The 72,089-nt window shown below is 35.0% G+C and overlaps 5 protein-coding genes across 6 annotated transcripts; all 5 read right to left on the reverse strand.

Moving 5' to 3' along the window:
- Nucleotides 1-18,135: 18,135 nt before the first annotated feature.
- LOC113688059 (dirigent protein 22-like) lies at nt 18,136-18,666 on the reverse strand. Its single transcript, XM_027205669.1, has one exon. It carries the CDS (start codon nt 18,664-18,666, stop codon nt 18,136-18,138), a length of 531 nt encoding a protein of 176 aa, XP_027061470.1.
- A 3,779-nt stretch (nt 18,667-22,445) lies between these two features.
- Nucleotides 22,446-25,792, reverse strand: LOC113688389 (uncharacterized). The gene is made up of 2 exons (XM_027206197.2): nt 25,179-25,792; nt 22,446-22,980 (listed from the first exon to the last, which is right to left on the reverse strand). The coding sequence occupies exons 1-2, from the start codon at nt 25,453-25,455 to the stop codon at nt 22,598-22,600; spliced, it is 660 nt and encodes a 219-aa protein (XP_027061998.1). The 5' UTR covers nt 25,456-25,792; the 3' UTR covers nt 22,446-22,597.
- An 892-nt stretch (nt 25,793-26,684) lies between these two features.
- On the reverse strand, nt 26,685-36,729 carry LOC113688026 (DNA repair protein RAD16-like). 2 transcript variants are annotated; one of them, XM_027205604.2, is made up of 16 exons: nt 36,533-36,729; nt 36,179-36,277; nt 33,379-34,583; nt 32,586-32,708; nt 32,414-32,487; nt 31,714-31,777; nt 31,453-31,599; nt 31,238-31,323; nt 30,951-31,020; nt 30,029-30,151; nt 29,216-29,446; nt 28,731-28,835; nt 28,498-28,650; nt 27,320-27,408; nt 27,145-27,225; nt 26,685-27,032 (listed from the first exon to the last, which is right to left on the reverse strand). In XM_027205604.2, exons 1-16 carry the CDS (start codon nt 36,558-36,560, stop codon nt 26,960-26,962), a joined length of 2,751 nt encoding a protein of 916 aa, XP_027061405.1. In that variant the 5' UTR covers nt 36,561-36,729; the 3' UTR covers nt 26,685-26,959. The 2 variants fall into 2 exon arrangements, with proteins under 2 accessions (XP_027061405.1, XP_071904780.1); XM_072048679.1 differs by lacking the exons at nt 26,685-27,032; nt 27,145-27,225 and adding an exon at nt 27,498-27,577 and having other exon boundaries at nt 27,342-27,408.
- Nucleotides 36,730-46,073: 9,344 nt separating this feature from the next.
- LOC140006289 (uncharacterized) lies at nt 46,074-52,983 on the reverse strand. The gene is made up of 3 exons (XM_072048124.1): nt 52,536-52,983; nt 46,903-47,172; nt 46,074-46,773 (listed from the first exon to the last, which is right to left on the reverse strand). Exons 1-3 carry the CDS (start codon nt 52,960-52,962, stop codon nt 46,286-46,288), a joined length of 1,185 nt encoding a protein of 394 aa, XP_071904225.1. The 5' UTR covers nt 52,963-52,983; the 3' UTR covers nt 46,074-46,285.
- A 10,546-nt stretch (nt 52,984-63,529) lies between these two features.
- On the reverse strand, nt 63,530-70,439 carry LOC140006290 (uncharacterized). Its single transcript, XM_072048125.1, has 3 exons — nt 69,992-70,439; nt 64,359-64,628; nt 63,530-64,229 (listed from the first exon to the last, which is right to left on the reverse strand). Exons 1-3 carry the CDS (start codon nt 70,416-70,418, stop codon nt 63,742-63,744), a joined length of 1,185 nt encoding a protein of 394 aa, XP_071904226.1. The 5' UTR covers nt 70,419-70,439; the 3' UTR covers nt 63,530-63,741.
- Between the last annotated feature and the right edge of the window lie 1,650 nt (nt 70,440-72,089).

Here is a 72,089-nt window from a genome sequence, read left to right on the forward strand (position 1 = left end):
GAATTTGAATTTTTCAAGTAAAAATTTTGTGTCCTATGCCTTTTATTTTTCATGCATTTTATTATAACTATGGCATTGCTATTTGGTGATTTGGTTTATTCCTATTTTAATTGGTACTTGGGGAAAGAGAAATTTGTCTTGGACTAACTCTGATATTGTATGCCTACAATAGTATCCATTTCCCAATAAAGTGGTATCAGAGCAGTCGGGTTGGGCTACTCATTTGTACAAGATAAAATGGATGATTCGGATAGTGGTTGTATGATAAAATTGAATGCAACTAATTAATTGATTTGGAAACCTACAATAGAAGATGACTTTTATTATAAAGATTTGTTTGAACCTGTTCTAGGAGATAAGGGTAGATCAAGTGATATAAGTGATGAAAAATGGGTTGTCATGCACAGAAAAACTGTTGGTAATATTAGAAAATGGATTGGTCAGATTATTTTTCAGCACTTTGCTAATGACACCAGAGCAAATGTATTGTGAATAAAACTTGAGAGTATGTATGAACGGAAGATCGATTTGAACAAAACTAGTTATCTGAAACAGATTACTCGGATGAGATATAAAAATAGGGAAGATATGACTGAGCACTTGAGTAATATTCAGGAATTAATAAACCAGACAACTACATTGAATTTGAACTTGGATGATAAGGTGCAGACTCTATTATTGTTCAGTTCATTACCGGATAGTTGAAAAATTGTGGTGATCTCCATCAGCAATTCAGCTGCCAATGGTGTATTGACTATGACTATTGCAAAAGAGGTTGTGATGAATGAAGAGTTCAGGAGGAAGAAACAAGGAATTGGCTATGAGTCCCAAGAGCTGGTGATAGAAAAGAAAGAAAGAAGAGGGAGAAGCAAAAATAGAGGACCCTATAATAGGAATAACAAATCCAGACATAGGTCTGAGTCACGGAAAAATATTGTATGCTATTATTGTAAAAAGAATGGGTATTATAGGAAGGAGTGCAGAATTTTAAAACGGGATCAGACTGAGAAAAAGGGTAAAGTGAAGGAAAAAGATGATGAGGAAACTACAACAGTTGTGGCAGCTCATGATGATATGTCTGTGTTCTGTAATAATGATCATGTGAATATTATCTGTTATGACAGTGATCGGGTAGTTGATTCGAATGCATCCTACCATGTCACTCCACATAAGCATATCTTCTCAACTTACACCGAATGAGACTTTGGCTATGTTAAGATGGGAAATGAGATCTCGTGCAAAGTTGTTGACATGAGAGATATATACTTGGACACAGATGTCAGGTGCCAGCTGATCTTGAGAAATGGTCGACATGTTACTGATATTCACCTTAACCTTATTTCTACAGGAAAACTTGATGATGAAGGCTATCATAACTCGCAAGGTCGAGGCAAATGAAAACTCAGCAAAAAAAATCTCGTTGTTTCCAGAGAAAATAGGCATAGTACCCTCTACGTGATGCAAGCCAAGTTAAGGAATGGAGAAGTGAATACAGTTCGTGATTCATCAATTGACCTTGGGCATAGGAGACTTGGGCACATAGATGAAAAGGAGATTCAGACACTTGTTCACAAACAGATCCTACCTGAAGTTAGAGGTAATGCATTTAAATCTTGTGTTGACTACATTTATGGAAAACAACATAGAGTCGCATTTCAGAATTTTTCTCCATCTAGAAAATTAAATCCGTTAGAGTTGGTGCACACTGATGTTTGCTATATGAAAGATAAGTCTCTTGATGATACTTTTTATTTTATAACTTTTATTGATGACTTTGCTAGAAAGGTTTGGTGTTTTGTTTTGAAATCCAAAGATCAGGTTTTGGATATGTTTAAAGATTTTCATAACAAAGTTAAAAGAAAAACTAGCAAACAGTTAAAGTGTGTATGTACTGATAATGGTGATGAGTACATAGGATCATTTGAAATCTATTGCAAGTCCCATGAGATCAGATTGGAGAAAATTGTGCCAAAAATTTCTCAAGAGAATAGAGTAGCAGAGAGGATGAATATATCCATCACTGAGCGGGTCAGATGTATGCTCTCTAATGCTAAGTTGTCAAAATCCTTTTGGGGTGAGGCAATGAGGATTGCGGTCGATTTGATTAATCTTTCTCTATCAGTTCCTCTAAATGGTGATATTCCAGAGAGAGTATGGACAAAAAAGGATGTATCTTTTAAGCAATTGAGAGTTTTTGGTTGTCAGGCATTTGTTCATATTCTCAAAGATGAGAGATCAAAACTTGATGTAAAATCAAAGCAGTATATTTTCTAGGGTAATGGACATGAAGATTTTGGCTATCGGTTATATGATCCTATTGATAAGAAGGTGATCAGGAGCAAAGATATTGTCTTCTTTGAAAATCAAATCATTGAAGTCATTGATAAAGGTGACAATCCAAAATTCTCAAATGACATTCCTGCTAGTTCAAATTCAGATCCAAGTCCAATTCCAATACTTGTTGATTTTAATTAAGGAGGAGTTGAGACAGAGCAGAGAGAGGATTTTGATGATGGTGATAATCCTGCTGCTGATGAACCTGAGTATGAGGCACCACCTACTCTACCACCGCCACCACAAAATGAGATTAGGAGATCTACTAGATAGAGGATACCTTCTAGCAGATATAATTTCTATGAATATGTGTTGTTGACAGATGAAGGAGAACCAATGTCCTACTGTGAGGCTCTAGAGTATGAAAACAAAGAAAATTGGCTATAAGCCATGCAAGAGGAGATGGTGTCCCTACATGAGGATCACACTTATGATTTAATAAAACTGCCTAAGAGTAAAAGAGTTCTGAAGAACAAATGGGTCTATAGGTTAAAAACTCAGAAACGCGGTTCACAATCAAAGTATAAAGCAAGATTGGTCGTGAAGGAATTTAGTCAAAAGAAAGGTGTAGATTTTGAAAAAAAAATTTCTCATGTGGTAAAGATGTCGTCAATTTGAGTTGTTCTGGGCATTGCAGCTAGCTTAAATTTGAAAATCGCGCAACTTGATGTAAAGACAGCCTTCCTACATGGTGACTTAGAAGAGGAGATCTACATGGAATAACTGGAGATGTTCAAAGAAAGTGGCAAGGAAAATCTTGTATGCCATCTCAAGAAGAATTTGTATGGGTTGAAACAGGCACCGAAATAATGGTATAATAAGTTTGACTCCTTCATAACAGATCACGAGTGCCACATGACTACATCTTATCACTGTGTTAATGTGAAAAACTTTTCAAATAGTGATTTTATTATTCTCTCGTTATATGTTGATGACATGTTGATTGTTGGCCGTGATATTATGAAAATTGACAAGCTGAAAAGGGATTTGGGTCCGTCTAGACAAATACTAGGGATGAAAATCTCATGAGACAGGCAAAATGAGAAACTTTGGTTGTTTCAAGAAAGTACATTGAAAAGGTACTTAAAAGGTTTAACATGAGTAAAACTAAGGAAGTTTCTATTCCACTTGCGGGTCACTTTAAATTGAGTATCAAGCAGTGTCCTATAAATGAGAAAGATAAAAAAGACATAAAAAAGATTCTTTATGCCTCGACTGTTGGTAGTTTAATGTATGTTATAGTTTGCACTAGGCCAGATATTACTCATACAATTGGAGTAGTCAGTCGGTATCTTTTCAATCCTGGTAAGGAGCATTGGAGTGCGGTCAAATGAATTCTCAGGTATCTCAAGGGAACTTCTAAATTATGTCTGTGTTTTGGCAATGGTAAAACTATGCTAGATGGGTACACCGATGCAAATATGACAGGTGATCTTGACAATGGAAGTCCACATCTGGGTACTAGATGATTTTTTGCAGGGGAAGCAGTGTCGTGGCAAAGTAAGTTACAAAAATGTATCGCCCTTTTCAGTACAGAGGCAAAGTATATCGCAACCACTGAAGCATGTAAGGAGACTCTTTGATTGCAAAAATTCTTTCAGGAGATAGGTATGAAGCAAGAGAAGTATAGTCTTTATTGTGACAGTCAAAGTACCATTCATTTGTATAAAAATTCTACATTTCACTCTCAGTCCAAACACATTAATATGAGGTATCGTTGGATTCAGGAAGTACTGGATTCCAAGTTATTGACATTTGAGAAAGTTCACATTAATAATAATGGTGCTGATATCCTGACCAAGATGTTGCCTAAGGAGAAACTCTTGTTTTGTAGACAGGAAACTGGTTTGACTATACCCATCAAATGAGCTGGAGGGGGAGATTGCTAGACTTGTGTGGGCCAACCCATTTGTGGGCCAACCTAAAACACAAGTTAATAAGGCTTGAGGGTTTTCAAGTGGTAAATACAAGCAGCAGCTGCGAGAAGCTTTCTTCTTCTTGTGAGAAAAACTACAACCGCCACCTTTTTGCTTGGAAACAAATGAAGAAAGGGAAAGAGTAAAGAAGTTAGAGAGAGAGAGACACTTCAAGGTCTTGATTGGAGGGTGATTCAAAATTCGTTTGAGACGAAATTTTACCCAAGCGATTCTCTTGTCAAACTCTACTCATCTATTGGTTCAGATTTTGGATTCCCTCCTCGTTTGGTAACACCCTTTCAAACCCACTTCTTTGATAGTTGTAGTTTTTATGAGGATACGAAAAATTTCTTGATTTTATTTTATTTCTTCGAATACATTTTCTTTACTTTACTTTATTGCCTTAATTTTCTAGATATTTTTATAAGTGAATCAAGTTTTAAATCATTTTTCTTTTATAAGTTGGTACATGTTAAGTTTAAAGTGCATTATGAAAGTAAGACCCACTAATGTGGTATGTGCGATAAATTTTTGAAGATTAGGTGGAGTTTTGTACAAAGGAATATTATTTTATAAGGTACTAAGAGATAATTAGAAATTTGTTAGATATTTTAGCCTTTGAAAAACAAAAGAGATGAGGATTAACCTTGGATGGACATTTGTCACAAAAGTCATGGACCTTTGACTTTTGACTAAGACCTTTCTTACTCTTTTATTAACAAAAAAATTGGCCAAAATCCTATCATCTTTCTTCCTCATTTGGCCGACTTTTGAGCAAGGAAAAAGAGAGAAAAACCTTCATCTTCAACCACCAAATCTTCCTTGAATCCTTTGGTTTTCAACTTAAGCTTGTAAAGTACTCCATAAAAGGTGACATCTAAGGAAGATTAAGGGATTTGGTGGAATGATTTGGGAGAATGAAGCACTTGATCTCCATTTCTTCTTAAGGTATTAAGGTAACTATATCAAGAAACTTTCTTTTCTTTTATTTCTTGCTTATGAGTGGATTTAAGGTTTGATTTTGGTAGTTTTCATGAGAAATTTTATGGTTTGAGTGGTGATTCAAAAATTTCAACTTTGATGGTGAAAATTCAGCTTTGATCTTGGCCATGAACTAGTAGCTTTGCCATGTGAATCTTCTAGCTTTTATATGTTATTTTGGGTTGCCTATGAAAAATTTCAGCTTGTAGTTCAAAATTTCAGTTTAGGGTTTCAAATTTTAGCTTTGTTGTGGGTGGTTTTTGAGCTAAAAAATTGGCTATTTTGGATGGTTTTGTGACCTTAAACAAGTATACTTTATAGCTTGTAACTTGTGGTTGTGATTGAGATGGATTGATATGAATATATGTGTTGAGTTTGGATGGAAAAGTAAAGAAAATAAGGGGAAGTGCTGCTGAAATTTTTATTACTCCCTTTCTTGTGAAATAAGTGATGTTAGATGGGTGATTTTGGGTTGGTTGGACTTAGGTTACATGTGATTTCTTGAGTGCACTTTGGTGATGGTGTATAAGCTGAAATTTTGACAAAACTATTTGTGAAATAAGAGGAAAAGTAATGATTTTTCTTCTAGCATGCCGTCTAGTTGCATTGTTCCACTTTAAGCTCAAGATTTGGTTGTTTCTTTATTATTTAGCTGCTGGAAATTCCAGCCATGAATTGGAATGAGAAACTCCTTGGTTACTCATGTCTCTTGGGTCCAAATGTTCTCTTTTCACTCCCAAAATCATATTTGCATCTTTGTACTAGTAGTTAATTGGATTTTCTTTGGCTCACCTAAGTTTTGAATGATTGAACCATAATACTTTATCTTGGTTGTTCTTAGAGTTCGTTGGTGATCAAAAGCATAACTCGAGGGCGAACTTTTGACGTTATTTTGTTTGAACTGGTGACTCGCATGACTTGTTGCTTAACCGATTTACTTGTGATTGAAATTGATAATTTGAATGATTGTGGCTTTAGTTTAATCTGGACGGGACGAGCGTGTACTTTATCACACTCGTTTTCCCTTAACTGTTTGACTGGTTTATTGTGCCATTGAAATCCGTTACTTGTGCATGAATTGATGTCGTTTGGAGTCTAATATCCAACGACCTTAATGTGAAATTTGAGTTCAAATCTCATTGGTAGTTAATCGAATCGAGGCAGCAAGGGTTTGGTTGAGATAGATTGAGGAACTATGAGGAAATTGTTACTAATTCACTGAATATTGAAACCTTCTGATATTTGGTATACTCGAGTATTACCACCACTGTTTCTGTTTGGTGTTCGGACCCGATAAGTGGTATATTTGATAGACCGAAACTGGTGTAAAGTAGAGATCTACGGTCATTGTTTTTGCTTCTTTAAACATTGACGAAGTGTCAACGGGTTTAGATCAAGTTAATGCAATAGAAAATTGGCTCTTGAGAGCCACCTGTATCTTTTACTTGAACTGCTTTGTATAAGTTGTAGTGTTTACTTATTCCTCTATTTGATGCACATATTTGATAGAATAAGTTCTAACTATGTGATTCGTGGTTGCGTGACCTTTTGGCATCTTATTGAGCGAAAGCTCACCCTGTGACCTTTGTTTTCCTTATAGGGGATGAAGATTGGAAGCGTAATTTTTGGGGAAAGAGTTGAGTTAGTTATAGTTTTGTCTTGTTTTAAACTCCTTTGTATTAGTAAATCTCACATGTATTTGTATAAGTTTGAATACTCTAGTTGGTACTTTAAGTTTGAAACGTTAGTGACGGACTCCATTGTATATAGTTCTGGGTTGATGAATGGAAGTTAAATTGTGCGTTTTAATACTTTATGTGAATTTTGGCTCAGTAGTCCTGGCGAGATTTGGACAGACAGTCCGGTAACCCTCAGGGTACGCCTTAAGGGAAGGTGGGGCTGTCACAGTTTTTGGAGGTGATTTTGTAGTGATTTGACTTGATTGATATTGGTGGTATTATTGTCATCTGGATATTCCAGATAGACATATGTATTTCCATTATTGTGATAGTGGAGATTTATTGACTAGACTAAGTCCTGTGATTTTTTTCAATTTGGGTTTTCCACGTAAAAATCTTGGTGTCCTGTGCCTTTTATTTTTCTTGCATTTTATTATTACTGTTAGCATTGCTACTTGATGATTTGGTTTATTCCTATTTTAACTGGTACTTTGGTAAAGAGAAATTTATTCTGGGCTAACTCTGATATTGTGTGCCTGCACTAGTACCCCTTTCCCAACAAAACATTACCAAGCATAATGCTTCCATCCCTTTTTACTACATACAAAGGTCAGCTTGCTCCTAGACATAGCTTACATATGACAGTTTTACTACTTTATTCAGCATATATTCATACCGAATCTCCTACTATAGAAATCAACAATAAAATAATAATAAAATAATAAATATACCATAGACACACATAACTCTGTAGAAAGCATGTGCATTGGCGACTGTTTTGGATCTCTGTTATGGAGTGCTAGAAGGGATTAAGGAAATAGACATGAAGAAAGAAATGATGTAGAAAGTTTTACTTAAATCACTTTTAATATGTGCACGACGAATTCCTTGGCAAAAAACATGAATAATTAGCTCCACATTACACAAAGCATAAGTCATAGAAATGTCCCAAATCAGTAGCAAGTCGATTATTTAGAAATTTGCAAATGTCAGATCTCAATTGAGATCGTATAGGAAGTATTTAAGGTAACATTGGAAGAAAGATTAAGCATTATAAATTTGGTTAAAATAATATTTAGTCCAAATATAGTCACCATATCATTACTCTAGAAAAATGAAAAAAAAAAGAAACTAAAATCCACACCAACAGTGAGCATATGACCTGTGACAAATATCATTATTTTTTAAATTATTTTAGATAGTAGGCATATCTTTTGCATTTCTATGCAAGACCTACCACATAATATCAAAAACGATATACAACGAATTATTCCAAGTATTTTTTAAATTTTTAGAATGAGCTAATCTTTGTCATCCACCTTTAAGAATAGGTGCTAAAAGCAACGGTTTGCAACCATTATTGCCCCTTATACACAATATTGTAAACTTGGGCCAATCCTAGATTGCTTTTGATACTTAAATTGTGATATATTTGTTCAAACAAGTCCAATTTCCGATCAAACATAAGATGTCAGATTGAAATTCTCCTAGTTTACCAGTATTATTTATGAAACCAAAGTATACACAAGAAATTATACAAACAAACTTCTTTTCTTATATATTTGCTTTCTTTTTTTTTTCCCTTTTACAAGCTAACAATTGCATTTCCCTTCATATTCCTTTTGAATTCTAATTATTCAAGATGTAAGATGTTTAATATTTAGAATCAATGTGCCAAAATATTTTTTAGTATGCTATTTCTAATACAAAATTGTTTAGCTCTATTTGTTTTGAGATTTTTTTTTTTTTGTGTTTGTTGACTCTAGTGTTCTAGATTCTTAATTACTTCTACTTGCTAATTACATGGTAACTCAAATATTGAATATCCGCCCAAGAATTTATATGGTGGGCTATCTTTTTTTGTAAGTTGTCCCTTTATGAGGATGTGATTTTGCAGTTAGTTGAAAACTGCACGGCGTATGCTATGAACCTCTCAATGTCTGACATCTGAAGATTTAGTTACAAGTTCAAAAAATTAGCATATTCATAGATACTATTCAAATAGAATATTAGGAAAAGTTGCAACTTTATAATAGAAGAAATGTACAATAAAAGCTTAAAAGTGCTCGCACTGGCTGAATTAAATTTTCACAATTTACAGGTAGAAGAATTGATTTACATACAGCACAATGGCTATATGTTGTAGATCCCCCATCTGTACATCAACAGTGCCCTGAATAGAGGCACTCATTAGTTCATATGAAATAGCAACAACATATATGTGGAAAATGGTACTGATTTGGACTTATGCTATCACAGAATTTTAGGATTTGCTGGAGAGTATTATTATATGAATGCATAAAGATTTGAGTCTATTTGATGCAAGTCGTCTATTGTTAGTTTATTGACTATAGGTTTGAAAAGAGAATAGCACAACTAATTGGTTTTATTTCAACTTCTAGAATCTTTCTACTCCAGTCTAAAAGTATGGAATGATGGCGGAATCTTCTAGTTATTCTTTAATTTAAGATATTCAAAAGTAAACCTTACTCCCAATAATGTACTTTAATAGAATAAGAAAGTTTATATTAGATTTGACTCTTTAATAAATTTAAAAATGACTAGAATTGTCTTCCATAGAAATTTAAGTTAAAATGAATACCATCTAATTCCAGTTCTAATTAATTTCATTCAATAGCATTTTGAATTTTCGTCCAACTATTTTATCTGGTTTTCTACGGTTCTTCTTAAAAATCTCATGTAAAGTTAATTAGACATAGTGAATGTTAAGACTTCTTACAATTTTAAAAAATTTTGAGCTATTGTTATTTCATAAATTTCTCAACCAATAAAATTGTGTAATGTCTAAAAATTTCTCACTATTGATGGAGTGTTAGCTTGTTTAGATCCTCTTCAAATGAAATGTCTAAAAAATTTATTTTCTTTGTGTCTCAAGAAAAAAAAAACTCAATAATTTATGCAAATACTGGAAGGATTAAGTCAAATAGCCTTTCACCTTCCATTTTGGACATAGTCCACATTCATATTCATGGCAAAAAATTGATATCTCTATCTGTCAACTCATAATTAAAATGGATGATAAATCAATTTTATAATTTTATTAGCATCTATAAGAATAATTTCTGGGAAAATTTACCTTTTTTGCCCCTAAATTTTTTTGCACTAAAACCAATTTAGTCCTTTATTTTTTTTTTTGGCTAATTTAGTCCTCAAACAATTTTTCTTGTTCCACTATTGGGCTCCACGACAACGCCATCGAATTTTACGTATCAGGGATGTCGAGGAATGGGTAAAATAAGAAGCTCATGTCTAATTCTCTAGTTTTAGGGATTAGAATGAATCCCCTATTGCTTTTCTCTCAACATCTCACAAATTGCTCGAGAGGCTAGTGCTAGGAAGTAAGAATTCTTGTTCGAACAATTGCAGTAGACAAGGAAGTAAGTAAAATGCAGCAAAGAAGGAGCTTTGTAAATCGTACCAAAATTTCATGCAGCAGTGAACACTCAAGCAATTAATGTCGAGTAAGAGGCCAATCACCAGGGATGTCAGAAGGAGAAGGATGGAATTCTACAATGGGGATGAGACTGTATTTTATTACTACTGTGAAGCATGTCGAATTATGACATCGTAGACAATAGCCAACCCAGGCGGAAGATTTGATGGATGCATAAATTATGGGTAAATATTCATAACCTGATATTATAATTTTCTAGAATTGTACCTGTGCAACTAAACAAGACCTTAATGGTTATTGTAGTCACCAAAAGCCTGCAACTACTTTTTGTGATGTGATCCACCTATGCCAAAGATGGCGAAAAATATAGTGGCGAAATGTTTCAAGAATTAGAGGAAACCTGAAGAAGAGAATAATTTGCTAAAAATTGAAGTCTTGAAGCTTGAACAAGAGAACAAGCACATGAAGAGTGAAATTTGAAAAATAAAAGCAACAATGAAGTGGCTGGTGAGGGGAATAGCTTGCTTTTGTGTTGTGTCATTGCTACACTACTGGATAGTGTCAAAGAAATGAATGCAAACCTCAAATACTGAATTAGGTGTAGTATATTATGTGTTATAAAGCTAGGAGATGGGTAGTAGGATTTTTGGCATTGTAATGCAAACAATGGCTGATGTAATTTATGCCTATGCAATTTAATGGAATTTTGTCAGCAATGTAGCTGGAAAAAATTGGATAAAGTTTCGGTTGATTTTTTAGCAATCCATAACACCAAACTTCCTATGCTCTTCCAGCAAAAATTGACATTATATAATTCCATTTGTCAGCAAATTAATCAAGTAAACCTGAATTCTGAGTTTTACATCAGTACACTAGTTCAGTTCTGACAAAATGCAATCCAAACAAGCTTATGTTTCTTGAGCTTTGGCCCAAACAAAAATCCAGATTCAATAAATATTGGTAATCCAATTACAAAAGAAATAAGGACATCAATCATTCAGCAAAACAGCCATCTTGTCAGCAGAAGAAATGAGCCACTGCCATTAAACTTGAGCCAAATGTAATACACTAGCCAGATTGAACGATGGTTCCCATCATCTTCTTCATCTAACAACCTATGCGCCAGAAACACAGAGTGTGTTTGGAATGCTGAATTATTTTACATAATATTTCGCTTGTATCATAAACATATTTTGCAATCCACCTTTTTATGTTTTCAACTATCTTTTTATCTCACATACATCACATCATAAAAGGTATTATACTAATTATTTCAAATAATACTCTATCAAAATTTGTGAGAATAAATGAAGACGATCATGAAACTTTGACCACGTAACAAAATGATAGAGTCAACATTCAACCATGAACTTACTTTCTACTTCTTCCTAGTCTGTTTTCCCTTTTTAGATGGAAATGGACCATAAATACTCATAGCTGATAACAGATAGAAAAGATAACAGTAGTACTGTGGCCAAAAGTCATCTTTAATCATAACCTTTAGAGCCTTTAAATAGGCAAAATGCACAACTGAAATCCCTAAAGATCAGGTCCCATATCTGGCACCTTCTCCATAACCCCACTACTCCTAAAGACTAGACCATTAAGCCACTAAATCTGCTGACTAAATCATAACTGAAAGACTCCAACGTACAACAAATTCCTAAACTCTAGGCCACTAAATGATTGACTCCATTTGAAAAACAAGTTAAACAATAACACAAGTAAAAGTTTCAACAATCCCTCCCTTAAACTGATGTTTACTAACATCAGTTTACAACCTTGACTAAACCTAGGTTGCAGAGACCAAGTAATCCTCTGTGTTTCACAAACGATTCTCTCTTGAGCGCCTTGGTGAATATATCAGCAACTTGATCATCATTCTTACAATGCATCAAATCAACATTTCCGTCTTTGCAAAGATCTCTCAAAAAACAAAGCTTCACATCAATGTGCTTGCTTCTTCCGTATAGCATTGGATTCTTTGATAAATTGATTGTAGAGTTGTTATCACATAGTATTATAGTAGCTCCACATTGGTTGAACTGCAACTCCTCAAGTATTCTTCTCAGCCATATGGCTTGGCAAGCACAAGTCATAGCTGCAACAAATTCAGCTTCTGTACTGGATAAGGTGACAATTGGTTGCTTCTTTGACGACCAGGAGATTGCACCTGTTTCAAGCATAAAACATAGCCAGAAGTGCTCCTTCCATCATCTTGATCTCCTGCATAATCACTATCAGTATAACCCACCAAGTTAGATTTTTCACCCTTCTTGTAATATATCCCTAGGTTTCGAGTTCCTTGCAAATAACGAAGGATTCTCTTGGCGGCTAACAAATGCAACTCCGTGGGACTTCCCATATATCTGCTGATTAAACTCACAGAGTACATTATATCTGGCCTTGTTGCAGTAAGATATATTAAACTGCCTACAATTTGCTTGTAGAGTGTGCTATCAACCTTCTTTCCATCATGATCTTTGTGTAACTTCACGCCATATTCAAGTGGAGTACTTACGGAATTGCAATCCTTCATCTGAAATCTATTCAAAATTTCGCCCACATATTTCATTTGAGATAGAAAAATTCCATCATCTGATTGCATTACTTCCATGCCAAGAAAATAATGCATCCAACCAAGATCGGTCATTTCAAATTCATTCATCACGGACTTCTTGAATTCACCAAACATGGTATCACAATTTCCAGTAAATATAAGGTCATCAACATACAGGCAAACTATGAGAAGCTTCCCCCCATCTTCAATCTTAACAAACATTGTATGCTCATAAGGACATTTTATAAAACCAACTTTAAGAAAATAAGTCTCAATTCGACTATACCAAGTCCTCGGAGCTTGCTTTAATCCACAAAGAGCCTTTTTCAGTCTGAACACTTTATTCTCATTCCCAACTTTAGTATAGCCAGGGGGTTACTCAATAAATACCTGTTCCTCCAAATACCCATGCAAGAATGCTGATTTGACATCTAGCTGGAAGATAGGCCAAGAATTTTGCGCTGCTAATGCAACCACCAATCTGATCGTGTCATGTCTTGCAACTGGAGAAAATACTTCTGTATAATCAACCCCGTACTGCTGCTTGTATCCGTTTGCCACCAAGCGTGCTTTGTACTTGTCAACACCGCCATTTTTGTTTAGCTTTGTCTTGAAGACCCATTTGACACCAATGGTTTTGTGCCCCTTAGAAAGATCACACAACTCCCAAGTATCATTCTTCTCAATTGAATTGATTTCATCATCCATTGCCTTTTGCCATTTTTCTTCTTTGACGGTACTCTCAAAAGTTGTAGGATCACAATCTGCGAACAAAGCAAAATGAGTAATTGGATTACTTAACCCAGTTACATCATAATCTTCCATCCAAGCAGGCCTTCTTCTAACTCGACCAACTGACTGGGCTCCTTCTTCAGTTACTTCAGCAACTAGTTGTGAAATTCCAGTGGCTGTTTGAGTTGTATCTGAAGAGATTTGTGGCATGACAAGTGCTGGAACTTGCTCCTGTTTAGCATCATCATCATAAAGGACTTGTTTAGGCTACTGTCCATCCCAATCCCAGGTGCTCTCTTCTTCAAAAACAACATCCCTGTTGGTCACAATCTTTTTCGTCAGTGGGTTGAATAATTTATAGGCTTTGGAGGATTCACTTACACCAAGAAAGATGCATTTCTCAGCTTTGTTATCAAGTTTTTTCCTTTTCACATCCGGGATGTGGGCATAAGCGAGGCAACCAAAGATTATAAAGTGATCTACAGCTGGTCTTCTTCCACTCTAAGCCTCTTCAGGAGTCTTGTTTTGAACAGCAAAAGTTGGACTTCTGTTTAAAACATGAATACTCCAGTTTACAGCCTCCGGCCAAAAGGTCTTTGGAACTCTTCCTCTTGTTAATAGAGTTCTCACCATAATAAGAATTGTTCTGTTCTTCCGCTCCAATACACCATTTTGTTATGGTGTATGTGCAGCTGTAAGTTCTCTTCGAATGCCATGTTGCATGCAAAAACCTTCAAATTCTTTTGAGCAATACTCGCCACCCCGATCTATTCGAAGAGACTTAATAGTCTTGCCTGCTTCATTTTCCACAAGAGCTTTGAACCTTTTAAACATAGTAAGAGCTTCTGATTTTTCCTGTAAAAAATAAACCTATGTTTTTCTTGAAAAATCATCAATGAAGGTAATTAAGTATCCTTTACCTCTATTAGACGATGGGTTTATTGGGCCACAAATATCTGAATGCACCAGCTCTAACACATCCTTTGCTTTCCAAGACTTTCCTTTGGGAAACTGAGAACGATGTTGTTTGCTAACAACACAGTCTTCACAAACTAGGGAGGGAACAGTAATTTTCGGAAGCCCTGTCACCATGGTTTTCTGTTGTAGAGCCCTCAGTCCACCAAAACTTAAGTGGCCATAACGAAAATGCCACAACCATGAGGGGTCCTTTACTTCAGCCATCAAACAAGATTGAATGCTTTCAATTTTCATTGAAAATAATCTGTTAGAACTCATCTGGACAGTCGCAATAGGACTTCTTCTATCAGGATCATAAATTTCACAAGTGCCTTTCTTAATTGTAATGACATACCCCTTTTCTTGCAACTGACCAACACTCAACAAATTACTTTTCAAATCAGGAACATACAACACATTAGAAATGGTTTTCACAAGGCCATTCTTAGTATGTATCTTAACATCACCTTTTCCCATCACTTTCACAGTAGAGAAGTCACCAAAATTGACAGTAGAGTGAAAACTTCCATTTAGATTCGAAAAAGAAGACTTACTTCCACTCATGTGATTGCTGCAACCTGTATCGACATACCAAATATTCGACTCAATCTTTTTTCCTTCATGGACAGCCATCAACAAAGTTTCTGGTTCATTTGTTTCTTCCGCAAAATTTGAGTTCTCCTCTCTTTCTTTATAATTTGGCAGCTCAGTGACACATTCAGAAGCATAATGACCATATTTGTGACATCTAAAGCACTCTACTTTAGATTTGTCATGATCTCGATCTCCCCTTCCTCTTCTTCGGCCTCTGTCTCTTCCTCTTGAGCTGTTGGAGCGAGTGTTGGTAGAAGTTTTTAAAGCTTGTTCCTCTGCTGTCCAGCTTCGATTCATCTTCTGTTCATGGACTAACAAGGAGCTCTGCAATTCATCAAGAGAGAGGTCATCTATGTCGTTTGACTCTGCAATTGAGCAAACAACATAGTTAAATTCTCGCATCATAGAATGTAGAATTTTTTCTACTGTGTTCACGTCTTTAATCTCTTCTCCATAGCATCTCATTTTATTTGCAATTTCCATCGTCCTTCCAATAAAGCTTGTAACAGATTCCGCATCCTTCATCTACAAAACTTCAAAATCCCTCCTCAAGGCTTGAAGCTGTGCGCGCTTCACTCTAGAAGAGCCTTGATATTTTTTCTTCATTGAATCCCAAATATCCTTGGATGTATCTTTGCAAAGAATAGTCTCCAAGATGGGACGATCAATAGCCTGGAAGAGATAGTTCTTCGCTTTCAAGTCTTTGAGCTTTCTAGCTTCAATGTCTGTTTGCTGAGCATCTGTCACGGTTGCACCTGCTGGTGGTTCTTGAATTCCGGATTCAACCACTGGCCAATATTCTTTGGACCGTAAAAAATTTTCCATGAGCATACTCCAGTGGTCATAGTGACCATCAAAGCGAGGGATGGCGGCTTGCACAAAATTTGAATCATTGGCCATTTGGATAGGGTAGTGGGGAGGAGTAGATAATTTCAGGTGTTTCACTCTCGGGTCTCATGAATCTTGTAGCTCTGATGCCACTGATAACAAATAGAAAAGATAACAGTAGTACTGTGGCCAAAAGTCATCTTTAATCATAACCTTTAGAGCCTTTAAATAGGCAAAACGCACAACTGAAATCCCTAAAGATCAGGTCCCATATCTGGCACCTTCTCCATAACCCCGCTACTCCTAAAGACTAGACCATTAAGCCATTAAATCTGCTGACTAAATCATAACTGAAAGACTCCAACGTACAGCAAATTCCTAAACTCTAGGCCACTAAATGATTGACTCCATTTGAAAAACAAGTTAAACAATAACATAAGTAAAAGTTTCAACAATAGCAGCATGTCTTTTTTGCCATGCGTGGGCCTGCCCGGTGTCACAAGTCTGCTCATTATGTCCTGTTTGAAGACAGATGGAGCACTTGGTAGTTTTCCCAGGTACATCAGGAACTGCTTCAATCACCTTAGCCTCTTCAGTTCCAGCATCTATACGTCCACCTAAGAGAACAATGTAGCCAAACAATTACAACTGCATTTCCTTTCAGCAAACCGAAGCTTAAAAAAAAAGTAACAAAATGACCAACTAACAAGCAGGAGCTTCATGTACTGAGCCAGCTGTTAGAGGTTCTTCAATCGTCACATTGTCCTTTTCCATTTGACCTGCAGACAAAAGTTGATTTTTAGATTCTATGTCCACACTATCAACCATAACAAAACAGCCATCATCATTACCAGATGCTTGTGGTCTTTCACTAGCATCACTCTCCCCTTGAGTAGTTCCTTGTGGGTAGGTTCTCTTGTCGTGGCCTAGTTCCTTACACCTGCTGCACCTGTTGGAGTTGGATAGTGGTGGCCTCTTGTTAGTAGGTCGAGGAAGCTCACTTTCTGGTACAAGAGCTGGACATTTTCTAATGGTATGTCCTTCTTCATGGCAGTTTGAACAGCTTATTTTTCCAAGCCCAGATCTGGGGAGCTTTGTAACACCTTAGGCATTAGACCTTGCTTCTTCTGGCTCCCATCTTCTCACTTTCTTGGGCCTACCTCTTAACTTCAGCTTAATGGGTGGCAACACAGGTTCCTTGTCAGATTTAGCCCAAGCATTTGGACCATTTATGGGACCAATTGCTGGTTCATAGGCCTTCATATAGCTCTCTCTTGAGTAGCACTTATGAACTAAGCTCTCTGGACTTTATCCTGACAAAGAAACACAGCAAATAACATGGCAACAGCGGATCCTAGTCAACTCCCATTTTTTATAGATGCAGGTCTAATTCTCCAAGTCCACCACATATTTGCCTCCACACATGTGAGTGACTTCGAGCTTATCAACCTCGGACCATCTTGCAATGTTGCCAGCAGCATCAAATTTTGCTTTCTCCAGCTTTTTCTGGATTTGTGGGCAAATATCATGAGTCCTCCTCTTCATCCATTCCCTTTTTGTTCTGAGCCTTTCCATTAAATATATTCTAATAGTCTCCAGCATTCCTAGGATTCTCTCTTGTGAGATTTTGAGAGAAAAGCAACAGGGGATCTGCTCTAATCCCTAAAATTAGAAAATCAGATATGAGCTTCCTATTTTACCTCCTCCGCGACATCCCTAACACGCAAAATGTGGTGGCACTGTTGTGAGAGTCCAACATTGGAACTAAGAAACGTAGTTTGAGGACTAAATTAGCAAAAAAAAAAATAATAATAAAGAACTAAATCGATTTTAGTGAAAAAGTTTAGGGACAAAATAGACCAAATTTCGATTATTTTTGTCTTTGACTTTCCAATTTTTCTTGGCACATCTTTTTAGTTTTTATTACTTGTAAACACCTTTGCCAAACAAAACCAACTTAGCAAAATAGTAGTACTAGAATTTGGAATTTTATTCAATATCAATTAGCCATGGTGCGTGTATAAAATGCGTAAAGAACAACATTAAACAAACTCAAAATACAAACATCATATGCTAATTATTTTGTCAAATTCAACGACTAGGAAACTTGCTCCATAAGAATAAAGGAAAGTTGTGCTTTTAGTAATGTAACACTGTGATGTTGCACTGAATAACTGCAAGGTTAGCTGCTGAGTTGATGTGAATAGTCTCAAAAGTAACATATCCACGAGCAAACCGGAATTTTCCGGTGCCGCCGACAACGGCCACCTCCCTCACCCTCTCAAACTGAGCACTAGCACCTTGTACCTCCAATGTGCTGCCCTTGAATTCACCATTATTGAAGACAATTGATACCAGAACATGAGTATTAGAACCATCTAATGCTGAGGTTATATACACACCTTGGGCCCTTGCAACCTGGGTTGAACTTACATCAAAGCCTTCTGTTACGAGATCGTCGGTGCAAAAAATGGCCCCAAACTTTTTGAAACTAAGATGGCCGTCTGGATTTTCCGGTAGGATTTGGGCTACAGTGGCATTTGGCCCTCCATATTGATCTTGGAAATATATGGTCATGCTTGTTTCCTTGAGCTCTCCTAATTCAGCTTTTGAGCATGTGACTAAAGCAAGGATCAACAGCAAATAGAGTTTGATTGAGTTTGAAGCCATTGAGAAAAGGTTACAATTATGGGCAAAGATTGATAATTGGATTACTTATGATGTCCATTTCTTGAGGAATTTGCCTGCTTATATAGTTTACAGAGGAAGAGGGGGAAGGAAACGTAGAACATTGCCGGCCATAAGAAATGTAACTACTAAAAAAACTTGCATTGTTTCATTATTCCAATTTTGAGAAGTTATAGATTAGATACTCAAATATGTTTTTTTTCACAATTGGGATGAAGAAATGAGAATCAAGTGGCTCTGAATCATTATAAGTAATAGATTAGCAATGGTTACGATTTTCTGACTTCATGTTTGTTTTTTATGAGGATAGAGACGGGCTGTCCATTGAGAGAAAACACATCTAGTGTCCCAACCCCTGATCTTGACAATAAAATTATTTGTTGGTTGTTTTGTCAGCCAAAAAAAAAAAAAAAAGTGTCCAGCTCCATATTTTTTTTTTTCCAGATACGATAGATCTACACTTATTTTATACTAGCGGAGAGGGAGACCTAAAGAGATCCAAAGAAAATTTGGAGGAGACTGAACCACCATCGACCCAAACAAGTGCCTATACACCCAATGACAACATTTCCAAGAAAATTTGGATTTTAGAATGTACGTAAGGGAATTTGATTACTTGATCTACATCGAAGTAAAATTTTAAAACTCTCTTGGTGGCCAACTACTCGTACTTGGTTAGCCCCATAAGTTCTCAACTTAACACATTTAGTCTCTTAAATTGAAATTTATTTTAGTAAACTTCATTTATTTAAAGATTGAACACATGAAGTTTTGTCATATTGATGTTATATAATGTTTTACTATGTCACCAGATGTCTTCAAAAGATATGTGATCAAGAATATTACAACATGTGTTAACAGTTTGATTAACTAGAAAAAAATTTGATTGAACCATTATTTCTCGGTTATCAATAATGGTTTTTTTATGTTTTTTTTTTTTTGATAAGTGGGAGGGAATCCAAACCTTGTACTTATAATCCTCTTACCGTATTATTCAACCCAACCCCACCCTCCCCATCAATAATGGTTAAACCTTTGTAAAACCATTCTAAATCATTGGATACAACAGTTTAGAATTGATTTATAACATTTGAGAACTAAATAAAGAATAATCAAATCGAACCTTTGACGAGGAAATGTGGTTCAATCATTGGTTAGTAATCGATTGAATTTCAGAAGTAGTACTGGCACTACTATTACGTTACTGCGCATTTCCCAATTCACACTTTCAAGTTTCAACGTATGTCTCGATTAGGAATGTTTATCTAATGTTATAACATTTGCGTATTTTTTATTTTTTTAGGTGCATTTAAATTTGGTTAAATAAAAAAAATTAATCTTTTATATATTTACAGTGTATACAATATTGGATAAATGATAACTAATATAAATTTAAATTTAAAATTTAGAATTCAGAATAGCTTTGCAATGTAAATTTTTCGGAGAAAAACAGAATACTAGACGAAGTTTAATAAACGAATGATGGTAAATAACCTATGAAAAACCTTGTATCTAGATTCTAGAGATCAAATGTATAAAAAGTGAAATGGGAGATATAGGCATGAGATTTGACCACAAAATCAAGACCAAATATGTAAAGAATGAATCCTTGGGGGGTAAATACAAATTGGCTCAGACATTAAAAAAAAAAAAAAAAACCAATTGCCCACCTTTTGTGAGCATTTCATGACAATAGAGGCAACACCTAATCCTAGAGCAGGCTGTGGATAGCAACGAAAATCCTATGATGTGTTTGTTTCTAGTTTTCTACCCAAAAATGCTTCTAGACAAAATAACTAGCAAGCACCTAGAGTATATCGTACTTGAGTGTATAGCTCCATAATTCTGGTCTTCTATTGAGATACTCAATCTACATAGGGATGGCAACGGGGGCGGGTGCCCGCGGGGGGCTCTCAGGGCGGGGGGGAATTTTTTCCCCCCGCTTAGAAACGGGGCGGGGGCGGGCCGGGGGAGTATACCCCCGCCCTATCCCCCGCCCCGCCACCCGCAAAACAAAAAATATATATATATATATATAATTATATATAATATGTAAGTTAATTAGTTATAAACTTATGATAATGATATTATTAGTTAGATGTATTATATAATATATATTAGTTTATGTAATATAATTGATATTATCAATTATATGAATAATTATACATGTCTACTAATAAAATTTATTAATTAGTTATACTAATTTTACTAATACATTTATACTAAATTTCTAATTACACTTAATAGAATAACACTTTTTTCTCAAAAAAAAGCACAAACACAATAATGAATTAGTGATTGCATTTGTACTAAAAGTGAAAACTTGATTATTTTAATTATATTTATTTTATCATATTGGATTGTATTCAAATAACTTCTGTTTGATTGTTTTTATGAGTTTCAATTGTAAAATTACAATGAATAATAATTTGGTGATGTGTTGATATTTTAGTACTTGATTATTTATTAAAATTTAATTATAATAAAATTATATAATAAAATTTTATTAACCCCGCGGGGACACCCGCAGGGGAAGCGGGGCAAGGCGGGACGGGGGGAGCAGAAGGCGGGGGACGGGGGGAACCAATGGGCAACGGGGCGGGGGCGTTGCCATCCCTAAATCTACAAGAGCTTAAAGTTGACACAAGCATTCTCTTCGAGGTACCTTTTTGTGAAGTAGGTTTTCAAGAAATCCCTCGGGGATGATAAACTCCAAGCAATCGATTCCGCGACAAAATATCACTTTATGCCAACAAGGAAATTACTTTTTTTTTTTTTTGCGCTAATGTAGCCTTGGTATCACATTAAAAAAAAAACTTATTTACATTATCTGAACTCTTCGCTTTGTCCCATCGTATTCATATTCAACTCTTTATTTTGCACTAAAATAATCGTGTCAATAAGACGTGTTCAACTCTTCATCTTGCACTAGAATAGTCGTGTTAAAGGGACTAAAATAACCAATGTTGGGTAAATGAAAACTTCGAATAAAGGACCTTTAGCGTACTAAATCAAAATTTTATGAATTACTGATAAGGTTGTATAAAAAAAGGGTGTTTATTAACTTCTGAATGTGACTTACAAAGATGTTTTACCTAGAGATAAAAGTTAATGGAAACATAAACTATAGTGGGAAATCCATTTAGACATCAATTGGGCAGGAAGAATTCCATGTGGTGTCCACACGAATTTATTAGTTGTATCTCATCATACTTAGGATACGAATGCATGAAAACTGGAAAGCAAATTTGATGAATACCTTTTTCTAGAATTTATCTTTAAGCCATTATTGGTGGTCAATTGCACCAGAAGATCAAAAAATGAAGATTGTTTGAGCCCATCAAGACCCATCCGTATCTGAAGAAGTAATGCTAATCCAATTCATAGCATTACCAACCAACCAAGACAGGCAGCATTACTACTTGCTTTTTGTTCTGAGACTTGAAGTTGATGGCAAGGGTGGCACATACAATTGAGTTCTCCAACCATGTTTGGCAAATCAATACAGAAATTTCCAGGTTGACGCCTTCGATTAGAGCAGTAAAGATGTAAAAGGCTTACACGACATTATTATCTATCATTAGATTTTCTTGGAGAAAAGGGGGATACCCTACTGCCTTGAAGAAACCGAGTGCATCAGAAATAGGACATACAAAGATAACTGATCCAGGCAACTGCTTAATCACATAACCCTATTAGATGCAATAATAATCACAACAATTATAAAAATAACTGTGATTATGATCATACTGGCGCCACCATTTAAGTAAAGCTCATTAGGATTCCTCCACATAAATCTCGTACAAAAGTCTCTGCAACAGAACAATACCTCAAAAAATGTTCCTGGTTACATACTTAGAACCAGCTTCTGAACAGCCATAGAAGCTGGTTTCCCATGACCATATGTTTGGAACTACATGTTCTTTTTGCCATCAGAATTGGCCAAGCTCTGATCAAGTGAATGCAATTGGCTCCTGAGACTTTGATTGTCCTCCAGCAAGCGGTCATATTCAAGAAGTAAACCTTCAGATTGCTTTTTAAGAGACTCAGAATTGCTTTCTGCCGCTTTCAACTCTTTCTCTTTGGCCTTGCACTCAGATTCCAGAATATTAATCTTTGTCTTCATAGCAGAAACCTCCTCCTTTAAGGCATTGAGCTCTGCTCCATTTGCCTTTTTGCCCTCATCAACTTCTCTGCTTTGTTTTTTAGCAGCCTCCATGGTCTTTCTGAGAATACGAAGCTCGCGAATGTAATGGTGTAGCCTGTCTATCATGAGCGCAAGAAACAGCGAGAATCCTACATAGCATGAATAGCTATTAATTAAATTTAATAGGAGAGAGGAGTTGTAAGAAACATCTGATTGGGGGCAAAACTTTGTATTTCTTAGATCTAGGACAAGATTAAATGAAGAGAAAATATACTATTACCAATTTGGGGATCCTTCAAACCGTTAATAGCTTGTCACAGTTGAACAACAGGACCAAATGGATGTACTTATCGTGCTTAACTAAAGAAAACATTCTCACCCTATATGTTTTACAGCCATCATCAAACTTCTGATGAATCAAATTATGCACTACTATTGCTGCATCATGATAAATACATGCATACAAGCAATCCAACATTTGCTTAGTAGAGTAGTTTGATTAGAAAGACTAATATATTCATCAATCAACATTTACAAAAATCGATATTTGTCATTATACATTCATTGTTATCACAAAAGCTTAGGGATTCTTTCTCTCTTTTTCACAAATTTCTATGCATACAAGCAATCCAGCATTTGCTTAGTAGAGTAGTTTGATTAGAAAGACTAATATATTCATCAATCAACATTTACAAAAATAATATTTGTCATTATACATTCATTGTTATCACAAAAGCTAAGGGATTCTTATTCTCTTTTTCACAAATTTCTAGCTTTTCAGTTTGACCCCATAAAGTTCCAAATTTTCTGCCCTGCAATTATGTGCAATTCAGCAGCCAGTTTGACAGATAACCAGTGTAGAAGAGATCTGATGCACAAAGGCTGATCTCTGTTCACAATTTCAGGTTCAAACATCTTCAAACAATTCCAGGTCAAGCATCAACTCTGTGTTGTAAGTTATAACCTCTTATCCATTTTACGATCCAGTATAACTCGAGGGATGAGAAAAAGACCTTCTTTCCTTTAGAAAATACTAGGGAAGGTGAAGAATGAACACAGGTGATTTTGACCAACAGATGGCACACAAAAACAAAAGAGAGGAAGTTAAAGTGAAGGACCATCAAATCCATGAAATCTTGAGACTTGTATTCAAGTAATCCTCCCTTCTGAAGAGACCCAAATCTGTAATCATCGCATTGTTTTTTTTTTTTTGGTCAGTCTTTAAAACTTAAAGTGCAGGTCACCATTCAAAAAGGGAACCTGTGTTGCAGGCCGTCCTCATAAAAGTACACTTCCCACTACTTGATGGTTAAGAAGGAGAGGAAAAACCAGGAAAGCATTCTAGAATTTACTTGCAACAATCAAGCTTCGCAGTCAGCCATCCTATATTTGCCTAATACTTGCTCACAATCCGATCCATTGAAATCTACAAGGTTGAATTTCTAATACATCTTATCATTCAATGCTTCAACCAGCATGACAACAGTTCCTTCACCATATAGCGTATCTCCGACATAAGACACAGTAGCACAATAGCAACATGTTTCTTTATCTTATTTAACTATAGTGCATTTTTATCTCTCATCTAAAACATTATATTAAGACACCACAAACATTCTTCTCAGGGAATGCATCTCAAGAGTCTTAAATAGTTCTATTCCATTGATACAATTTTTCAGAATTCATTTTCTATCAGTTCCTTCAATTTAAACGTCATCCTACAACAGCTAATAATTCAACTTAAGAGGCGAAGCTTTATGAAAAATTGTTTTTCATTTTCATCATCATTTTAACTTTTCCTTCACCTAGAATTGTAAAAGAGAACTAATTCTACTGCCTTAAAACTTCAACCTCAAGCTTTCTATGTACCAGCATTTGACCAACAACCTGAATATCACAACTTTAATACCTGTAAAACAGTTAACTTGATCACTTCTGCCTAAGCTGGAAATAAATAAGAACAATGAAAACCCTAAAAAAAAGGTCACACAGTTTTACATAGCCAAAACTGTACACAGAAATAAACTTTACAGCCCAATTCCACTAGTTTTTCCCTGCACCTCAAAATTCGTTGACATCAAACCATTTTCACATAATAACAACATATACAAACACCAACTGCAGAACAGTCATACATAGGATTAATCGAGTAATTTCTCCATCCCTTCAAGGACAAAACATTTTTCCCTTTCCCACCAAATAACTTAATAATCAAACAATCTGAGCAAAAACCCATTGTTAGGAGGAGGGGTTGGGGGAACGACAAATTTACGCACACAAAAAGCTAAAAAAAAATAAAGTACTAGGTAACTAGTATCTGATATTGAAAAAGGGTACTAATTTTTACCCATAAGTGAAGTATCTAAAACTTCATAAGCCAAGAGCACTTGATCAGTTGGGTTGAAGGACTCAACGGGTCGAGAATTGAGTTCTCGAATCGTGTATACTGAATAAGTCATCATCACCAAAACTGTAGCACCCACAGATTTGACAACAAGAGGTCCACTTCCACGCTTCACTCGATCAAGAGTCATGATTTCAAGCTTCCTCAAGGGGGTTTTGAACAATAGCAGCAAAATCACTGCCATTTCACAGAATATCACAGTGAAAAACAGTTGTATCATTTTTTTTCTTTTTTTCTTTTTTTTTTGCTGAATTTACTCAATTCTTGGCTGAATAGAAAGAGGGATGGAAAGGGATTTCTGGGTTTTGTATGGAAATTTGGGGAGTCTACAGGGGTTGCTGGAATTTGAATGTGTGAAGGTTGACTGACTGTTCAGTGTTGGTTGCGTGTGCTGTCGGTGCCTGTAAGTACTGCTAAAGAACCATTGTGGCTGTGGCATTTCTTTATTGGATTTGGCAAACGAAATTTATTATTTTAATGAGCAATAACTCTTTTAAAATTTTAGTGAGAAATTTCGAACTCAACACTTCCCACTTACACTCATTTTCCCACGCCATCCAGACCCATCCGTCCTCCCTTAACGAGCAATAGCTAAAATGCTTTACACATAAAAATGCAAAAAAATTGTGACTTCGGAAGCCACCTACACATACAAAATAGGGTAGACTGTTACGAAGTGATATTTGCACTTCAAAAATAATTTCTGACATCCTCTACCCTTTTGTCAGTGAAGGAATAGTGTCGGCAGATTATTTTGGAGTATAGACATCATTTATCAATAAAAAATTTTCACCCAAATTTTAGATATAAGAAATGAAAACAAAGAAAAATTTTAGTTGTTTTAGAATAGAATAAATAGTTAAAAACCATATATAACATGGAAAATAACATTTTATTTTTCCTTTACAATCTCTTGACTTTGTTTTTAATTAAATTTTTGTTTGAATTGACTCGTTTTATGACAAGTGATTAACAGATACTAAACACACGCTCGTTAAAGATAAATAATATTCACTCTTTTCCGGACAAATAAAATTAATTTTCTAAAACAAATCCTTTTGTTTTATTAATGTGTGCTGACATAGAGCCGCAATAGACAATTCCGGTTAAATGGCTAAAACATCCCCACCTAAACCAGCCCCCGGATTCCGCAATAAGTTTCATTCCATCACTATTTTCCATGTTCTTGCGGTTGATTCTTGTAAAACAAAGTCTTGCGTTGTGATTTTCAAGTCGGTTTGCTTGTTCAGCAGTTGATCCCGAAAACTATAGTTCTTGCAGTCTACATGTTTCTTTCAATGGCTTCTGATAATGTGTTTAGGCAAAGCGACCTATCTGGGATTTTCTTGAACAAAATCAGCCTCTGTCATGTTGAGTGTTTCTCCAACCTTTGCTGAAAGATTGAAGGTGATGGTAACTCAAGTATTGTAGGGGTTGGCCACAGAAGGGTTGTCCAAACACAATCATTCACATTCGATAGCTGAATAGCAAACAGGCTATTTCAAGTTCAAATTTCCAATATCACAAACAAGAAAAGGACAGGTTTCTTGGTATGACCAGGTTCTAGAAATAGATTAAAAGCAGTTGCCCAGAAGGACAAACTTAACAGCAGCTATGCGGTCGAGTTTTGGTAGTTCCAAAGTCTATTAAGATGCTTACAAAATAAGACAGTTGGGAGAAACCCACCAAAAAGCATTACATGGATTGCAAACTGTGGTCTTTGCTCAAGTAAGAAACAGGAATCTGAGATCTGCCTCCGTCAGTTTTGCTAAAGCCTCTGAAGAGCCACCCACAGTCCTGCAAAAGATCAACAAGGTATGTAGACTTAGTCACCTACAAAATTTTGGCAGTTATTACAAGAAAAAAAGAAAAAAGGTGTTTACCAAAGGTTGATTGAAGATTAACTTACCCTTCAAAGACCAGTTCCTTCTTCTCTTGCAACTTTAAGATTCTCTCCTCAACTGTATCCTTGATAACAAACCTCACAATTCTGCAAGGGTACAAGTTAAACTGTAAATAGGTTGAAACACCATATACCTTAAGGCAGACTATAAAAGTATCATGTATTGGAAAAGCAAACAGGCCTGATTGGTTTAAACTGTCCTATTCGGTGAATTCTATCCTGGGCTTGCCTTTCAACTGCAGGATTCCACCACGGATCCATCAAAAAAACCTAAAAAAAGTGGCAAAGATAAGCCATCGATGAAGTTGAATGACAGTCTCAAAAGAAGTGTAAGTGAGCACAGCATAGTATCTCATTACTATATTAGAAATCTGGAGTTGATCCGCCGAGAGAATAAATATACCCACTTTCGTAGTATGAAACAACAGATGCTCGAAGGCTGCAAGAGAAAGCTCAATCAATCCAGAGTATCTTGCACATTGAGGTGCATGTTTGAGTGTAAGTCTCTCCCTCTCTCTCTCTCTCTCTCTCATGCATTATGTGTCGGTCACACCTCTACTACGTCAGATTCCCACTTCCAGGTAAATAAAACAGTAATGCATCCATAGACACAAAGGAAGCTGAAATGGGTACATATAGATCTAACCAAAAAATGTTGAGCTTCTCAAGGTAAGCCTCATGTGCCACTAAGCGGTAAGCCTCATGTGCCACTAAGGAGTAAGCACGAAGATGAATATTTACTCCCTCACCGCGTAAAGTAGTGCTTGTTTGGGAGTGATTCATTTCCATATTCTTCTCAACAAATTTTTATGTTAAAAAAAGCCCTATCTACAGGTAACCTAGCTATGAACACATAAACAGCAAGTTATTGCTGATATCCACTGACCCAAAAATTAGTGTTCTGAGGCCAGGAATGCAGCACTAGTTTCTTCCTCTATTCCTTTTCAAACGAATTAAATTCCAAAGTAATTAAGAAGAAAAGGAAACCCCTCTTCTCCCTTCCTAACACCTGAGTTCGTTCTACACTTGAGAAATCATACTCACCCAGATATTTCTCCCTTATTTCTTCCTAACTTGCCTCTCATGTTTATCCTGCCACCACGATTTCTCACAAGATTGTGCATAAGCTGTAAAATTCCACAAGCTGGCCGACATGAATTAGCAATTCATCATACCAGCAGCTAATTCAATACTATTGGTATTATTTAGAACCAAGGAAGGAAGGAAAGATACAGGACCCGGTTTGCATGTATTTAAAGGTCAGTATCCTAACAGTAATCAAGCACTGGAAAACTTTTAATGACCTAGTCCAGGAGAGTGATACAGCAGTCTCATCAGGAACAAGAAACGGTGACTTACATGAGATGCCACAGTGAGGTTGAGTGCAACACCTCCTGCTTTGAGACTCATTAAAAATATTCTGCAATCAGGATCTTCAGTAAATTTTTTTATAGCTGCATCTCTTGCAGCCATAGACATTGATCCAACTAATTGAACACAACTAACCCCAGACTGCAAAAGGGTACCTGCCATTTCTTGAGTTTCACTGCTTGACAGAATATAAATCAACAAACAAGCACAAGACACTTCACCTTCTGGAGGGAGTAATGTATCAGATCTAAAAATGACGTGAATTGGCTAAAAACAATTCCCTTTGCAGACCCATCCCTTTCAACCATAAATCTGATTTCTTCCCTCTGACATCAAAAAATGAGAATAAAGAAAATTAGATCCACAAGTAGTTTGTTGTAAAATACAGAAAAAGCCTGCTTGTCTAACATTTTATATTTCTGCTTTGATCCCTTTTCACATATTTCCAAGACATGCAAGCCACTGAGAGCAAATGCTGTTGCTGTGCATTTATTGTGGAAAAACAAAAATTTAGAGCATGATTCTCTAACCTTTCAAGGCTATAGAAATTGAAAGGCATAAACCTCAGCCTAATTTAAATTTTAATGCACAACTGAGCATAACCAGTTACAAGCAAAACCAACGGAACTCTGCCGATGAGCGTAAAAAGAATGAGAAGATGAACAGATATTGAATGAAAACAACAAAATCATAATAGGAGGTTTACCAAAGCATCTATTTTTGTGCTTGTCTGGAAATCATCCAGCCGGATTCTATTAAGAATACTTGATGGCCTAAATCCTTTAATAGTTGTTTTAGGCATCTGATCCTCATTTTCCTTGTTTCCTGTGAAGTCCACAGTAAGCAGTTTTGCACAAGATGGGCATGATATCTGTCCCATGCTAGCGGAGAAATCAATTAAACAAGACTTGCAAAATACATGAGTGCATGAAGTCACCTGAAACAATGAAAACCAACAACTTAACTGATTAATCTGCTGACCATCTTAACCCTCTAAAAACTAATCAACCGAATATGTAGGCCATAATTCACGATCATCAAAGAATAAAGCTATAGCTCAGAACAAAAACTCCATCAATTTTTTGTGATTTGAAGCAAAATTAGGCTTCACAAGTGCTTAAAACTTCACATTCTCTATTCAACAATCAGCACTCTTGGTAGGCTAGACAATCCATGACAATCTCACTTATTAGCATTCCACCTGCATCCCACCTTTTACATCAATTACAGAGAGCTTACATATGGGGCTTTTTCAGCTCTGCAAACACTAAGTCCCTTTTCCAGTTGCAAAAGTGGCAAGGAATATCTACTAATTAACCGCCAAGAGAGGGCTTTTCTCTAAGTTCTACTTGCAAGTTCAAATATCTCCTTTTTCTTTTATTGCAAAACCTAAATCTTCTGTCTTGAGCTGAACTTCAAGAGTTCCAACTCCCTTGCATGGTTGTCAAGAAAAAGCAAATCTGGACCGGATGAAAAAGATCAGTGAGTAGCAAGGGATATAAGCAAATAATATACCCACCACAGCATCTTCAGCATTCTCATGACATAAGCCACATACTTCACCACTGGGAGCATTCCTTATGCTTCCACCTCTTCCAGCAGCTGTGCTAGAGTACACCACAAGGTAAGGATGATCAACAGCCTACAATCACAAACCGAAATTCATCAGACAGTGGAACAAATTTTTTCCTGAAAAACTGAAAAATCTTGAATCTATATCTCAACCGTCCTAATCTAAGGCAGCACAATATAAGTGGATATACATTACCAGGGATATACTTGGTAGTACCTTAGAAAATTCATGAGATGCATCTACCAACTTGTCAATTCCTACTTAAGTCCAAATAATGTATACATAAATATTCAGCAAAGCCAATGGCATTACGCATTAGCAGAACTATCCAAAGCCATCACTAGAAGAAATGAAGCAAATTGGAAACAAAGCCTTGGTAAAAATAAACTCTAGGTTCACATGATGGACTTAGATTAGGCAAAGAGCAGCAAATTGAAATACTATCATAATTTGGCGTTGTCAAATGGATCGCATGTAATCTTAAGAAACACATAGATTCTTATAAAATGAACTCATAAGTCAAAGATTAATAGCATCCAGCTGCTTGCTGAACAAAAGAACGGAAAAAAAACATTCAGCTGCTGAGCAACAGGTAAAACCAAATTATCACGGCTAACAATCAGATATAAATTACAATATCTCAATCATCGGAACGAGAGAGAGAGAGGAGAGAGAGAGTAATAGCCAGAAGAAGGCATTTCAAATGATACAACCAGTGCACTGGTATATGCATTTAGACACAAAAATAACCAATAAACCATGGAACAACCATGTAAGGCAAGCAAAAGAAAAGAAAAGAAAGTCCAGAAAGTGGGAATAATGGGTATCAAAGTCATAGAAAGTCAAAATTACTAAAGTTTTAATTAACCTGCCGCAGGCGTGTGAGAAGATCAAATATGTGGGCATAGTTATTCATCAGAGTATTTGCTTCAATATATCTGCACATGAAAGAAAGGTAACCCAACCAAAAGTAACAATAATAATCAAATGCTCTGTTCAGAGGATAATCTTTGAAAATCAACCAACAAATATAAGAAAACAATTGTGTCAAATCAACAATATAGCCATATAACAAGCAACTGCTCCCAGTATACACTCAGAATAATAATATTGTCAAACCTAAACCATAAAAGAGAGACGCATTAAAACACATACGTATTAAATTGTGCCTGACTTTCATTATATAGTGATGTATAATAATCTTCTTCTTTGATATCAAGTTCATCCCGCCTCAGGGTAACCTGAAATGTGTCACAGATAAGAAAAGGAAAATGTGTTACAACAAAGAAAGGACATAGAGTAAAAACTTCAACAGAAATCTAAACGCATTTAGAGATTGCATATAGTCATCAGAGGCACATTGAACTTACAATCCTAGGGGGAAGTGCCAGATCAGCAGCCCTGCCTTTTTTAGTACGTCTTAACACTATGCTTTTTAAAATCCTATGCTTCAGCAACAGCATTGCTTTTCTCCCTTCCCCAAGATTTCCAGCATATTTTATTGGAGAAGCAACATGCTACGAGGACAACATTTCATTACCAGATAACTTCAGTAAAAGATACCACTCAAGCCCCAGTAAAAAAGCAAAAAGAAAAATACAAAAATGAAAAAGATGAACTGAATTGCATACTCTGTTCCACCAGCAAAAGTGCCTGACAGATTTATGGGGGCAGTGTGGACAATCAGTTGAGGTGCTGCAAGTCAAAAAATTATTCTTTGAAGAATATCAGTTATAAAACACAAATAATTAAAATGTTCTAACAGCCAAAAAAAATTACAATGCCACCATGATGCAACATCAATCACAGTACAGTTATAATCTGCTTTCTACAAATAATAACAAGCATATTCTGTTAAAAATTATAAATCAGTAGGTGCATAAGTCAATTATAATCCTATTAAAATCCAGTGAACAACCCCACATACAATGACAAAGAAGACATGAAAGCTTGCAATTTCAAAGCTACTAAAGTGCCAAGGCCGCATGAACACCAAATCCTCTGCCTATCATAAACAACTTTATCTTTTATAAATTGTTTTTTTTTTTTTGGTGCATATTGGAACAAAATCAAGTGCATTTGTATGGATTATACTAGTTTACAACTCACTCCAGATAATCATTAATCAGTCAACTCCTAATCTTGCCTTCACTCGTAAACATGTGTAAGAGTTTCAACCATATTGTACAGCAATTTAGCTGTAATGAAAAAGTGGAGGACAGATTTTGTTTGACAAGTGAAGTTGTCTCTAGTTGTATGCATGCAAAATGTGTCTTTTCACTATTTTATTTGACGGTAAATGTAGAGGGTCTAAACAAGGTTAGAGAATACCTGTAGTCAAGTGATCGGCAATCACAGTCCTTGCAGTAGTAATAAGAGTAAGGAACTATCTCCAAGAAGCGTACCTTGTATTAAGGAAAACAAAGTCAATGAATAATAGGTCTAAAACAAACCAATTGCTTTTTGTGGAAAAAAAAATCTTACAATTTGCAAATACACTTACAAGGGAGTAGAGTTCACCAACACGATTCTGGAGTGGAGTACCACTGAGTGCCCATTTGTACAAAGATTGTAAAGCAAACACCGCTCTTGTAGTACTAGAGCGTCGATCTTTTATGTAATGAGCCTATTTCAAAATATAATGAACCACTGAGAAGTAAATCTTTCTAATATTAATCAGTTGCACTTGAAACACATATCTACGAACAGATTTCAAAATGCTAATAAAAATAATGCAATTTCACTAAAGAACTTATTATTGGGTTCACCCCAGACTGCAAATTGCCATAAGTGACAAAACCAAAACAATCTGAAAGTCCCAGCAACAAATACAGCAATCGTCAAAACATGAGGTCATAATTATTCTCAAAATAAGAAGTCAACATACACACAAACCAATAATTAAAAATCATAGATGTGAAGTTTTTTTATTAGCACAGAGCACATGGTTAACAACATTACCAGTTTGTTCCGTAACATGAATAGGATCCTATGAAAAATGACAAAAAAGTTTGAATATTTGAAAAGAGAATGAATTAAAAAACAAAAAAAGAAAAAACATTGAGTTTGTTTGGACAAAGATAATTTGGTTTGCAAAATTTGTTTTCACAAATTCCAATCACCTTTTTATCTTCCCAATCACCTTTTTATCTCACATACATCACATCACAAAAAGTGCTACAGTAAATATCTCAAATAAATCATCCAAATAAACTCTTATCCAAACAAACTCATTGTGTTTTGACGCCTCTGATACTGTATAGATATGTACATAACATCAGACTCAAAACGGTTACCTCATCCAGAATGATGCGCTCCCATTTCACAGAATGCAAGATAGATTTCTTTGTAGAAGATGACTCTCCAATATCCGCTGGAATACCATAAGCGAAAGCATTTCCTGACCCCCCGATCCCATTCGAAGTCTTTGCACCCTTCTTACGACCTCGCTTTTGCATATCACCATTCGAATCAAAGGCGTCATCTTCATCAAACTCTAAGTTCTGCTTCGAGGTTGTTGTTTTTGAATTTGACTTCTTTCTCTGTTGCTTTGACAGCTTAGCCGTTTTGATTGCATCAGGCCCACAAAAATACTTCAGGTGAACAGACATCTTGTGCTCATAAAGTAACTTTCCACACCACTGGCATTTGTGTTTAGGTGGCATCACATTTCTCCGGTACTCAGCCTCTACTATGGAATAGGTGGTAATAACAAAATCATATTCGGAAAACTGGTCAATATTCCTTCCCCTGTGTGATCCATGATAAACAAGAACCTTATTGCTACCTTTTGTGGTGAAACGGTCAATTTCACTTACCCATTGAACCACTGCCACCAATGGACATATTACAAGAGTGCCTTTGACTGCTGGAAATGTGCTGGAGGAACTGGGAGCAGATGCTACTAAACTGGGTTCACTGATTGCCTTTTGGATCTCCTGTTTAGCCACAACTAGTGCAATTGCTTGGGCTGTCTTTCCCATCCCCATTTCATCGGCAAGAATGCCTCCTCTTGTGGTGGACTCCTCTTGCTTTAGTGCCCAAGCTAACCACTCTTTCTGGTACCTGAGCAGTGGTATAATCAAATTGGCAGGTGGCTCAACAGTTTCTGCCAAAATTTCATTCTGGTTACTCAAGTCAACATCATTAGCTTCATTCTCCTTAATCCATCTCTCAATTTCATGTTGCAATGCTTCCCACACTAATATTGGCCTCTTATGCCCTTTACTCTTCCTTTTCAAACTTTTCTTCTCAGATTGATCAGCTATATCCTCAAAAACAGTATCCATCTGATTGCACTCTCTATCTCTGTCAACACTTACAAGGACCACATCCAAGTTCTTGTTCCTCCGCCTTCCCCTCATTTTCACAGGCCCCACTTTCCTCCTCTTTGACACATTATCCTGGATATCATCATCAGAAATCTCAAAAGTTGGTTCAAGATTTATGTCTGGAATATCCTTTCCCTCATGCTCATCCAACATGTGCATACATACTTCATCTGCATACCCAAATCAGTTACACAAAAGTGCTAGAAATTAACAACTAGTCTGACTAATAAGAAGTAATTCTCCCGGATTGTCATCCTGTACCTTCTATGTGATTTAAATCAAAAGCATGAAGATACTTTCAAATGTGACCATGTATTCAACTCATGCTGATCATACCAAGAAAATGCTAGTCCATAGACAATACAGAAAATTCAAGCTGCCATTACTAATATAAAAACCATCTTTGATGGATAAACACGGCAAAAATACGACTTGCAAATAATTGAACAAGTCAGCACAAGCAGGCAAGCTAATCTAGTCCAGATTTTCTTAATTAATGTTTCCCAAATGACTCATACCCCACCAAAAGCAGAGGACACCAACGTATAAGACTGACTATATCTTTAAATCTGATTCATGAAAGCAAATTATGGTAACCGTGCCAAGAATATACCATTCAACACTAATTAATGCTGAAATTTCCTAACCAAATCATAAAATCTTTTCCAACTTGAAAATGTCCAACTTGTGATAAAGCGAACCAAGAAAAAGAAAAAAGCAGTTCACACTCGTATAGTGAAGAAGCAAATTGAAACTGCAATTGATGATGGAACAAACTGCCATTCATGCAATAACAACCTCAAAAACTATTATAAGCACCCAAAAAGGGTTTATTCCTATTCCTTGGGTCAGAGATTTAGACAAGAAGCTTTTCATGAACTTTAGACAGCTCAGCACAGCTAGAGCCACAAGGTAATCCATGTGGCTTTCACTAATTAAGATAGTATTCTTAATAGGATAACAGACTCGTCCCAGCAAAACTTATTTACATTTTCGTACACATACACTTAACTCCACAAAAGCTCTATCTCAAGCTACAGCTTTTCTCATACTACTAAGAAACCGCCAAAGTTTACAACCCTATACACACGCACACAAAGATACAAAGACATGCGCGTGCAAAATCCCCACAATGTAATGTACCTCCGACATTTTAAGAGTTAATCTAACTCACCATCTCAGTTATTATCCGACAATTTACTTACCAATTGCCAAATTTTTCCATAGTAAAACTCACAGTTTCATGACACCAAAGCATTAGCTTTTACATGCATTACTACAGCAGTGATTATTAACATAATTAAACTTTCAAACAGGAAAATAGGCAAAAAAAAAATGTACTCCATGTTTCTCATTACAACCGTGTGCATTCCACTACAAAATTGGCCAAAGTATCAAAAGGGCAAAAACTAAAACTCACAGTTTCATGACACCAAAGCATTAGCTTTTACAGGCATTACTGCAGCAGTGATTATTAACGTAATTAAACTTTCAAACAGGAAAATAGGCAAAAAAAAAATGTACTCCATGTTTCTCATTACAACCGTGTGCATTCCACTACAAAATTGGCCAAAGTATCAAAAGGGCAAAAACTAGAGGTCCTTGTGCTTGGCCTTCGTCATTATATATTTAGTCGAATTAATATTAAATATAATTAAACAATCCAAAAGAGACAAATCAATAAATCTTTCATCCTGGCATTCATATTTGCAAAAATCAATTTTTATTGAAGTAATATAAACTATCTGTGTGTGCATATTTGTACCTTCACAATCACTTATTATATAAATGTCAGAATCCGAAGAATCTGTACGGCCTTGTTCATCATCATCAGAGCTCTCTATATATTGAACAATATCTTTTCCTGCATCCACATCATAATCAAAATTCAGCCCAGAAAAAAAAAAGGACACGTCTTTTGAAGAAGAATTCAAAAAACAACAATAGCATCTATAAATCTATTTCCTCAAAAAACCCAGAAATATGAAAGCTAAAAAAAAGACATCCCATTTCGATTTTAATGAACCAAATGATCAAGCAAAGAGTAGTAGATAAGGAAATAAAGAAGGACAAACAGCAAGTCAGCAACCAATAAACAGCAGGGTTCTTGGAACGGTACCTTTTGAAGCTCGAGAACGGAGATTCATCCCTAAAACAAGAAGGAAAATGAAAAGTAGGATTAGGGATTTTCTGGGTTTTCCAAATTACAACGAAAATTTGGGTTTTCTTGACTTTGAAGAAGAAGGGGGAAAGGGGTCACTCAACAGTCGTGTGCGTGTTTTCTTGTCTTTCTACCGTGTGAGTATGTCAGTGTGTGGGGAAGAGTGAGAAAAAGAGAGCAAAGAAAGGCTACTTCGTCTCCGCGGCGGGAAAGTATATTTTATATTGTGGAAAAAGGATTAAGGACAAATGACAATTTCTTCTCTTTTTGTTTCTTTTTTATTTTCAGAGGTACAAGTATTGATGCAATGTGTACAAGGATATCAGCGTTTTGGATTTTAATTGAATTCTTCGAAAATGGAGTAATATAGAATTTTTTTGGGGCATATTTGCATATGTACAAAAATTAAACAAGTCTTTTAGAATTGGAAAAGAAAGTGTTGTGGACTGGCAATACGCGAGAGGATGTAATTTTTTGATTTTGAAAGGAAGAGGGTGAAATTTACATATTGGACTCTTTTTTTTAAAAAAAGTAATTATTGTACTTTAAGAAACCAATGTCTTATCTTGCTATTCATTCTTAATATATATTATAGGGGAAAAAAGGCTTTCTTTTTTATAACTTATGGGATGTTTTACTTTTGATTCTTACACTTTGAAATAGAAAATATCTTATGCCTTTTTGTTTCCATTAACAAAACTAAATATATGCAATTAGTAAATGCTCTAAAATGTTATTATGTTCTCTAGTACAGATTGAAGAACACGTTAAGTGTCAATACTGCTACTTTTGAACTAAAGCTCCTTTATATGTATGTTTGGATTGTAAGTTATTATACTTTATTTACACCTTATTTACATACACTGATTTGCTTGCATCATCAATACATTTTTCAATCATCTTTTTATCTCATATACATCATATCAAAAAAGTGTTACAGTATTTTTTTCTCAAAATTATCTCAAATAATTTATAATCCAATTTGAACATATAAGTGGCTCATCTATCCTTAATTGGACATCAATGACTAAATAAAAGGTTTTAGAGTAACCCTTATACCATCCTGTGAAAGTTGTACATCTTCATCTTTGTAAAATAGCCCACAATTTCCTCCTTGTATTTAGTTTGAAAAAAATGTGCATGTAATTAATCTAGATAATCTAATTTGAAAGTAGTCCAATCAGCACTATGAATTGCTAATTTTTTTTTTTTTTGGTAAAAGTGAATTCCCATGTTGTTCTCCACAATCATCTTGTCAAGGGTACACTTCACCCCAGTACCCAACACAGAGAGAGATGAATTTAGTGATTATATTTGAGTTCCTCCACAAAGTATCATGAAGCAAATGCAGGTTGACTAATTGACAACTGTGTCTAAACTAATGCAGATTCTTCCATGTAATGGCATCCTCATGGGAATGGTGTGTCCAAAATTAATTTTGATGAAATTTTGTTCAAAAATTTTGTGGGTAGGGGGGTGGGGGTGGTAAATATGGTGTTGGAGTCGGGTAGTAGGAATGTAAAGGGTTTTGTGGCCTCCATGTCTTTTCCAAGGTCTTGGCTTGGCTTCCACAAATATGGTTTCCTTATCCTTGGACATGAAAAAGTTTAAGAATATGCTTAGTATCATAGAAAGGTAAAGTTCCAAAACTTGGTCTTTGTTTTCGTTTCTCTTCATGTCCACCTTCGTCTTGATTTGTGATTTAAATCAAAAGAGTTATTCTTTGATTGATGGACTTTGGAGTGTTTTTTTTTTTTTTGGGTAAAATATAAAAAAGTCCCCTATGATAAATCTAATATATAGAAAAGTCACTCATGGTTTCAAAATATACAACATGACACCTCGTATTTTGAACTAAATTGTAAAGGTGACAGAATCCGTTAAACTTAACGAGAAATGGCTTATTGGAACCTAAAAAAAAAAATTTTATACCTAATTTTTAACAAATATACTTATTCTACCCCTTAACCCTCAATTCTCTCTATCTAGAGAATAAAACAAATGATTTTTTTGAGCTGTCTTTTGCTTAATTATATCAGGGCATTTTAGTCATTTTGTCCATTTCCGTTAAGTTTAACAGATTCCGTCACCTTTACAATTTAGTTCAAAGTACGGCGTGTCATGTTATATATTTTGAAACCACGAGAAGCTTTTCTGTGTATTAGATTTACCACATGGGTTTTTTTTTTTTACCCTTTTTTTTTGAGGGATTTGGAGTGCTTTCAAAAGCCTGTTGGCCCTCAATGTAAACATCAAAATTGATTCTAACCAGAAGCCTGTAACGAATTTAGGCTTTTCATGTCAATTTCCAATCGAGGTGTTAGTTACAAATGGATAACACTCCTCTTTTCCTTAACCCAATCCATTGATATTCAATTGATTTTGCGATATGTCACAATTAGCGATTATTTCTTTCCATTGTCATTCAATTAACCAAGTTCTGAACTTCTCCAACAAACCAACGAATTTTCATGAAAAATTGTCACAAAAGAGGAATAAATTAACCATAGAGCATCAAGCCTTGGGAAACAATAATTGATGCAAAAATATATAATACAAATTGGATTCCATCCATAGAAACATTTCTAGATGTATGTTTTTTGCATTATGTGCAAGTTATTGATGCTTTAATTTTTGGTGAAATGAATTTGCTCACCTTTCTCATCTTTGAACATTAAAGGCTGATTCAATGAAGGTATAAGTGTTCATTCAATTATTGCTGCAATAACTCAGCAATTTCTAGACAGTCGGCTTTTCTTCTTCTTTTGTTAGGTGACGTTGGTTGGCGATACTACCGATACTCCCAGAGCTAAAATCTTCTTGCCGGACCAATATTTATTCTTTTTTTTTTTTTTTGTCAACACAGGGGTGTCCGGGTCAAGACCCGAAGGCGGTCCGACTAATCCCCTGCGCCTGGAGTACAGCGCCACCCCAACCGCACCCAGGCGTTAGGTGAGGTTCGATCCCACGACCTTGCGAGTGGTTTTTCAGCCGCAGACCGGACCAATATTTATTCAAATACTAACATTATTCTCACTAGTCAACCTTATATATTCTCATTGATTTTGTTAGGCCTAGTTTTCTTCTCTCTAATTAGTTGAGAAGCTTGACTACTTCTTCAATCTCTTTAATTTATTTATCTATTGTTTTCATATCACATTGATTTGGTTTTGAGTTTTTTTATCATGTTTTTCCTTATATTGTAATTCTTTTAGTTTAATGTTTTATATTCAAACTTGATTACCAACCTTATTTTCCATTTGCACAATCTAGAAACAAATATATATTAACAAGAACATGAGATGATATATAGTATAGTTACAGTCTATTTATAGCATTAAGTAGGAGATAGGAACATGAAACAAAATACGCTCTTAACTAATTAAGGATTCCTGAAGTCAAGTTGATAACCTTTCATTCTGTGGAAACTCAGAAAAATGTTAATCTAATATTCTGGCCATAAATTAGACACAAAGAACATGCATTTAAGTATGGTTTAAATTTTATATACCTATTAAAATATTACAAGCTAAATTACTATTATGATCTTGTGTAAAAGTTTTCTAGTACTTAAGTCGATTTCCAATAGCTCATAGACATATTTTTTTTTATAATATCCTATTCATAAACAACTCCTATGCAAGTAACAAGTCTTCCTCATCATTTATAATTGAACCCTTACTCATCATTTATAATTGAACCCAAATTCATATTGATGCAAAACGTGAAAAAACTCAATACAGAGCCTATAATTTCACAGTGCTGCTTGAGTGAATAGCAAATATATATATATATATATATATATATATATATTGCTATAATTGCAACAAAAAGTACTCAAAAGATGAACACTTGAATCTCTCTAGAATTGCAACAAAACTGCATTGCAAATTTAATCAAAATTTATGGTCACTCTAGAAAATTGTAAGCAGAGACTATTTAATAAAACAAATAATGGAATTAAAAAAAAAGCCAAGAAAAACTTACTGATAGTGATGGAAAAATAACAAGAGCGAAATAGAGGAGTATTATGCAAAATATCTTGAACCACATGCTGCAAAAGTTTCAAGAAAATGAAAAGAAAGTATAAAATAGGAAAGATGGAGAGAGATTGGAAGACAGGATTGGAGGGGAAGTGAGAGAAGCAGACAAAACCATGTTATGTTAATGAGAAAGAGGAAGAAAAGGAGTAATTGATGGATAATAGGTCTAACAAAATCAATGAAAATATACGAGACTTACTAATGAGGGTAATGTTGGTATTTGGATAAATATTGGAGGTGGGCATGGGTCGGGTACCCGTCCCGAACGGCAAATGGCTGATCCGACCCTAATATATTGGATCACTATTTTTTTGATCCTAATCCGCTTTGCTTGTCCACAGGTACCCGAGGATCGCCCCTTTATAGAAACTGGTCATTATTCAGGAAAACTTGAAATACTAAAAGATTCATAGAGCACAGATAATATCTGCACAAATAGAACACATGCAACTAAGAACATGAGACCAATTGAAAGATATCCAATAATTCTTACATCAATGATAAACTATACGAAATTCCACAAATATAGTATACTAAGAAGCATAAAAACAAATGAAAATTAAACTAACCAATGGCTGACCCTCTTTGTAAATTGCAATTTCAAACCAAATGTTAGGATAATCTCTTGAAGATCTCACTGTGAACATATATATTTGTCTCCACAGACATTTATGTAACTACAGTCCAACCAGAGTAGTTTATATATTGATCACTTTAACTATCTGATTAAACCTAACTTCAATCCAATGCTGAAAGTACATGCAATACACAGCACATCACCGCTAACTACCGCTAGCGCCGCATGAATTTGTACTGGAAATGATGCTTGAAAATTTGAATGTTCAATATTGTTAGATTTCAACAAGAGAAAAAGACTACAAAATGAATCCCACATAACAATCTCCAATGCAAGTACGAGGGTATTAAAGACCAACAAGGGTAAGATAGTCAAAAATCAAACAAAATGAAGGGCAATATGAACAAAAGATAGTATACCAAACACTTAAACCTAGTAAACTAATCAGAAAAAAAACCCAACAAACTAAACCTTCAACCCAAAAATTTCAAAAACTCCACCTACTAATGGTGCCCATAGGGGACCATTAGCCCTATTCCTAACTCCCACTCGCCCTCTTTTTTTTTTTTTTTTTCCTTGACTTGGACCAATCATGTGGGAGGTAACTATACTTAAGCAATAGGCACTTTTGTCATTTCACTTTTTCCATCATTTGGATTTGGATCTTAAAAATAATAGAGGTAGTCAATAAAATTTGGCTAAACCATAAGGGCTAATTCATAATTTGAACAACTCTTCAAGTAATAAATGAACCATGATGACTATGTAATTACTAGGGTCAATCTAGTGGTTTTGAGAGGACTTTTAGAGTCTATCTATTGTGAGGTTCAGAAGTTGATGTGCACAATCAAGGGTGGAAGCGTATGAGAAGGGATTGAATGATTAAAAAAAAATCATTGGGTCATGTTGGGGTGTAGATTGGTGTATTTGTTACATAAGATATAGAAATAGTTTTCTTTCTTCTAAGGGTCATGATGAGACGTTTATTTACTTAATTATAGGATCAATATTTTGTCGCATCCAAACTGGGAGGAAACGGGAAAAGGGTTAAAAGTGATTAGGCCTATCATTGGGTCAGATCCAGGTCGGAATTGAATATTTTGAACCTAGTCCCTCTTAATTATACTTGTACTAGATTTGACCCAAGTACTCGACGGGTCTTGAACTTATTCTCTAGGATCCAGATCTGTTCAGGTTCAGATACAAGTCAAGTATTCCCGACAAAAAATATTAGGCAAAGAAATGAAGAAAATGTCTTTCTAAAAAAAACATTAATTACACACCACAAATCCCAATTAAACATCACAAATTACTTTAGATAATTATTCTAAGGCCTACAAATTACAACTCCTAGAAGATCCAAACAAATATTAAATACTCAAACATATGATCAAAACAATTACTTATTCAAACATGTTCGGTTCGAACCGGGTCAAAACTCAATATTCCGTAACCAATCCATTTTTAGATTAGTATAAACGGGTCTGGATCAAGTCCGAGTAAATAGAATTATAACTATATCTGTATCCAAAAATATTGAGCGAGTTCGAGTTGGTTCGTGATCAAAACCTGGTCCGTTGACAGTGCCTAAAGGTAACTAAGGGGAGTGCCAGTTGGGATCAAGGAGAGGGGAGAAGAAATGAGTGGCAAAGAATAGCAAACAGGGTGGCCAGTTTGAACTCTAGGCAGGGTCAAGGAGGGGAAAGGAAAGAAAGTGGCGGCAGACAATGGTTGGCCGGAATGGCGAGGAAGAGGAAGGGTGCCAATGCTTAAGAACTACTCAAAAAACTGAAAAAACACTCCAAAAAAAAACTATATAAAGTTATTTTTAGCTAATAAAGCCTGTGGTAAAATATTTTAGAAACACTTAATCCAAGCACAGCCTGAAATTTTACAATTCTCTACTGCACCCCATAATTTTCTTGAGTTTTGTTCATACTCTACATTGCGCCTTAGAGAACTAAATCCCTTTTTCCTTTAAACTAATCTCTTACATTTATTCTGTTAAATATTTATAACGTCACTACAAGAATAAGTAAAATCTGAATAAACTTTAACTTTAGTGAACTAAAAATTGTTAGACCTGATCAAATAACCATGTTGATTAAAGAAAAAGTGCTTTAGCTCGTTTAAACAATTCGGCTAGTAAAAATTTTATTTTTACACTCTGCCATTACCTAGTTATACCCATTAAGTGTTTGAAACTTCAACCATTTGGACGTATTTGACATGGACAAGTATTGTTGCATGGATCAAGGAACGGGTGACTGCAGCACAATAGAGTATAAATACTAATATAATAAATGTAAACAGTAATATGGTAAATGTAGACACTAATATATTAAGATTAAAAATTACAACAAATTTTTAGACTCAAATTTTAATGAGAGAGAAAATCTATTGTGCTTTTACCTATTTTTGTATTAATATTTACATCTATTATTTAATATCTACATTTATTTTTAGAGTAACTTTTATATACATTGTCAGGGCATGCACTATTACGGTTGAATAGATAACACAGGAAAATTTTTTACACATATATCGTATATTTAATGGTGATAGTGTATATACTCACAGTGTGTATAAAATTAATCCTTATTTTTATGGTGTCTACATTGCACTTTTCTGCCATTACTAATTTTTATAGTGTCTACATTCATTTTTGTACTGCATATGACAATAGAGACCCCTGATACCTATTGCATGATACAATAATCAATGGTTTCTATCATTATGGTTTACTAAGAACACAAAATAACTACACTAATTAAATAAAAGTAGGGCGGATTCACTATGAAAAATTCACAATTTCCGTTTACTTCCCACATGTAAATGAAATTTACTCTTTTGTTACGAGTTTACATCGAACCACTTCTTATGACAAAGATCCTCTGTCATAGGGAAACATAATATAGCAGCCTGTGGACTATTCTTAAGATGAAAACGACTGGCATGTAGTAATATAGTCCAAAGATTACTTGAGAGTGTTTGGATTGTGAAATTATCCCAAATATTATTTCGCTTGCATATAAACATATTTTCCAACCCACATTTTTATATTCTCAATCATCTTTTTATCTCACATACATCACATCATAAAAAGTGCTACAGTAATTATTCCAAATAATATTTCAAATAATACTCTATCCAACTAGGTAATTAACTATTCCACAGTCTTTGACGATCGACTTAAGAACTAAATATCTATTTTTGACACCCATGGAGAAAAAGAAACTTCTGTGCTGATCATCTAGCTAAAATGAGTCTCAACGTGCCAAACAGGTGTTCCAAACTTCAGGGGAACCACTAGCATCTCTTAAAGGATCAATTTTTTATGTACTATAGTGGAGTGAATTTTTTATACTAACAGTTTTAAATATATGCCATATGTATATTTTAGATTTCAAATTTGAATTCATATATGTAACGGAATCTAAATATATAAGTGTAAAAAAAAATTATACAATGATAGTATATAAAAAAGTTATCCTCTCTCAAATCTCTTCTTGTTTTAGATGTTATTTGTGTTGCAATACCTGGTTTCGTTCCAATGTAACAAGTCAGTCCATAGGATCAAAAAAGCAAAAAAGAAAGAGGAAATAACATCTATTTCTGAAAATAGCAAGCCAGTAATCATATGGAAATAGTATGAGTTATAAAATATATATTAGCCTGTAAAATAAGAAGATGTGTGAGGATCCATAAGGTCCCTATAAGCAAAGCATATTAATTCGATTGCGTAATCACAAACACAATTTCTAATCAACTTTTTTTATATTTTCAATCACTTTTTTATTTCATGTATATCATATTCCAAACAGTACTACAGTATTTATTTCAAATAATATTTGAAGTAATCTCCTATCCATACACACTCAATTAATTCTTTGAAAAAATTTCAAGAAAAAAATTGCTGCTTTTGACTCCCATGAATTATTCTTCGAAATAATTAATATAGTTAAGACTGGGACAGCTTTCCATATTAAATGGGTTCAAAAGTATCTAATATATCTTTTCTTTGAATAATTTGTAAACTCAGATTTGCCCAATGTATGGCAAATACAGGTTGCTTTTGAATAATTTGTAAACTCAGAGTTGCTTTTGAATAATTAATTTGTACTCCGCAACTAAGGTTGTCACCAACAAAGGATTCTTGCACTTCTTGATGCCTTTGACGTCCCAAAAATTAAATAGAGTGATAATTGGGAAAAATTTTATCTTCTTCAAAAGCAACTTTATCTTATCTTTTTGATGTGCAAAAAGCAGCATTCATTTTGCTTGCAGCAAAATGTAAGAACGATTTGCTTAACTCCGCCACTGGACCTAGGTGCCCGCAAGCTGAGCCGAGAGAGCACCTGACTGCCAAAATCAGAAAACGAGTAGCCTCTGCTGTCCATCCGACGAATTTTCAGCCATTTCTTGAACAGAGCGTTTATCTCATACAGGGTTGTGACCATCCAACCGCTCCAGACCATGAGTAGGATGACTAGAATATCACTTGTATTACCCAATTGCCGCCCTCTTGCTCCTTTTGGTGCTACTGTAACAAGTGCTATAGCATAAGTTATGGCTATGGCTGCAATGGCTAGCCACATGACGAAGGCCAACAGCGGCATCAAGTACTTGCTGGAGATGCTCGACCCACGAATGAGCAAAATAATTGTGCTCAGAGATGAAACAAATGCTATTGTGTTTGCCCGAATCAGAAGCCAGTAATATTTTGGATGCTTTTGTGCCATGACAGCTTCTCCTATTGTGTGTGGATTTGGTCCTACTAACAGACCTCCTGGAGGGCTTATCCCAGCTTGAAAAGCCATTTTCCAGTGGACTTTCATAGTTCAATCTGCATGGAATAATTAAATCTTATATAGATACGGAAGAAAATGGCATTGCATTGCTTTAGTTGTAGTAATGATATTACAATTAATCACGAGAACATATTCATTTTACTGGTATACTTTTTGCAGCTTAAGCAGAAAACAAAGAAAAGAAAAAAGGACAAAAAAGTAGCACTCATTTAAGTTTTGACAGCAAAATGTGGGTTGAAACTTTGAATCTGCATGGAGGGGTTTATAAGCAGCAGCATCTCTACTGTCCACCACCTTCTCCACCGCTGCCGGAACCACTACCAACACCAACGCCCTTGCCAGCACCAGCACCAGCCCCTACGCCAATGCCTACTCCAACCCCAACACCAATTCCACCTCCATGGCCACCTCCTAAACCACCACCTGCACCGCCTCCAGCTCCACCTCCTACACCTCCACCAGCTCCAAAACCACCACCATGGCCTGATCCTCCCCCTACTCCTCCACCACCACCACCTCCAAATCCTCCACCACCTCCAACTCCTCCACCTGCCCCACCCCCTACACCTCCTCCTGCACCGAATCCACCACCGTGGCCAGAACCACCTCCAATGCCGCCACCACCTCCACCTCCACCTCCTCCGCCGCCACCCCCTCCACCTGCTCCTCCTCCAATGCCACCCCCTACTCCACCTCCTGCTCCAAACCCTCCTCCATGCCCAGAGCCACCACCAATGCCACCTCCTCCTCCTCCACCGCCACCACCTCCTCCTCCAGCACCTCCACCAATTCCTCCAGCACCACCACCTACACCTCCACCAGCTCCAAACCCACCTCCATGACCTGAACCACCTCCAAGGCCACCGCCTCCACCACTACCTCCTCCTCCTCCTCCACCAGCACCACCACCAAGTCCTCCACCACCACCTACACCACCTCCAGCTCCAAATCCACCACCATGACCTGACCCTCCTCCAACACCACCACCTCCACCTCCTCCAAACCCTCCTCCTCCACCTACACCGCCTCCCGCACCTCCTCCAACACCACCTCCTGCTCCAAACCCTCCACCTTTACCTGCACCACCCCCAACTCCACCGCCAAAACCGCCACCTCCACCTACTCCACCTCCACCACCAAGACCTCCTCCAGCACCTCCACCAAAACCTCCACCACGTCCACGTCCACCTCCAAATCCAGGACCTCTTCCTCCTGGTCTTCCAAATCCACCACGTCCACCACCAAAACAACCTCTCCTTCCAAATCCACAATCATTACCTCCCCACCTCTCTTTTTCTATCTTGCTATCTCCAAAAGCAACTACACTCAATTCTAACACCACACTCAAGATAAGAAGAAGCACGCAAAACCATTTTTGAGAAGAACCCATAATGCTTACAAGAATTCAAACTTGCTTTGCTCTACTGGCCTTTAGACATGGGTATATATAGAGGCTTAATTCCTTAAAGATACTACCAAAAGTAGTAAGTTGGCAATAGGGTTTTCAACTCTCACTACGTAATTAATGCATGCTCTGTTGCATGGCTTGTACGACGCGTTCGAGTTGTTGGGGAGATAAGAGAAATTGAGGCGGGAACATTAAATGAAGATATATTCAAAGTCAAATCCCATAGGTCGCTTGTGCTTGTTTTCAATTCCACCGACAAGGATTTACTAAGGTGGCGTTTGGTTCGCAAATCGGAATCGGAATCGGATTCGGAATCGAATATCTTGGGTTTGGAATGAGATCATTCATTTCAATACATTTGTTTGGTTCAAATACCAGAAATGTATATCATTACTATAGTTGATGTTTGGTTCGTCGACTCTTTTAGAATGGAATATAATAAATATATCATAAACTAAATCGTAAATGATAGTTATTGGCTCTTTGTAAATGGGATATAAGAAATTTTCACTAATTAAATATATTAGTATAAATGTATTAGTAAATTTAGTCTAACTGATTAATAATTTCTATTAGTAAACATGTATAATTATTAGTATAATTGATAATATTAATTATATTACATAAATTAATATACATTATAAAATACATATAACTAATAATATTATTATTATTATAAGTTTGTAACTAATTAAATTAAATGTTATATATATAATTAAATATAAATATACAAATGTTATAATATAAATATATAATTATAATTATATAATATATACAAATATTAATTATACAAATATTAATTATAAATATAATATATATACATATTAAATATAGTTATTATTATATATTATTATATTTAAAATAATAATAATAATAATTATTATTATATAACTTATTAATATTGCATACATGTATATATTATAATTATATGCACATATAATATACATTTATAAATATACATATATATTATAAATATATTATTATATAATATTAATAAATTTATAATATGTATATTATATAAATATAATTGTATTTAACTAAATAATTATAATATATAATTATATAATATAATAATATCATTATTATAAGTTTGTAACTAATTAAATTAAATATTATATATAATTAATTATAATTATACAAATGTTATAATATAAATATATAATTATAATTATATAATATATAAATATTAATTGTACTAATATTTTAAATAAATATAATGCATATTAATTAGATATAGTTATTATTATATATTATTATATTTAAAATAATAAATATAAATATAATTATATAATTTATTAATATTATATACATGTATTTATTATAATTATATGCACATATAATATACATTTATAAATAAACATATATATTATAAATATATTATGGTATAATATTAATAAATTTATAATATATATTATATAAATATAATTATATTTAACTAAATAATTATAATATATATTTATATAATATACTAATATTATAATAAAATATATAATTATAATAAAATTTTATAATTATAATATATTATAATATATGTATATGTTATAATATAAATATATAATATATAATATATATAAATATTAATTATACTAAATATTATGTAATTATAAGATTTTGGAATCACACTTGGGTTTTGGACAAAACCCACCATTTTACTAAGGAATGAAGGGATGCCAAATTTTTAGAAATCATTCCAAAATTTCAATTCTCATACCAGTGAACCAAACACCAATTATGTAGTTTATTCCATTACTTCATTCTGATACCCTTTTATCAAATGCCCCCTAAGTTATTGTACTCCAAATTGACACGCTATGATTAATGCATATGGAAACTATGGTCACAATCGGCCATAAATTTCTTCTTATATCCACGTTCTTGAAGTAAATGGCCTTCCCCTTCAAACCTTTCTATTTTTTTTTGCAAGTGTATTATTATTATTAGTTTGTATCAGTGGTGGAGCCAGAAAAAGTTTGGGCAAAAGTAACACTAAAATTTTTTTCCTACTCTTTTGTTAGTTTTTTAAGTAAAAATATTCACCAATAAGTTAAAATGAAAAAAAAATTTTGAACTTATTTCAAATGAAATTTTGTGATCCACATATTCTTTTAGAATATTAGTTCATGAACCAATTTAAAAGATCATGTAATTCTTTCATTTATTTCATAAAAAAACTTTAGAGGCACATTTAAGATAATATCAAAATTTTATGCATATTGTAGGAATTTAAGGAGGAGCAGTGGGGGCCCGTGCCCCCACCTTAAATCCGCCAGTGGTTTGTATCCTATTAAGTGAAACTGGGTATATCTCGGATGATGGGCTTAATAATTGTGAGAGCAATTGCTGAGGGCAATTAATGATAAAAATTCCAGTATTTTGATATTGAATGGTAAAATTGGAATTTGAAGAAAATTTGATTATGTAGTAGTTCAATAAATGGATAACTTAAAATACATTTACTAGAGGAAAGGGTACACAGGAAAAGAAAAATAATAATAATCTATGGTAGTCATTTGAAGTTATGTTAAGTTCATCAATAGAGCGTGTTTTGTTGGAAAGTATTGGTTATTTGCTGCTATTAGTAAGTTTTATTAGGCTTCAAGTGTAAGCGCGCGTGTTTCTGTGTGTGTGTGTGTGTTTTTTTTTTTCTTTTTGGAGAGGTTAGTATCTTTTTACCCTTGTTTTGAGGGTCAAAGAGGAATACTTAAAGTTGCAAAAAATGTTCAAACCTCTAAAAACTATGTGTAGAAATAGATTTTCTAAAAACTATGTGTAGAGATAGATTTTCTAAAAACTATGTGCAGAGATAGATTTTTTTTTTTACAATTTTAATATCTGCATTTATTATTTTAATATTACTATTTTATAATCTCTATTGCCTTGTGCAATTTACATTTGGCACTAACAATTGTTGAGGTCAAATATTAAAACAAGAGTAAATTTTATATACACTGACAGTGTATACACTATCACCATTAGATTCCATGATATGCGTCCAAAAAGTTGAATTTCAAATTTAAATTTGCATAATTGTCATTCATCTAACGCTGACAGTATATACACTGTCAGTGTAGGAAAGATTAATCCTTAAAACAATACCAGGCCAATTATTAGGATGGAAGGACTACCGTCAATAAAAAAAAATGTAGCCATTATACTGTCAATAAAAAAAAATTTAGCCATTGTCAAATACTGTTGAATAATCGGACTTTAACTCATTGGTCAAGTTTAAATTTCTTTGACATAAATATCCATTAATGTACGTTTGACAAGATCAAATTTCAATGTCAACGACCACGGAAAATCTCCATACTGGCGATCTGATCGGCGTTATGGGAAAAAAAGCGGCGGATCAACTGTTCACATGGTTGTATACAGTCAGGGTGGTCAACCGTTGACGCCTTATCCTGGTGCATTTGCGCTTTTTAATTGAAAATAATACTAACAAATAATGCTAATTAGTTTATACCAATTTAGGAATAACTAAGATGCATTATTACCTTTTCACAAAAGAAAAAGAAAAAGCCTAAGACGCATCACCCAGTTAGTTTTTATATGAGTGCATCTGTATTTACTTTGAAGTATATGGTTTTTGAAAGTATTCTTTTTCAAGCTCAAGACTCATGGTTTTTTTTTTTGCATGAGAAAAGAGAAATAAAGGTTTGGTATTACTCGGGCAAGTCAGTTTGATTTCCTTGACTGTGAGATTACGTCTCCTTTTTTGACTTAATTTTTCCTACCATTATCTTCCAACCATGTTCTGAAATAGTCTGTTTTATGTTCCAATGTCCGCCGTTGGTATCTATATTTAGCCATGAAGGTAGAACCCATAAGAACTTCACTGATGAAGGTAAATATTAGGACGATTCTGGTAGCTTAAATGCCTTTAGGGTGCAACAAGATTTGAGGGGAAAGATAATTGGATTTAAGCTATGACAAGAATTGTGAGATTGTTTGTAGTATTGCTACGGCAAAAATGGCCCCTGGATTTGGATTAAAATGATGTAGAATAACTATCGACATAATTAGACCAAATTTCTGAAAGTTAATATTTTCTATTCTGATTTTGAAGTTTTTATTCTAATCTAATTTCTGGTAATTTAACTATTTAGGAAATTAAGCGGTTATTTGGTAGTTTATTTCCTGCTTGTTTCTTGTTTTCAAATTTTTGTTATTGTATTTAGTTGCAAAGAGTGTGAGGCAAAAGAGAGACTAGTGAATGCTACACGAGGTCCTCGGTTCGACTCTCGTTGTGAGCGCCAAGTTCAACAGTTCGGGCCAGGCCTTACTCCTGAGCAAGAGTCAGACTCTGCGGGCGCAATCCGGGCCGAATTCGGATTAGTTGGAGCAGTGGCTCCGGATACCGGGTGGTTTGACCAAAAAAAAAAAAAAAGAGTCTAGGGAAAGTTTGCGTATTGTAAAGGCAATTTTGTTTAGATTATAAAAGTTAGATCAATACGTACTTTTATGTACTAAACCTATTCTACCTTTTCTTCTTTTGTAAAACGAAGGCCACTGTCTAGAAGGAAATTTAGCACTTGGACAGAAGCTCCCAGATTCTCATCAAAACCGAAGGAAACAGCAGACGGCAGAGACAAAATCAGAATGAAATCAGTTAACCAAAAGATTGGAATCAATTAATAAGCCTGTTTTGGTATAATTTTGAAGAGCCAAACGAGGTCCAAATGTTTCAGTAAATTCGTATCATTTTGGTTCTTCAGCAAAATTTACACATAATAAAAAGTTTCCTTTTGGAAGTAAAATATGCTAGATACCAAATTTACACAATATTTGTCAAATTAGATTCACGGAAATCAGTGAGCTGAGCATCGGGTTTCATAGGTCTCGTCACACGAGTGCATAAAATGACGGATGATCTTGCACAAAAAGGGAACAAGGAAATCTGGAAGTGTTTAATTAATAGGGCATGAAAATCGTGCATTAGTTATTTATTTAATAGGACATACGTACTTTTTTCCCCCAAGATTTCCATATTATTTATGAAAATTAACGAGCTCCGCCCCACCATTTATAGGCCAGGGAGGTAATATTTAGACATGGGATTCAAGAAAACAAAGTACAACAGTTGAACTAGTCTTGCATGGACATAATTAAAGTCCACCACCACCACCTCCTCCGAATCCTCCACCGCCTCCAACGCCTCCACCTGCTCCAACTCCACCACCAAATCCACCACCTTGTCCAAAACCTCCTCCGAGGCCTCCTCCTCCACCTCCACCTCCACCTCCACCACCACCACATCCAACGCCACCACCTGCTCCAAAACCTTCTCCTCCACCAACTCCGCCACTTGCACCTGCGCCGACACCGCCTCCAGCTCCAAACCCACTGCCACCACCAACTCCTCCGACTCCAAATAACCCTCGTCCTTCCCTTCCCCTACCACTACAACCCCTCCTACCAATTCCACAACCATCTTCCTTCAATTCTTTGTTAAGCTTGCCATCACCAAGAGTTGTTACACTCAACTCTAACACAATGCTCAAGAGAAGAAGAAACACAAAGACACATTTTTTCGAAGAAGAACCCATATTGCTAACAAGGTTCACACTTCGCAGTTCAATTTGGTGTGCTCTATTGCACCCCAAGATTTGGCATTTATATAGGCTTCATGTGACAGCCCCACCTCCCCCTAAGGCAAACCAAAGGGTTCGGCGGACCGCCTGCCCAGCTCTCGTCGGGACTTACTCACTCACTACATTCCTCAATAAAATATAAGGCACAACTCAAATAATACATCAAATTCTCCAAAAATTACATATCATAAGCGAAGCGAAAACTAATTCTAAACGTGGAACGTATATATACAACCAATTCAATTCCAAATATTTATACAGGCCCACAATTACACAAGGTGAATCATCACATCCAATAACCTATGGTACAATCTCAATAATAAACAAAATAATATTTTTCCCCAAGTTCCACGAATATATAAACCACAAGTGAATCAAAAGCGAAATATACATGAAATAATCTTCCAGATACGTTAACTTATTACACGTGCTTCCTTTGCCTCGATCCCTATGGAGAGAAGAAAACATTTGGAGGTGAGCTAGAAACTCAGCGAGTGTCCAGTAAAATCAATAATTAAGTATATTTCACAATAAAGCATTTAGATGATGTCATGATGCAGTAATCAAATGTACATTTATTGCTCGTGTGAGCCGGTGAAGTTCTTGTACTTAAATATCCAACGCTCATTTAGATCAGGTAACAGATAAACAGAAATAAGGAGCCATCGTGCTCCAAAGAATGTGTAAACCGTAGTGGAGACGTTGGTTCTAAACACAAGATTTTTTCAAAAACTCATTGGAGCCAAATTATGTCATAGCACACACACATACACAAATGATATGCAATCAAACAACCAATGCAAGCAATTGAGGAACCAGTGCAAGAATTAGCAAGAATTAGTTCAAAAGTAACTTTGGAAGTAGTTGAGGGATCACTCACCAACCACGGCTCAGGAACCATCCATCATATATCGTTGCCTTGCTCAAGTCCAAACCCTTCAACTCAAACTCAAAGCAATCAAATGCTTTCAAAGATCGGACAGCATATACCCTTAATTTCCTTACTTTTCCATCCTACAAGCAACACCAATTCATCTCAAATCAACCACATACACATCATAGACTATCAAATACACCTTTCGACACAATATCCATAACTGAAGCTATACTTATCGGATTGAAACGAATCTTATGGCGTTTCGAAACCAAGACATAACCCTACATTTCTTATGAAGACCTCCAAAGCCAAATCATGCATTTTCAGAGTCAAAAAAATGGAAAACTCCACGAAAACAGAAATCTGGGCGCGAAACAGGGCTCATGGGCAGTCAAGGGTATTTCTGTCATTTCATATGCTACAGTGCTCCGATTGAGTTGAAATTTTACAGATAGCTAGCTAACTCAATTACCAACAACTTTCATGTTTTGGGCAAAGGCTGATTCTGCCTCAATCATGGCCTAACAGGTTCGGACAGAACAGGGTAGGATGAAACCCTAAACTGAAAATTCCGCATAAACTCTGAAATTTTCTGCAACTAATCATATCCAACATATACCAATCTCCATTTTACACTATAACAGGCCATCAATCCATGACTAAACAATAATTATGATATAAAAACAGAAAAATCACTAATCAATCAAAAATTCATCAAAACTCCACTTTCAACCATAAAATCTACCACAAATCAACATATTTAGCCACTAAGCCACTAATTTGACATTAGCAAGAACAAAGAGAAAGTTTGTAAACAAAGTACCTAAACACCTCAAGAAAGATGATAACTTAGGATTTTCCTTTCACAAATCCCTCCACTAGAAGCTTTAATCCTCCTTAATAAACAACTTTGATGGAGTAATTTGATAATTCAACGGTTGAAACTCAAGATTTGAGCAAGAATTGAAGTTGAAGTTGAAGAAACTCTCTCTTGTTCTTTCCTCTCCATAAATTTCGGCCAGGACAATGAAAATGGAAAGAAATTGGGTCAAAATTTGGTTTAGTAAAGGTTAAGACAAGTCCAAGTCAAAGTCAAGGTCCAATGTTTCAAGGACAAATGGCATCCAAGGGTTAATCCTCATTTTGTTGTCTTCCAATGGTTAATCCCTCCAAGTAACCTCTAATTATTTCCTAACACCTTGTAAAATAATATTACTTAATACAAAACTCCAACAAGTTGTCAAAAATATATCGCATTTACCGCACTAGCGGGTCCCACGTCCATAATACACTTCAAACTTAACGTGGACTAACTTGTATCAAGGAAATGATTTGAAAACTATATTCCCTTATAAAAATGTATAGGAAATTAATATATTGAAGAAAGGTATAAAATTATAGACAAGAAAACAAAATAATGTCTAGAAAATATATAAAATTTTTTAGTTTTCACACTCATTCTTTCGGGGCGTCACACTTCACCTTACTAGCGAAAGTGCCAAGATTGTCAAATCACCGTTAAAACTAATGCAGATTCTTCCATGTAATGGCATCCTCATGGGAATGGTGTGTCCAAAATTAATTTTGATGAAATTTTGTTCAAAAATTTTGTGGGTAGGGGGGTGGGGGTGGTAAATATGGTGTTGGAGTCGGGTAGTAGGAATGTAAAGGGTTTTGTGGCCTCCATGTCTTTTCCAAGGTCTTGGCTTGGCTTCCACAAATATGGTTTCCTTATCCTTGGACATGAAAAAGTTTAAGAATATGCTTAGTATCATAGAAAGGTAAAGTTCCAAAACTTGGTCTTTGTTTTCGTTTCTCTTCATGTCCACCTTCGTCTTGATTTGTGATTTAAATCAAAAGAGTTATTCTTTGATTGATGGACTTTGGAGTGTTTTTTTTTTTTTTGGGTAAAATATAAAAAAGTCCCCTATGATAAATCTAATATATAGAAAAGTCACTCATGGTTTCAAAATATACAACATGACACCTCGTATTTTGAACTAAATTGTAAAGGTGACAGAATCCGTTAAACTTAACGAGAAATGGCTTATTGGAACCTAAAAAAAAAAATTTTATACCTAATTTTTAACAAATATACTTATTCTACCCCTTAACCCTCAATTCTCTCTATCTAGAGAATAAAACAAATGATTTTTTTGAGCTGTCTTTTGCTTAATTATATCAGGGCATTTTAGTCATTTTGTCCATTTCCGTTAAGTTTAACAGATTCCGTCACCTTTACAATTTAGTTCAAAGTACGGCGTGTCATGTTATATATTTTGAAACCACGAGAAGCTTTTCTGTGTATTAGATTTACCACATGGGTTTTTTTTTTTTACCCTTTTTTTTTGAGGGATTTGGAGTGCTTTCAAAAGCCTGTTGGCCCTCAATGTAAACATCAAAATTGATTCTAACCAGAAGCCTGTAACGAATTTAGGCTTTTCATGTCAATTTCCAATCGAGGTGTTAGTTACAAATGGATAACACTCCTCTTTTCCTTAACCCAATCCATTGATATTCAATTGATTTTGCGATATGTCACAATTAGCGATTATTTCTTTCCATTGTCATTCAATTAACCAAGTTCTGAACTTCTCCAACAAACCAACGAATTTTCATGAAAAATTGTCACAAAAGAGGAATAAATTAACCATAGAGCATCAAGCCTTGGGAAACAATAATTGATGCAAAAATATATAATACAAATTGGATTCCATCCATAGAAACATTTCTAGATGTATGTTTTTTGCATTATGTGCAAGTTATTGATGCTTTAATTTTTGGTGAAATGAATTTGCTCACCTTTCTCATCTTTGAACATTAAAGGCTGATTCAATGAAGGTATAAGTGTTCATTCAATTATTGCTGCAATAACTCAGCAATTTCTAGACAGTCGGCTTTTCTTCTTCTTTTGTTAGGTGACGTTGGTTGGCGATACTACCGATACTCCCAGAGCTAAAATCTTCTTGCCGGACCAATATTTATTCTTTTTTTTTTTTTTTGTCAACACAGGGGTGTCCGGGTCAAGACCCGAAGGCGGTCCGACTAATCCCCTGCGCCTGGAGTACAGCGCCACCCCAACCGCACCCAGGCGTTAGGTGAGGTTCGATCCCACGACCTTGCGAGTGGTTTTTCAGCCGCAGACCGGACCAATATTTATTCAAATACTAACATTATTCTCACTAGTCAACCTTATATATTCTCATTGATTTTGTTAGGCCTAGTTTTCTTCTCTCTAATTAGTTGAGAAGCTTGACTACTTCTTCAATCTCTTTAATTTATTTATCTATTGTTTTCATATCACATTGATTTGGTTTTGAGTTTTTTTATCATGTTTTTCCTTATATTGTAATTCTTTTAGTTTAATGTTTTATATTCAAACTTGATTACCAACCTTATTTTCCATTTGCACAATCTAGAAACAAATATATATTAACAAGAACATGAGATGATATATAGTATAGTTACAGTCTATTTATAGCATTAAGTAGGAGATAGGAACATGAAACAAAATACGCTCTTAACTAATTAAGGATTCCTGAAGTCAAGTTGATAACCTTTCATTCTGTGGAAACTCAGAAAAATGTTAATCTAATATTCTGGCCATAAATTAGACACAAAGAACATGCATTTAAGTATGGTTTAAATTTTATATACCTATTAAAATATTACAAGCTAAATTACTATTATGATCTTGTGTAAAAGTTTTCTAGTACTTAAGTCGATTTCCAATAGCTCATAGACATATTTTTTTTTATAATATCCTATTCATAAACAACTCCTATGCAAGTAACAAGTCTTCCTCATCATTTATAATTGAACCCTTACTCATCATTTATAATTGAACCCAAATTCATATTGATGCAAAACGTGAAAAAACTCAATACAGAGCCTATAATTTCACAGTGCTGCTTGAGTGAATAGCAAATATATATATATATATATATATATATATATATTGCTATAATTGCAACAAAAAGTACTCAAAAGATGAACACTTGAATCTCTCTAGAATTGCAACAAAACTGCATTGCAAATTTAATCAAAATTTATGGTCACTCTAGAAAATTGTAAGCAGAGACTATTTAATAAAACAAATAATGGAATTAAAAAAAAAGCCAAGAAAAACTTACTGATAGTGATGGAAAAATAACAAGAGCGAAATAGAGGAGTATTATGCAAAATATCTTGAACCACATGCTGCAAAAGTTTCAAGAAAATGAAAAGAAAGTATAAAATAGGAAAGATGGAGAGAGATTGGAAGACAGGATTGGAGGGGAAGTGAGAGAAGCAGACAAAACCATGTTATGTTAATGAGAAAGAGGAAGAAAAGGAGTAATTGATGGATAATAGGTCTAACAAAATCAATGAAAATATACGAGACTTACTAATGAGGGTAATGTTGGTATTTGGATAAATATTGGAGGTGGGCATGGGTCGGGTACCCGTCCCGAACGGCAAATGGCTGATCCGACCCTAATATATTGGATCACTATTTTTTTGATCCTAATCCGCTTTGCTTGTCCACAGGTACCCGAGGATCGCCCCTTTATAGAAACTGGTCATTATTCAGGAAAACTTGAAATACTAAAAGATTCATAGAGCACAGATAATATCTGCACAAATAGAACACATGCAACTAAGAACATGAGACCAATTGAAAGATATCCAATAATTCTTACATCAATGATAAACTATACGAAATTCCACAAATATAGTATACTAAGAAGCATAAAAACAAATGAAAATTAAACTAACCAATGGCTGACCCTCTTTGTAAATTGCAATTTCAAACCAAATGTTAGGATAATCTCTTGAAGATCTCACTGTGAACATATATATTTGTCTCCACAGACATTTATGTAACTACAGTCCAACCAGAGTAGTTTATATATTGATCACTTTAACTATCTGATTAAACCTAACTTCAATCCAATGCTGAAAGTACATGCAATACACAGCACATCACCGCTAACTACCGCTAGCGCCGCATGAATTTGTACTGGAAATGATGCTTGAAAATTTGAATGTTCAATATTGTTAGATTTCAACAAGAGAAAAAGACTACAAAATGAATCCCACATAACAATCTCCAATGCAAGTACGAGGGTATTAAAGACCAACAAGGGTAAGATAGTCAAAAATCAAACAAAATGAAGGGCAATATGAACAAAAGATAGTATACCAAACACTTAAACCTAGTAAACTAATCAGAAAAAAAACCCAACAAACTAAACCTTCAACCCAAAAATTTCAAAAACTCCACCTACTAATGGTGCCCATAGGGGACCATTAGCCCTATTCCTAACTCCCACTCGCCCTCTTTTTTTTTTTTTTTTTCCTTGACTTGGACCAATCATGTGGGAGGTAACTATACTTAAGCAATAGGCACTTTTGTCATTTCACTTTTTCCATCATTTGGATTTGGATCTTAAAAATAATAGAGGTAGTCAATAAAATTTGGCTAAACCATAAGGGCTAATTCATAATTTGAACAACTCTTCAAGTAATAAATGAACCATGATGACTATGTAATTACTAGGGTCAATCTAGTGGTTTTGAGAGGACTTTTAGAGTCTATCTATTGTGAGGTTCAGAAGTTGATGTGCACAATCAAGGGTGGAAGCGTATGAGAAGGGATTGAATGATTAAAAAAAAATCATTGGGTCATGTTGGGGTGTAGATTGGTGTATTTGTTACATAAGATATAGAAATAGTTTTCTTTCTTCTAAGGGTCATGATGAGACGTTTATTTACTTAATTATAGGATCAATATTTTGTCGCATCCAAACTGGGAGGAAACGGGAAAAGGGTTAAAAGTGATTAGGCCTATCATTGGGTCAGATCCAGGTCGGAATTGAATATTTTGAACCTAGTCCCTCTTAATTATACTTGTACTAGATTTGACCCAAGTACTCGACGGGTCTTGAACTTATTCTCTAGGATCCAGATCTGTTCAGGTTCAGATACAAGTCAAGTATTCCCGACAAAAAATATTAGGCAAAGAAATGAAGAAAATGTCTTTCTAAAAAAAACATTAATTACACACCACAAATCCCAATTAAACATCACAAATTACTTTAGATAATTATTCTAAGGCCTACAAATTACAACTCCTAGAAGATCCAAACAAATATTAAATACTCAAACATATGATCAAAACAATTACTTATTCAAACATGTTCGGTTCGAACCGGGTCAAAACTCAATATTCCGTAACCAATCCATTTTTAGATTAGTATAAACGGGTCTGGATCAAGTCCGAGTAAATAGAATTATAACTATATCTGTATCCAAAAATATTGAGCGAGTTCGAGTTGGTTCGTGATCAAAACCTGGTCCGTTGACAGTGCCTAAAGGTAACTAAGGGGAGTGCCAGTTGGGATCAAGGAGAGGGGAGAAGAAATGAGTGGCAAAGAATAGCAAACAGGGTGGCCAGTTTGAACTCTAGGCAGGGTCAAGGAGGGGAAAGGAAAGAAAGTGGCGGCAGACAATGGTTGGCCGGAATGGCGAGGAAGAGGAAGGGTGCCAATGCTTAAGAACTACTCAAAAAACTGAAAAAACACTCCAAAAAAAAACTATATAAAGTTATTTTTAGCTAATAAAGCCTGTGGTAAAATATTTTAGAAACACTTAATCCAAGCACAGCCTGAAATTTTACAATTCTCTACTGCACCCCATAATTTTCTTGAGTTTTGTTCATACTCTACATTGCGCCTTAGAGAACTAAATCCCTTTTTCCTTTAAACTAATCTCTTACATTTATTCTGTTAAATATTTATAACGTCACTACAAGAATAAGTAAAATCTGAATAAACTTTAACTTTAGTGAACTAAAAATTGTTAGACCTGATCAAATAACCATGTTGATTAAAGAAAAAGTGCTTTAGCTCGTTTAAACAATTCGGCTAGTAAAAATTTTATTTTTACACTCTGCCATTACCTAGTTATACCCATTAAGTGTTTGAAACTTCAACCATTTGGACGTATTTGACATGGACAAGTATTGTTGCATGGATCAAGGAACGGGTGACTGCAGCACAATAGAGTATAAATACTAATATAATAAATGTAAACAGTAATATGGTAAATGTAGACACTAATATATTAAGATTAAAAATTACAACAAATTTTTAGACTCAAATTTTAATGAGAGAGAAAATCTATTGTGCTTTTACCTATTTTTGTATTAATATTTACATCTATTATTTAATATCTACATTTATTTTTAGAGTAACTTTTATATACATTGTCAGGGCATGCACTATTACGGTTGAATAGATAACACAGGAAAATTTTTTACACATATATCGTATATTTAATGGTGATAGTGTATATACTCACAGTGTGTATAAAATTAATCCTTATTTTTATGGTGTCTACATTGCACTTTTCTGCCATTACTAATTTTTATAGTGTCTACATTCATTTTTGTACTGCATATGACAATAGAGACCCCTGATACCTATTGCATGATACAATAATCAATGGTTTCTATCATTATGGTTTACTAAGAACACAAAATAACTACACTAATTAAATAAAAGTAGGGCGGATTCACTATGAAAAATTCACAATTTCCGTTTACTTCCCACATGTAAATGAAATTTACTCTTTTGTTACGAGTTTACATCGAACCACTTCTTATGACAAAGATCCTCTGTCATAGGGAAACATAATATAGCAGCCTGTGGACTATTCTTAAGATGAAAACGACTGGCATGTAGTAATATAGTCCAAAGATTACTTGAGAGTGTTTGGATTGTGAAATTATCCCAAATATTATTTCGCTTGCATATAAACATATTTTCCAACCCACATTTTTATATTCTCAATCATCTTTTTATCTCACATACATCACATCATAAAAAGTGCTACAGTAATTATTCCAAATAATATTTCAAATAATACTCTATCCAACTAGGTAATTAACTATTCCACAGTCTTTGACGATCGACTTAAGAACTAAATATCTATTTTTGACACCCATGGAGAAAAAGAAACTTCTGTGCTGATCATCTAGCTAAAATGAGTCTCAACGTGCCAAACAGGTGTTCCAAACTTCAGGGGAACCACTAGCATCTCTTAAAGGATCAATTTTTTATGTACTATAGTGGAGTGAATTTTTTATACTAACAGTTTTAAATATATGCCATATGTATATTTTAGATTTCAAATTTGAATTCATATATGTAACGGAATCTAAATATATAAGTGTAAAAAAAAATTATACAATGATAGTATATAAAAAAGTTATCCTCTCTCAAATCTCTTCTTGTTTTAGATGTTATTTGTGTTGCAATACCTGGTTTCGTTCCAATGTAACAAGTCAGTCCATAGGATCAAAAAAGCAAAAAAGAAAGAGGAAATAACATCTATTTCTGAAAATAGCAAGCCAGTAATCATATGGAAATAGTATGAGTTATAAAATATATATTAGCCTGTAAAATAAGAAGATGTGTGAGGATCCATAAGGTCCCTATAAGCAAAGCATATTAATTCGATTGCGTAATCACAAACACAATTTCTAATCAACTTTTTTTATATTTTCAATCACTTTTTTATTTCATGTATATCATATTCCAAACAGTACTACAGTATTTATTTCAAATAATATTTGAAGTAATCTCCTATCCATACACACTCAATTAATTCTTTGAAAAAATTTCAAGAAAAAAATTGCTGCTTTTGACTCCCATGAATTATTCTTCGAAATAATTAATATAGTTAAGACTGGGACAGCTTTCCATATTAAATGGGTTCAAAAGTATCTAATATATCTTTTCTTTGAATAATTTGTAAACTCAGATTTGCCCAATGTATGGCAAATACAGGTTGCTTTTGAATAATTTGTAAACTCAGAGTTGCTTTTGAATAATTAATTTGTACTCCGCAACTAAGGTTGTCACCAACAAAGGATTCTTGCACTTCTTGATGCCTTTGACGTCCCAAAAATTAAATAGAGTGATAATTGGGAAAAATTTTATCTTCTTCAAAAGCAACTTTATCTTATCTTTTTGATGTGCAAAAAGCAGCATTCATTTTGCTTGCAGCAAAATGTAAGAACGATTTGCTTAACTCCGCCACTGGACCTAGGTGCCCGCAAGCTGAGCCGAGAGAGCACCTGACTGCCAAAATCAGAAAACGAGTAGCCTCTGCTGTCCATCCGACGAATTTTCAGCCATTTCTTGAACAGAGCGTTTATCTCATACAGGGTTGTGACCATCCAACCGCTCCAGACCATGAGTAGGATGACTAGAATATCACTTGTATTACCCAATTGCCGCCCTCTTGCTCCTTTTGGTGCTACTGTAACAAGTGCTATAGCATAAGTTATGGCTATGGCTGCAATGGCTAGCCACATGACGAAGGCCAACAGCGGCATCAAGTACTTGCTGGAGATGCTCGACCCACGAATGAGCAAAATAATTGTGCTCAGAGATGAAACAAATGCTATTGTGTTTGCCCGAATCAGAAGCCAGTAATATTTTGGATGCTTTTGTGCCATGACAGCTTCTCCTATTGTGTGTGGATTTGGTCCTACTAACAGACCTCCTGGAGGGCTTATCCCAGCTTGAAAAGCCATTTTCCAGTGGACTTTCATAGTTCAATCTGCATGGAATAATTAAATCTTATATAGATACGGAAGAAAATGGCATTGCATTGCTTTAGTTGTAGTAATGATATTACAATTAATCACGAGAACATATTCATTTTACTGGTATACTTTTTGCAGCTTAAGCAGAAAACAAAGAAAAGAAAAAAGGACAAAAAAGTAGCACTCATTTAAGTTTTGACAGCAAAATGTGGGTTGAAACTTTGAATCTGCATGGAGGGGTTTATAAGCAGCAGCATCTCTACTGTCCACCACCTTCTCCACCGCTGCCGGAACCACTACCAACACCAACGCCCTTGCCAGCACCAGCACCAGCCCCTACGCCAATGCCTACTCCAACCCCAACACCAATTCCACCTCCATGGCCACCTCCTAAACCACCACCTGCACCGCCTCCAGCTCCACCTCCTACACCTCCACCAGCTCCAAAACCACCACCATGGCCTGATCCTCCCCCTACTCCTCCACCACCACCACCTCCAAATCCTCCACCACCTCCAACTCCTCCACCTGCCCCACCCCCTACACCTCCTCCTGCACCGAATCCACCACCGTGGCCAGAACCACCTCCAATGCCGCCACCACCTCCACCTCCACCTCCTCCGCCGCCACCCCCTCCACCTGCTCCTCCTCCAATGCCACCCCCTACTCCACCTCCTGCTCCAAACCCTCCTCCATGCCCAGAGCCACCACCAATGCCACCTCCTCCTCCTCCACCGCCACCACCTCCTCCTCCAGCACCTCCACCAATTCCTCCAGCACCACCACCTACACCTCCACCAGCTCCAAACCCACCTCCATGACCTGAACCACCTCCAAGGCCACCGCCTCCACCACTACCTCCTCCTCCTCCTCCACCAGCACCACCACCAAGTCCTCCACCACCACCTACACCACCTCCAGCTCCAAATCCACCACCATGACCTGACCCTCCTCCAACACCACCACCTCCACCTCCTCCAAACCCTCCTCCTCCACCTACACCGCCTCCCGCACCTCCTCCAACACCACCTCCTGCTCCAAACCCTCCACCTTTACCTGCACCACCCCCAACTCCACCGCCAAAACCGCCACCTCCACCTACTCCACCTCCACCACCAAGACCTCCTCCAGCACCTCCACCAAAACCTCCACCACGTCCACGTCCACCTCCAAATCCAGGACCTCTTCCTCCTGGTCTTCCAAATCCACCACGTCCACCACCAAAACAACCTCTCCTTCCAAATCCACAATCATTACCTCCCCACCTCTCTTTTTCTATCTTGCTATCTCCAAAAGCAACTACACTCAATTCTAACACCACACTCAAGATAAGAAGAAGCACGCAAAACCATTTTTGAGAAGAACCCATAATGCTTACAAGAATTCAAACTTGCTTTGCTCTACTGGCCTTTAGACATGGGTATATATAGAGGCTTAATTCCTTAAAGATACTACCAAAAGTAGTAAGTTGGCAATAGGGTTTTCAACTCTCACTACGTAATTAATGCATGCTCTGTTGCATGGCTTGTACGACGCGTTCGAGTTGTTGGGGAGATAAGAGAAATTGAGGCGGGAACATTAAATGAAGATATATTCAAAGTCAAATCCCATAGGTCGCTTGTGCTTGTTTTCAATTCCACCGACAAGGATTTACTAAGGTGGCGTTTGGTTCGCAAATCGGAATCGGAATCGGATTCGGAATCGAATATCTTGGGTTTGGAATGAGATCATTCATTTCAATACATTTGTTTGGTTCAAATACCAGAAATGTATATCATTACTATAGTTGATGTTTGGTTCGTCGACTCTTTTAGAATGGAATATAATAAATATATCATAAACTAAATCGTAAATGATAGTTATTGGCTCTTTGTAAATGGGATATAAGAAATTTTCACTAATTAAATATATTAGTATAAATGTATTAGTAAATTTAGTCTAACTGATTAATAATTTCTATTAGTAAACATGTATAATTATTAGTATAATTGATAATATTAATTATATTACATAAATTAATATACATTATAAAATACATATAACTAATAATATTATTATTATTATAAGTTTGTAACTAATTAAATTAAATGTTATATATATAATTAAATATAAATATACAAATGTTATAATATAAATATATAATTATAATTATATAATATATACAAATATTAATTATACAAATATTAATTATAAATATAATATATATACATATTAAATATAGTTATTATTATATATTATTATATTTAAAATAATAATAATAATAATTATTATTATATAACTTATTAATATTGCATACATGTATATATTATAATTATATGCACATATAATATACATTTATAAATATACATATATATTATAAATATATTATTATATAATATTAATAAATTTATAATATGTATATTATATAAATATAATTGTATTTAACTAAATAATTATAATATATAATTATATAATATAATAATATCATTATTATAAGTTTGTAACTAATTAAATTAAATATTATATATAATTAATTATAATTATACAAATGTTATAATATAAATATATAATTATAATTATATAATATATAAATATTAATTGTACTAATATTTTAAATAAATATAATGCATATTAATTAGATATAGTTATTATTATATATTATTATATTTAAAATAATAAATATAAATATAATTATATAATTTATTAATATTATATACATGTATTTATTATAATTATATGCACATATAATATACATTTATAAATAAACATATATATTATAAATATATTATGGTATAATATTAATAAATTTATAATATATATTATATAAATATAATTATATTTAACTAAATAATTATAATATATATTTATATAATATACTAATATTATAATAAAATATATAATTATAATAAAATTTTATAATTATAATATATTATAATATATGTATATGTTATAATATAAATATATAATATATAATATATATAAATATTAATTATACTAAATATTATGTAATTATAAGATTTTGGAATCACACTTGGGTTTTGGACAAAACCCACCATTTTACTAAGGAATGAAGGGATGCCAAATTTTTAGAAATCATTCCAAAATTTCAATTCTCATACCAGTGAACCAAACACCAATTATGTAGTTTATTCCATTACTTCATTCTGATACCCTTTTATCAAATGCCCCCTAAGTTATTGTACTCCAAATTGACACGCTATGATTAATGCATATGGAAACTATGGTCACAATCGGCCATAAATTTCTTCTTATATCCACGTTCTTGAAGTAAATGGCCTTCCCCTTCAAACCTTTCTATTTTTTTTTGCAAGTGTATTATTATTATTAGTTTGTATCAGTGGTGGAGCCAGAAAAAGTTTGGGCAAAAGTAACACTAAAATTTTTTTCCTACTCTTTTGTTAGTTTTTTAAGTAAAAATATTCACCAATAAGTTAAAATGAAAAAAAAATTTTGAACTTATTTCAAATGAAATTTTGTGATCCACATATTCTTTTAGAATATTAGTTCATGAACCAATTTAAAAGATCATGTAATTCTTTCATTTATTTCATAAAAAAACTTTAGAGGCACATTTAAGATAATATCAAAATTTTATGCATATTGTAGGAATTTAAGGAGGAGCAGTGGGGGCCCGTGCCCCCACCTTAAATCCGCCAGTGGTTTGTATCCTATTAAGTGAAACTGGGTATATCTCGGATGATGGGCTTAATAATTGTGAGAGCAATTGCTGAGGGCAATTAATGATAAAAATTCCAGTATTTTGATATTGAATGGTAAAATTGGAATTTGAAGAAAATTTGATTATGTAGTAGTTCAATAAATGGATAACTTAAAATACATTTACTAGAGGAAAGGGTACACAGGAAAAGAAAAATAATAATAATCTATGGTAGTCATTTGAAGTTATGTTAAGTTCATCAATAGAGCGTGTTTTGTTGGAAAGTATTGGTTATTTGCTGCTATTAGTAAGTTTTATTAGGCTTCAAGTGTAAGCGCGCGTGTTTCTGTGTGTGTGTGTGTGTTTTTTTTTTTCTTTTTGGAGAGGTTAGTATCTTTTTACCCTTGTTTTGAGGGTCAAAGAGGAATACTTAAAGTTGCAAAAAATGTTCAAACCTCTAAAAACTATGTGTAGAAATAGATTTTCTAAAAACTATGTGTAGAGATAGATTTTCTAAAAACTATGTGCAGAGATAGATTTTTTTTTTTACAATTTTAATATCTGCATTTATTATTTTAATATTACTATTTTATAATCTCTATTGCCTTGTGCAATTTACATTTGGCACTAACAATTGTTGAGGTCAAATATTAAAACAAGAGTAAATTTTATATACACTGACAGTGTATACACTATCACCATTAGATTCCATGATATGCGTCCAAAAAGTTGAATTTCAAATTTAAATTTGCATAATTGTCATTCATCTAACGCTGACAGTATATACACTGTCAGTGTAGGAAAGATTAATCCTTAAAACAATACCAGGCCAATTATTAGGATGGAAGGACTACCGTCAATAAAAAAAAATGTAGCCATTATACTGTCAATAAAAAAAAATTTAGCCATTGTCAAATACTGTTGAATAATCGGACTTTAACTCATTGGTCAAGTTTAAATTTCTTTGACATAAATATCCATTAATGTACGTTTGACAAGATCAAATTTCAATGTCAACGACCACGGAAAATCTCCATACTGGCGATCTGATCGGCGTTATGGGAAAAAAAGCGGCGGATCAACTGTTCACATGGTTGTATACAGTCAGGGTGGTCAACCGTTGACGCCTTATCCTGGTGCATTTGCGCTTTTTAATTGAAAATAATACTAACAAATAATGCTAATTAGTTTATACCAATTTAGGAATAACTAAGATGCATTATTACCTTTTCACAAAAGAAAAAGAAAAAGCCTAAGACGCATCACCCAGTTAGTTTTTATATGAGTGCATCTGTATTTACTTTGAAGTATATGGTTTTTGAAAGTATTCTTTTTCAAGCTCAAGACTCATGGTTTTTTTTTTTGCATGAGAAAAGAGAAATAAAGGTTTGGTATTACTCGGGCAAGTCAGTTTGATTTCCTTGACTGTGAGATTACGTCTCCTTTTTTGACTTAATTTTTCCTACCATTATCTTCCAACCATGTTCTGAAATAGTCTGTTTTATGTTCCAATGTCCGCCGTTGGTATCTATATTTAGCCATGAAGGTAGAACCCATAAGAACTTCACTGATGAAGGTAAATATTAGGACGATTCTGGTAGCTTAAATGCCTTTAGGGTGCAACAAGATTTGAGGGGAAAGATAATTGGATTTAAGCTATGACAAGAATTGTGAGATTGTTTGTAGTATTGCTACGGCAAAAATGGCCCCTGGATTTGGATTAAAATGATGTAGAATAACTATCGACATAATTAGACCAAATTTCTGAAAGTTAATATTTTCTATTCTGATTTTGAAGTTTTTATTCTAATCTAATTTCTGGTAATTTAACTATTTAGGAAATTAAGCGGTTATTTGGTAGTTTATTTCCTGCTTGTTTCTTGTTTTCAAATTTTTGTTATTGTATTTAGTTGCAAAGAGTGTGAGGCAAAAGAGAGACTAGTGAATGCTACACGAGGTCCTCGGTTCGACTCTCGTTGTGAGCGCCAAGTTCAACAGTTCGGGCCAGGCCTTACTCCTGAGCAAGAGTCAGACTCTGCGGGCGCAATCCGGGCCGAATTCGGATTAGTTGGAGCAGTGGCTCCGGATACCGGGTGGTTTGACCAAAAAAAAAAAAAAAGAGTCTAGGGAAAGTTTGCGTATTGTAAAGGCAATTTTGTTTAGATTATAAAAGTTAGATCAATACGTACTTTTATGTACTAAACCTATTCTACCTTTTCTTCTTTTGTAAAACGAAGGCCACTGTCTAGAAGGAAATTTAGCACTTGGACAGAAGCTCCCAGATTCTCATCAAAACCGAAGGAAACAGCAGACGGCAGAGACAAAATCAGAATGAAATCAGTTAACCAAAAGATTGGAATCAATTAATAAGCCTGTTTTGGTATAATTTTGAAGAGCCAAACGAGGTCCAAATGTTTCAGTAAATTCGTATCATTTTGGTTCTTCAGCAAAATTTACACATAATAAAAAGTTTCCTTTTGGAAGTAAAATATGCTAGATACCAAATTTACACAATATTTGTCAAATTAGATTCACGGAAATCAGTGAGCTGAGCATCGGGTTTCATAGGTCTCGTCACACGAGTGCATAAAATGACGGATGATCTTGCACAAAAAGGGAACAAGGAAATCTGGAAGTGTTTAATTAATAGGGCATGAAAATCGTGCATTAGTTATTTATTTAATAGGACATACGTACTTTTTTTCCCCAAGATTTCCATATTATTTATGAAAATTAACGAGCTCCGCCCCACCATTTATAGGCCAGGGAGGTAATATTTAGACATGGGATTCAAGAAAACAAAGTACAACAGTTGAACTAGTCTTGCATGGACATAATTAAAGTCCACCACCACCACCTCCTCCGAATCCTCCACCGCCTCCAACGCCTCCACCTGCTCCAACTCCACCACCAAATCCACCACCTTGTCCAAAACCTCCTCCGAGGCCTCCTCCTCCACCTCCACCTCCACCTCCACCACCACCACATCCAACGCCACCACCTGCTCCAAAACCTTCTCCTCCACCAACTCCGCCACTTGCACCTGCGCCGACACCGCCTCCAGCTCCAAACCCACTGCCACCACCAACTCCTCCGACTCCAAATAACCCTCGTCCTTCCCTTCCCCTACCACTACAACCCCTCCTACCAATTCCACAACCATCTTCCTTCAATTCTTTGTTAAGCTTGCCATCACCAAGAGTTGTTACACTCAACTCTAACACAATGCTCAAGAGAAGAAGAAACACAAAGACACATTTTTTCGAAGAAGAACCCATATTGCTAACAAGGTTCACACTTCGCAGTTCAATTTGGTGTGCTCTATTGCACCCCAAGATTTGGCATTTATATAGGCTTCATGTGACAGCCCCACCTCCCCCTAAGGCAAACCAAAGGGTTCGGCGGACCGCCTGCCCAGCTCTCGTCGGGACTTACTCACTCACTACATTCCTCAATAAAATATAAGGCACAACTCAAATAATACATCAAATTCTCCAAAAATTACATATCATAAGCGAAGCGAAAACTAATTCTAAACGTGGAACGTATATATACAACCAATTCAATTCCAAATATTTATACAGGCCCACAATTACACAAGGTGAATCATCACATCCAATAACCTATGGTACAATCTCAATAATAAACAAAATAATATTTTTCCCCAAGTTCCACGAATATATAAACCACAAGTGAATCAAAAGCGAAATATACATGAAATAATCTTCCAGATACGTTAACTTATTACACGTGCTTCCTTTGCCTCGATCCCTATGGAGAGAAGAAAACATTTGGAGGTGAGCTAGAAACTCAGCGAGTGTCCAGTAAAATCAATAATTAAGTATATTTCACAATAAAGCATTTAGATGATGTCATGATGCAGTAATCAAATGTACATTTATTGCTCGTGTGAGCCGGTGAAGTTCTTGTACTTAAATATCCAACGCTCATTTAGATCAGGTAACAGATAAACAGAAATAAGGAGCCATCGTGCTCCAAAGAATGTGTAAACCGTAGTGGAGACGTTGGTTCTAAACACAAGATTTTTTCAAAAACTCATTGGAGCCAAATTATGTCATAGCACACACACATACACAAATGATATGCAATCAAACAACCAATGCAAGCAATTGAGGAACCAGTGCAAGAATTAGCAAGAATTAGTTCAAAAGTAACTTTGGAAGTAGTTGAGGGATCACTCACCAACCACGGCTCAGGAACCATCCATCATATATCGTTGCCTTGCTCAAGTCCAAACCCTTCAACTCAAACTCAAAGCAATCAAATGCTTTCAAAGATCGGACAGCATATACCCTTAATTTCCTTACTTTTCCATCCTACAAGCAACACCAATTCATCTCAAATCAACCACATACACATCATAGACTATCAAATACACCTTTCGACACAATATCCATAACTGAAGCTATACTTATCGGATTGAAACGAATCTTATGGCGTTTCGAAACCAAGACATAACCCTACATTTCTTATGAAGACCTCCAAAGCCAAATCATGCATTTTCAGAGTCAAAAAAATGGAAAACTCCACGAAAACAGAAATCTGGGCGCGAAACAGGGCTCATGGGCAGTCAAGGGTATTTCTGTCATTTCATATGCTACAGTGCTCCGATTGAGTTGAAATTTTACAGATAGCTAGCTAACTCAATTACCAACAACTTTCATGTTTTGGGCAAAGGCTGATTCTGCCTCAATCATGGCCTAACAGGTTCGGACAGAACAGGGTAGGATGAAACCCTAAACTGAAAATTCCGCATAAACTCTGAAATTTTCTGCAACTAATCATATCCAACATATACCAATCTCCATTTTACACTATAACAGGCCATCAATCCATGACTAAACAATAATTATGATATAAAAACAGAAAAATCACTAATCAATCAAAAATTCATCAAAACTCCACTTTCAACCATAAAATCTACCACA

Source organism: Coffea arabica, chromosome 5e, assembly GCF_036785885.1.
Source record: "Coffea arabica cultivar ET-39 chromosome 5e, Coffea Arabica ET-39 HiFi, whole genome shotgun sequence".
NCBI lineage: Eukaryota > Viridiplantae > Streptophyta > Magnoliopsida > Gentianales > Rubiaceae > Coffea > Coffea arabica.

Bases quoted from the DNA above. Each gene is read 5' to 3' on its own strand.
- LOC113688059 (XM_027205669.1), bottom strand. From the start codon at position 18,666: ATGGCTTCAAACTCAATCAAACTCTATTTGCTGTTGATCCTTGCTTTA.
- LOC113688389 (XM_027206197.2), bottom strand. From the start codon at position 25,455: ATGATACAACTGTTTTTCACTGTGATATTCTGTGAAATGGCAGTGATT. The intron at 22,981-25,178 runs GTAAAAATTAGT...CATGCTATGTAG, and splicing joins TTTAGATACTTCACTTATGG to GATTCTCGCTGTTTCTTGCG.
- LOC113688026 (XM_027205604.2), bottom strand. From the start codon at position 36,560: ATGAATCTCCGTTCTCGAGCTTCAAAAG. The intron at 36,278-36,532 runs GTACCGTTCCAA...ATGTGGATGCAG, and splicing joins CCGTTCTCGAGCTTCAAAAG to GAAAAGATATTGTTCAATAT. The intron at 34,584-36,178 runs GTACAAATATGC...TTGGGTATGCAG, and splicing joins TATAATAAGTGATTGTGAAG to ATGAAGTATGTATGCACATG.
- LOC140006289 (XM_072048124.1), bottom strand. From the start codon at position 52,962: ATGGGTTCTTCTTCGAAAAAATGTGTCTTTGTGTTTCTTCTTCTCTTG. The intron at 47,173-52,535 runs GTGGTGGACTTT...GACGTGGTGGAG, and splicing joins AGGATTCGGAGGAGGTGGTG to GTTTTGGTGGAGGTGCTGGA. The intron at 46,774-46,902 runs GTGGAGGAGGAG...GTGCTGGAGGAG, and splicing joins AGGACTTGGTGGTGGTGCTG to GAGGTGGTGGCGGTGGAGGA.
- LOC140006290 (XM_072048125.1), bottom strand. From the start codon at position 70,418: ATGGGTTCTTCTTCGAAAAAATGTGTCTTTGTGTTTCTTCTTCTCTTG. The intron at 64,629-69,991 runs GTGGTGGACTTT...GACGTGGTGGAG, and splicing joins AGGATTCGGAGGAGGTGGTG to GTTTTGGTGGAGGTGCTGGA. The intron at 64,230-64,358 runs GTGGAGGAGGAG...GTGCTGGAGGAG, and splicing joins AGGACTTGGTGGTGGTGCTG to GAGGTGGTGGCGGTGGAGGA.